We start from the raw sequence: 70,865 nt of genomic DNA, 5'->3' as shown, positions 1-70,865 counted from the left end.
CAACTGTATTCCCCTGGTCCCAATTCATTTGCATTTCTATGGAAAAGAATAATTTGCACTGATATCAATTTTGCAAAACTTCAAGATTGTAAAATATTTTAGGGATAATAAAATGTGAAGAAGGTCTAGAGCAACCCAGTAATCTTTGATGCCACGTCAATGCCTTTCTCACAATTTTCCCTAATACCAGAAAAATAAGTTTGGCAAATACAATCGAAGAACCTCATGAAAAACTTGATTCTATGTGAATCAAAGTGGGAGGTGAATCATTGCAGAGTTCCATCCTCGTCTCCACATGGATGATTCTAGGGAGGGCAGTGTGCTATCCAGGTAGGAAGTAGAAGATCTGGGTTAGGTCCAACCTCACCGCTCTGTGGTTGGGTGGCCTCAGGCCATTCCCTTCTCTCTGACTTTTCCAAGACTTCTGACTTGCAAAATGGGACCACTAACAATGAGATTACAGGGAGGAAAGAAGTACCCCAGGCCCGGTGGATAGTAGGAACTCAGGCCACAGGGATTTCCTTCCAGCTTCTTGAAACTATTCCCAGTGGTTACTCAAGGCATGTCCATCTTTTCCAGGTCCAAGGGCTGCCTGTTTCAGCCACCTGGCACTTCCAGGTGTGAGACCTCAAGTGGATTGATTTTTGTCTGTGTAAAGCTTCAGTGGCACCAAGCAAAGTCTGGGGGAAAGGTAGCCAAAGTCTTCTTTTCTTTGGAGAAAAATAGACCCTGGCCCCACACTGTCACCAAAGGGCAGGTGTCTGGAAATGTAGGGAGAGGAGGAATTCAGTGAGCCCAGTGCAGAGCTAAGAAGAGATGTGGGTTAAGAGGAAGATTTGGAATAAGCTAGAGTTTCCCACCTCTCAAGGGGTGGTAAGGGACATCTTCAAAAATATGACGAAAACCAGACATCGGTGTGTGTGTAGGCTGGTAGAGGCTGGGGCAGGCGGTTCAGAGTGAGTGTCTCCAGCTTCAGACGAACTAGGGCCAGCCTCATAGAGGAAGGGAGCCCCAAAGTGAGAGGTGGCAGATCAAGCTCCTTCCTTGTCACCTAACTGATGGGACAGATGAGCTGCTGTGGCCTAGATGGGGCGCAGCCCCTTAGAGTCTTTCCTCTTTTATCTGAGGGGGCTGCCCTAAGTTTCTGTCACCCTAGTCTTTGAGTCCACACAGCAGAAGACCAGTGTGGAGGGCAGATGATGGGGTGGGGGGACTTCCAAAGGAGAAGTATGGGGCCTTAACTCTTTCCCTCCCTAGTTCAAGGGCTCCATCCCTAGTTCAAGGGCTCCCTCCAGAAGGTAAAGACCGTGGGCTTTGGAGCCAGTCTGGGGTCTGTGTCAACCATGGAGGCCCACCACTCAGCTCTCCCTTCAAAAAAGAACTCGCTGTTCAGCTGTGTGTTCATTTTCCAGGGCCGCCATGAGGAAGTACCACACACCGAGTGCTTTACACAACAGAGACTGATTTTCTCACAGCTCTGGAGGCTGAAATCCAGAAGTCCGCAGGGCGTGCTCCCCCTGAAGGTGCTAGGGAAGGACCTGCTCCATGCCTCTCTCCTGGCTTCTGCTAGCCTTCAACATTCCTTGGCTTGTAGATGCGTGACTCCAACCCTCTGCCTCACGTGGTGTTCGCCCTGTGTCTCAGTCTTCACAGGGCCACCTGCTTCTAAGGACACCAGCCACATTGGATTAGGGGCCCAGTCCAATACGACCTTGTCTTAACTAATGACCTCTGCCACAACTCTGTTCCCAGATAGCGTCACGTTCAGAAGTACTGGGGGTTAGGGTTTCAAAATAGCTGGAGTTTTTTTGAGGAGAAGGAGGAGTGGGGAGACATAGTTGAATCCTAGCAAACTACCAGGAGTGAGTTAGGGGACTCCTTCTACTGCAGTCCCTTCAGGTAGCTGGGCTTTCCCCAGGGCAGAGGCTTTCAAGCACCAGGGCAGAGGCTTTATCACACCTGCACCACCCTCAGGTGGCCTCCTTCTATTCCCGTCCCTTCATCTCACACAGGCATTAGCTCCTAATAAGCATTTAGTCCTCCTAACTTCATCACCGTCTGCTTCTTGGAGGGACCGAAACTGGCAAAGGCCGTAAGACGGGTTTATTTCCTGGATCACTTGCTGCTCAGGAGTCAGTGAAGATCCCCCATCCCCAGGGGTTCGTGGGGTACAATAGTACCCTGGTGGGGACACAGGGTGGCAGCTCAGTTGCTGAATCTTTCACTGGTAATGACTTGGAAGATTGTCGCAGTGGTGGGCACACCCTGGCCCTGCGATGATTCAGTGTTTGAAAAACAGAAGGGACCATGCATGCAAGGGTGATGGAATCAGCTGGCTAATTAAGCTACCTGAGTTATATTGACGCTTCAGAGAGATAATGGAAAGTCAAGTGCGCTTAGAAAACCAAAACTAAGTGGGGGGGGGGGGTGGTGGGACATCTTGCAAATAAGTCTTTATCTCCCCAGCAGGAGAGCAGGTAAAGCCTGCTATCAAAACCAGGATTTAATGGTAAGGAGCTTCAAAAGTCATAAAAGGCTCAGCAGAGGCAAGTCTGCCCGTGGTTGGGGCCATCTGGGACCTGAGGTATGGGATGAGGACACCTGTATGTAGGGTGATGACTCCTAGAAAAGCCAGGAGCCTTACAATTTGTAAATAACAATTATGGTAAAACTAGCAGAGTTAAGGTGCCAGCCAGACAATCTTGCCCTGCACAGGACTGTGGAGATGGGTTAAGGGAATAAAGTATCCCTACAGGCAAGATAGAGAGGTAACCAGCAAGGGTATCATCAAAAGAGAGCAAGAATGTTTAGGCAGGAAGTTTAGGGTGGTAGTCCCAGTAAAACGTCACAATTCCTTGCTCAAAGTTCTTGGACTTGAACCAGTTTTTAGGTCTTTGAGTTAGAAGAAAAGAGCACCTGTTGACTGAAGAGGTGGCTGGGCGTCCCAGAGAAAGGGCTACGCTACACCATGGTAAGTATATACTGCAAGGGTCTTCCCAGTCCTTCCCCAAAAGCACTGACAAGCCATTTACTCAGATATTATTTACTGGGGAAATAGGAATGCCCAGACACATTTGGACTATTGGATCTGGGGTCTGAGTTGACATTGATACCCAACGACCTGAAATGTCATCATGGACCTACATATGAGGGCCAGCTGATAATTAATGGAGCCCTGTCCAGAATGCAGCTTATATTGGGTCCCCTGGGGATGTGAGACCACTTGCTACTCATTTCTCTGATCTCTGATTGTATAACTGGGGTTGGCATGGTTGGCAGATAGAGTGATTCTTACACTGGGCCCTTGAACTGTGGGGTAAGAGCTACCATAGTGGAGAAGGCCAAGTGGAAGCCTTTGAACCCATCCCCCTCTTCCTCCTTCCCTGTCCACTCTCTATTCTGTACACTCTCATTCCCACCAAGAGAGTAAATCCAAACCAGTGTTGCATCCTGGGGGTGGGAGAGATGGCAATGTTAATGCTGTCATTAAGGAGCTCAAGATGTGGGAGTGGTGGTCCCCTATCATACCTCTGTTGAGTTTATCAGTCTGGACCTTGCAGAAATCAGATGGATTCTAGAGTGTGACTGGAGACAACTGAGAGCTCTACCAAATAGTAGCCCCAAATGCAGCCGCCGCGCTGAGCTAGGGTCTCTGCTGGAGCAGGTGGGTACGGCTTCTGGTACACGGTGTGCCCTCACCGGGTTGGTAAATGTGTTATTTTCTCTCCCAATCAGGAAAGAAGATCAGGAACGGTTCACATTCACACGGAATGGACAATGATATGCATTCAGGGTTTTCTCCCTGGGCTGTGTCGACTCTCCTGCACCTTGTCACAATATATCCCAGAGTTGTGGACGACGTGCTCATCTGGCAGAACATCCCCCTGATCCGCGCCATTGACAACAGCAAACTAAGCAGGATGATGAACCGGAGGTGGCGAGCGCACTGGAGGCCTTGATAGGACACATGCACCCCAGAGGGTGGGAGATAAGCCTTAGAGATTTACAAGCCAGCCACAACAGGAAACATTTGAGGGGTCTAGAAATCAAGGGCGTATTGGGACCTCCCCTTCAAAGCCAAAGACAAATGGCTGCATTTTGTCTTTGCCACCATACAGAGGGAAGCGCAGTGCCAGTTAGACGTGTTTGGGTTTCAGAGGTACATATTCCCTATCTAGAGACACTGCTCCAGTCCACAGATGGGTGACAAGAAAGGCTCCTAGCTTTGAGCGGGGCCCAGAGCGAGAAAGGGCTCCTCAGGAAGTCCAGGCTGCAGTGTAAGCAGCCCAGCCACTCAGACCGTACAATCCGGCCGATCTTGGTGCTGGAGATGCTGGTGCAGAAAAAGATGTGTTGTGAAGTTTGCAGCGAGCCCCAGAGAGAGAATCACCGTGCAGGCCCTGCGATGAGGAATGAGGGCTTGCCAAGGAGACAGCTGGGGAGGGAGGGGGCTTTTGGGGTGGATTTAGAGATCGTGGAGGAGGGACACGTGGAGCACTAGTTGAAGCTCCAAGATCAGCTGCAGTGACGGGAGCTGTAGTTCGTCCCGCTGACCTCCCTGCTCCAAGTCTCTTCCCTGCAGGAAGGAAGGCCCACTGAAAGCCTGGAGAAGTGCATCCACGTGGGGCACAGGTGGGCTGTGGGAGCCATGGGAGTGCACCATTCAGACCTCCCTTCAGTGAAGAGCTCACCATTGGGCTGCAGAGGGTGCAGTAGGTGACAGCTTCCAGCTGCAGAGCCTTCAGGCCAAGGTCATGCTCCCTGGGCTTCTCCCTGCCAATGAGAAGCACACGGGTCTTAGGATCTGGTCATTTCTGCCCAGTGTGGGACTCTTCTAATGGGCAGTCTTTGCTCAGAAGCTCTGCACTGAGTTGTCTGAACTTTCTCAGCTTTGCATGGCAGCCTGACAGCAACTTTTGGTATCTAGAATCACACCAGGTAACCCTGGGCTTTTGATGTACATTTGATGGCTCTGGAAAGTGAGTGTCATTCACAGGCCCCATTGGAAGGCCATGCCTTCCCCCGGAACAGCCTGTGGAAGTTGAAAGGGCACAGGTTTTCGAGTCAGACATACCTGTGTTCCAATCGTAGCTTCTCCACTGACCAGTCGTGGAACTTTGGTCTCTAGGGTTCCTGAAGAGGCTCGATTTTTTTTTTTTTAATTTTTTAAAAGATTTAAAAAATTTATTTATTTGAGAGAGAGAAAGAGAGAGAGAGAGAGAGAGAGGGAGAACATGCAAGCCGGGGGAGGAGCAAAGGGAGAGGGACAGGCAGACTCTGTGCTGAGCGTGAAGCTGGACGTGGGGCTCAATCCCACGACCCTGAGATCATGACCTGAGCTGAAATCAAGAGTCAGATGCTTAACTGACTGAGCCACCCAGGTGCCAGAAGAGGCTTCATCTTTATCGTCTCTCTGATCCTCTCTTTTTCTCTTCCCCTTTCCCTCCATACCACATGCCCAGCCAGAATCCTGCAAGGGCAGATTCTCTGCCAGCAGCTGCCAACGCCACGGAAGAAAAGTCCCCATTAGACTACACTCTCTGAACTCCCGTCCCTCCCCAGTATCACGGCCTCCTATAATTTCCAGAAGGAGGCCAGCCACTCAGACAGCTGAGTTGAAATTTAGCAAACTTCCTTGAGTTCCCGCTTTGTACCAGGTCCCAAACTGGACTCTACCATAATAACCTTCACAACGACCCAATGAGGCAAGCTCGTTATTATACCCATTTGATAAGTCAGTAAATGGAGGCTCAGCAGAGTCAGAAAGTGGAGCAGGGATTGGAACCCAACCCACCGTCCTCCAAGCCCAGTGCTCTTCCTCTGACACAAGTGTGCCTGGCTGGGGTCGCCACCCAAATCTGTGGGGATGGAGATGTGAGAAGCCTGACTCGTAGCTGGGTAACTGGGGGTCTGGGGCCACAGTGATTCTGGCCTGCATTGGCTTGTGGTGTCTAGGCTGCAGGAAGCTGCTGGAGGGACTCCTGGGGTCAGGCATGTCATGGGCAGGCCCCAAAGACTTCTTGGAGAGCTTGCAATTACCAGAGCTCTTTGGATAACAGTGGAAGACATGATAACAATATCAACTGCAATTTGTTAAATCCGTACTACGTGCCAGACATGGAGGGTTAACAAACGTGATCTCATGCAATCCCCCCTGCAATCTGAGAGCGTGGATTTGTTATCCAGAATTCCCCATCCAGCCCGCAGGACTCCAGAGCTCACACACATTCCTTGCTGCAGAGACGCAGATCCACACCTCCCCCTGATAATGATTGATGGCCCTCACCCAGCAGACCGTGTCTTGGCCGGGCCTGTCCTGCTCACCGCTCCTCCCCTGCTCTGGCTGCTCAGAGCAAGCCCGAGCCCAAGCACCAGGTTTGGGGCTGAGATCACAGAAAGGATCTAAGGTATGTCCCACCTCCCTGACATGCTGAGACCTAGAGACAGTGGAAGAGACTTTCTAAACCCCATTCGGAGCAAGAGAGAAAAAATAAGGTCCGCACTTAATGTTTGTAGGACAGAAAGAATGTTATAGAACAGAACCTGAACGACCCCGCCTTCTCCATCAAAGAGAAAGCTCTTTGAACAAGAGAAGTGAAACAATCCCTCCTGACTGACGGGAACCGAAGGCCAGGTGGGGCTGAGACAGGGCTGCCCCCAGCTGCCATTGCTCTGTTCGAGGCCCTCCAGGCAGAGATGGGTCATTCCAGAGGCCCTTCTGGGAAGGTGAGAGGTGCCAGGAAGAAAGCCAAAAACATGCTGCCTCCATTCAAGCATGGGAAAAATATGGTGCATTGAGCTTATCATAATCCTAGGCAAGATTCCAGAAGTTCCTTTCCTAAGCAGGGATTACTGGGAGCCAAGACGGGTTCACTTAGGTCAAGGCATGTCTCACTCTCCAGATTTCCCCTGTAGGAAGGGTGATCAGAACATGTTGTGGGAAAAGGGCCACAGATGCAGGATTTAAAAAAAAGACTTTGCTGTTATAACAACTACATCGAGGAAGAAAGGAGAGAGTTCATCAGCCAGGGTCTGGAATCTACCACACCCCAGCTCCTTACATATCAAAATTATAGGCTTCCTTTTATAGCTGAGGAGACTCAAGAGTGCTGCCAAAATTTGTCTTGTGGTCAGCAACGGAGGAGGAGTCTTGGGACCCACAAAGGAGGAAGATGAGATGCCCTGAGGCCATGGATATTGGCAGCCAACATCTGAGAGGGTGAAAGTCTTAGTCCAATAAAGCACTTAAGATCTAGAAAGGCTGTAGAATTTGTCCAGGGGAGTAAAACATCAAGAATCTCATAGAACACATAACATGGATAAAGGAGGGGCTGATTTCTTTGTCAAGCACCCCTAGCACCAAGGTCAGTTTTGCTATTGAAATATCTTTTTTTTTAATGTCTCTCACCCATCTCTTTGACAGTTAATGGAGAAATATGGGCCAGATCAGGGTAGCTCAGGCTTCATGTGGCTGTTTGAGCCCCTCTACTCCGGGTAGAAGGCAGTAATCGATTCTGTTGGGTGGGAATCTGCCTCCTTTATAACCCAGAGCATCAACAATGTGGCCCTGCCACTGTCACTCACTGGTGTCTGCTGTGGCTGTGCCCTGTGCAAAGGAAAAGAATGTGTGTCTGCTGTGTGAGAGGAAAAGCCTGCTGGATGCCCTCTGGTCCTGAGATTGGTCCTGCACTGCCCTCCACCAGCCTGCATGGCATGACCATTTCTATTCTGAAGGCCATGGCGTGAAGAGGTTCCAAGTTCATGCTCTGGAGTCAGACTTCTTCCCTCTCCCTAACCCCATCCCATTGCAGTCTCGGCTCTGCCATTTACTAGCTGGGTGCCCTTCGGCAAGTTAGTAATTTATCTGGGTCTTATTTTCTTCATCTGAAAATTGGGATAATGGTGGTGACTTTCACAGGGTTAGAGCACTGACTTTCATGTTTTGACTTGTGACTCACAGTCAGAAATACATTTGGAGAGACCTCAATGTGAGACAGAAAACCATCAAAATCCTAGAGGAGAACACAGGCAGCAACCGCTTTGACATGGGCCACAGCAACTTCTTGCTAGATATGTCTCCGGAGGCAAGGGAAACAAAAGCAAAAATGAACTACTGGGACTTCGTCAATAAAAAGCTTCTGCACAGGGAAGGAAACAATCAACAAAACTAAAAGGCAACCTTCAGAATGGGAGAAGATATTTGCAAATAATGTATCTGATAAAGGGTTAGTGTCCAAAATTGATAAAGAACTAATCAAATTCAACACCCCCAAAAAACAAATAATTCAGTTGAGAAATGAGCAGAAGACATGAATAGACGTTTTTCCAAAGAAGACATCCAGATGGTCAACAGACACATGAAAAGATGCTCAACATCACTCATCTTCAGGGAAATACAAATCAAAACCATGATAAGATACCACCTCACACCTGTCAGAATGGCTAAAATTAATAACACAAGAAACAACAGGTGTTGGCGAGGATGCAGAGAAAGGGGAAACCCTCTTGCGCCGTTGGTGGGAATGCAAACTGGTGCAGCCTCTCTGGAGAACAGCGTGGAGGTTCCTCAAAAAATTAAAACTAGAGCTACCCAAAGACCCAGTAATTGCACTACTAGGTTTTTACCCCAAAGATACAAAAATATGGATTTGAAGGGGCACCTGCACTCCAATGTTTATAGCAGCAATGTCCACAATAGCCAAATTATGGAAAGAGCCCAAATGTCCATCCACTGATGAAAGGATAAAGAAGATGTGGTACACACACACACACACACACACACACACACACACGCTGGACTATTACTCAGCCATCAAAAAGAATGAAATCTTGCCATCTGCAAGGACATGGTTGGAGCTAGAGGGTATCATGCTAAACGAAATAAGTCAGTCAGAGAAAGACAAATACCATGATTTCACTCATATGTGGAATTTAAGAAACAAAACAGATGGATACGGGGACAGAAAAAAAAAGAGAGGGAGGCAAACCATAAGAGACTCTTTTTTTTTTTTAAAGGTTTTATTTATTTATTCGACAGAGATAGAGACAGCCAGCGAGAGAGGGAACACAAGCAGGGGGAGTGGGAGAGGAAGAAGCAGGCTCATAGCGGAGGAGCCTGATGTGGGGCTCGATCCCATAATGCCGGGATCACGCCCTGAGCCGAAGGCAGACGCTTAACCGCTGTGCCACCCAGGCGCCCCAAGAGACTCTTAACCATAGGGGACAAACAGGGCTGCTGGAGGGAGGTGGGGGGATGGGCTAGATGGGTGAGGGGCATTAAGGAGGGCACTTGTTGGCATGAGCACTGGGTATGGAAGTGATGAATCACTAAATTCTACTCCTGAAACTAACATTACGCTATATGCTAACTAACTAGCATTTAAATAAAAACTTGAAACATTAAAAATAAAAAAGAAATACACTTTACACCAAGACCCAGCATACGCATGTGTACGTATGACTGGAAAAAAGTTTCCACAATTTCTACCTTAGTGGCTCTTGCTGAGCTCTAACGTTTTCTGTTCCATTCCATTCTTTTCTCTTCTGTCCTTTCACTAAGCAAAAGGATAGCTGAGAACCAGTACGTTGATTTTTACTACTTACACGGGTCACCGCCCGCAGTTTGAAAAATGCTGGGTTAAGGTCTTTCTAGAGTATTGTGTTCAGTTCCCAAAGTACAATTTCCTTTACCAGTGTCACTTTTTAAGAAGACTGTTTTCAAGCTAGAGGGTGTCCAGAGGAGAAGGACCAGGGTGTTCTTTTCAGTTGACATGCAGACTGGTGCGGCCACTCCGGAAGACAGTACAAGGTTCCTCATCCACTCCTTCACTGGATGATTTCTTCGTTATTCATCCATTTACCCATTAACGTAGGTGTGGTGCCTGTTTCATCTGGAGAAGAGACTCCAGGGAGAGGTATGCTCTGTAAGTCAGGTCAGAGAGGAGCTAGAACTATCCCTTGCACTCCCCTAGGCAGAACGGGGGCTGTGGGAGAACGGGACAGAGAAGCAATTTCTGGTCATCATACAGGAAGAGTTTTCCAGTCCTGCGTGCTGCTGGGTGATGAATCTGGCTGCCGGTGCCACTTCTCTTTGACCGAGACTGATCAGAGGTGGGAGAAGGGAAGCCGCCAAGAGGCTTTCGCTATTGTGTGGAAGGTGGGCTGAAGTTGGTTCTTCAGCCCGTGCTCCCTGGAGGCTAGGGGTCTGCTTGAGTCACTGCGGGGGCTGCTATGGGAATGGGGAGGAAACATCAGCTGGGGTTCTGTGCCCCTACCTGACAAACAACTTTATTTCTGGTTTATACGACAGGATTCTCCATGTGGTTTATTTTGGAAGGGGGTGCTGTAGACACATGCCACGGATGTTAAAAAAAAAAAAAAAAGTTTAATCTTTAAGCTAGGAGCTCATTAAATCCCTGGGAGTCTTAGAAGCAATCATTTCTAGGATTCTGGGACTCATTTTTTTCCCCCTATAAAAACAAGTCCATTAAAATTACAGCATAAGCCTTTGTTTTGTAGTCTTAAATCCAGATATAATTGAGAGCAAGAGTTAAAGAATTACAAGTGTGGCAGGATAATAGATTGAGACGTTATTTTGTGTTGGTGGTTTTTCTTCTCCCCAGTCCCCCTCCCCCACCTGCCCATCCTCCATGGCTGGTGGAGAGCAGGGAGCCTCCTTCACCTCAGGGGGTGTTGGTGAAGCCAGGTTGAAATCAGAAGTCACCAGCAGACAACTGGTCTTTCAGGCTTTTTTTTTTCCTTGAAGTCGGCTCCTCACCTAGCTTGGAGCCCAACGCGGGGCTTCATCCAGCTCATGACCCTGAGACCGAGACCTGAGCTGAGGTCAGGAGTCAGACACGCAACCACTGAGCCACCAGGCCCCCCACTTTCAGGCTTTTTTGATTAAAAGTCTGAGTTTATTGAGGGGATTGTGCTGAAAGGGAAGAAGGACGGAGAGGAGGGATGGGCGGGTACGTCGGGGGAGGAACTGGCAGAATTGCAGCGGGTAGGGGCTACGGCGTGGCTCCCTTAGGGGGACAGGACCCCAGACTCCCACACTCCTTGGATCCACTGAAGCCACTGTGCTGTCAGGATTTGGGGTTAGTCTGCAGTGTTTCTTAAACGTTAATGTGCACATGAATCACTGGGTTTCTGATTCAGGAGGCGTGGGTGGGTCCTGAGATTCTGCATTTCCGACTAGCTCCCCTGGGACTCGATGGTGCTGGTCCTCAGACCTCATTTTGCGTAGCGAGGAGCTCAAAGGGTCATTCTCTCTTTTTTTGGACACAGCATAAGCCTTCCAGACTTTTGTGCATCCTCAGAAGAGGGAAGCCCCTCCCGATAATAATGGAACTGGAATTTTCCATCAGCACAGCATAAAGGGATGCACCATTAGTTCTAATTTGATTTGAAGGAACTCATACACTTGAGCTTGTGATTGCCAATGCATAGCCACTGCCCAGGTTACACTGCATCTCTACGGGAATTCAAAGGTTATTAACCCCCTCTTGCTCCAGGGTTGGATTCACTAAGTGGAATTCAACAGTTCTCCCTTCCCCAAGTGAGAAATTCTCGGGGTCTCGTATCCTTAGTATCCTTTGGTTCAGTTTTCCTGGGAGTAGAGGCCATTTCTCCGCCCCGCCTTCTTTCCCAACCGCAGGTGGGGGGAGGGGTTAAATCCCTTTGACTATCTGCTTATCTTTGTTTCTTTGGGTGGAATTTTATCTGGTCCTTATCTTGCCCCTGCCAGGAGGCACAAATCCTCCTGCCTGTGTCCTCCCGCAGCTGGGGATCTGAGATAAACCTAGGAGTCACAAACGAGTGAAATGGAATGCAGCAAGCTCCCTCCCCCTCTTTCGGGGTCTCTCTCTTTTCGGGCAGTGGTGGTAGTGTCCCCTGTGTCCACCGGTTCATCTCCACTTGATTGGCTTGCTTGCTTCATGTCCTCCTTGGGAGCATGCATTATTTTGTAAAGAACAGAAAAAAAACTGTTCCCTCCCCATGCTAGTTACTGCCGACCTCAGGGAACAATTCTTAACCCGGACTTTGCTCCCTTTACTCAGAACGTCTAAACATACATTTATAAAAGGCACAATTGGTACTCCTTGCCTAGAAAGTACCAGTATCTTGTATTTGCGTGGCACGGTTACACTTCTCAAAGGGATCCAGCATTAACTGAGCACCTACTTGTGCTAGGGACGTTTACGCTTCCTAACCACCCCTGGGAGGAGGTACCAATATCCCTTCTCTCTTGATCCGCCAATATTTACACTAAGGAGCCTTCCTAGTTCAAGCAAAAGCTGGACAAACAAAAGCAGAAGTGTTGTTTGCAAGAAAGAAAATTTTAAAGGGATAGAAAGCAGGAGCTCTGCTTCCTTGGCCCATGGGGGCCACCCCAGAGGGTTATTTCACTGCTCTCTGGAAAAGCAAAAAGTGCTAGGTGGCAAGTGCGAGGTGGTGGTGGTGAAGAGGGGTTCGGTTCTCAGGGAGGTGGGGAAAGTGGGTTGGACAGGTTTCTGAATGTGTCAGTGTGCTGCTGGGTCTAATTTCCAAGGAAGTGAGAGAGTTAGCACCAGGCTGTGCCCAAGCTTGGAAACTAGGCGACAGGTTCTGTCCCATAGCTCTGGCACCAGGAGATCCAGAGTCTAACTCAGCAATTGCACTGACCAACCGTGGGCCAGGACCTTCCGGGCTAGAAGCCTCAGTTCCCCTTGCGGGAAAGTGGACTTGTTGGGCGGCGTGCTCTCCAAGGTCTGAAATGCTCTGATCTTCCAGCTCCAGAAGGGAGATGGCTCCCTTGCCTGAGAGGCTGTGACCTGTTTTCTTTATTGGGGGGGGGGAGCAGGGAACACACATACCTGGGGGTCACTCTGTGCTAGGTGCTGGGGATGCAGCAATGAGTAAGACAGTGCTTCGTCCTTGCTTTCACTAAGCAGACAGAATGCCGACAGTCAGAAGGGCAAGACACTTGTTAACACTTACTGCTTCACTGAGGTTAAGCAGAGACCAAAGCGAGAAGAAGGAAGAAGCATGTGACAGGCAGAAGAGAGTTCCAGGCAGAGGGAACAGCATGTGCAAAGACCTTAGGCAGGGACAAGATTGCCGTGGTGGTGGGGACAGATGGAAGCCTGAGTGACAGCAGGGTGAGGGGAGACGGTGGGCAGTGACGCCTCTTTCCTGGTCTGGCTTAGGCTACAGAGTTCTTTTGGAGGCAAGACATTGGACTAGGTGTCCCTCTGTTTCTTCTTCCTACCTCCTCTCACACACACACACACACACACACACACACACACACACACACACAGCAACCAACCTTGGGAAGCCTTGGATAGAGCTGGGTAGGGGCTTTGTGGTAGATCTTTCAAAGCAGGAAAAACTCTGTTCTTCTCCCCCCACTCTCACCGGTGGGGGGGACCTTGGGGTCTCGCCCGAGGAAAGGAAGCACTGCTTCCTGGTTTATGTTGAGATGGGAAAGACTTGCCCAAGAACAATGGCGTTTTCGTAAAACACCACTTTGTTCTGGTGAAACCAGGAGGGGGTTTCCTTCGGGACCTAGCCTGGTCCCATTGCCCCAGCCTGCCAACCACAACAGCCACATGTCATTCTCTCGGACCAGCCTTTCATCTGAGACACTTGCTCACACACAGCCCTGACCTGCTTAACCCTTCAGATGCCACCCTGCCCAGGCAGCAGCATCTCCGGGCTGGAAATCCCAGGACAGGGGGAACCCACAGATGATGGGGTAGTCTCTGATCTCTCATTTGAAGGGATCTTCTCAAAAAGGGCTCAGATTTGTCCTGGGAGTGTCTCAAATCACAAAAATCTTTAAAGCACCAGGCTCAGAAGGTCACCCTTTTACAGGTGGGGAAACGGAGGCAGAGAAAAGGAAGTGCGATCACTGAGGCCACACAGATTGTTTGTTAGTGGGGGAACCAAGGCTAGGAGGCAGGACTCTGACTCTCAGACCAACACTCTTTCCACATACTGTTCTGCTCTAGAGGAGTAGAACAAAAGTTGGGGAAGGGAAGGGATTAAGTCTTCATTGGACAGACAGACAAACCTACAGGGGCCCAGAATGTCTGGAGGGAGGCTTGGAGGGAAAAGGGTATGTGATGTTGGAAGCTGGACCTCTTGATGTCACAGGCAGTAGGGGGTGACTCCTGTGACCACCTCTGTGTTTTTTAGGCATGCCTGGCTGTGCCTCTGTGAATCACTAAACAGACCAACTTAGCGAAACAATGAAGTCTGTTCAGAGGAGGACATTAATGGGAAGTGAGTGGGCATATAATTGTATAATCAGGACAATAAGTTGGAAGAGCTTTGCTTTTCTCCAACTGCTGTTTTCACATTCTGCCTGGCACAGAAGCTGGCTCAGGTAAACAGCAAATGTGTCTCGTCCTCATAAAGAGGTGGGTGACGGTGGCGACAGTGTTGGGGGTGATGAGGTGTCCGTGGCGGTGGAGGTGTTGCCGACAGATCGGGTGGTTACAGTGATGGCGGCGTAGATGTTGGTAGTACCACGTTTAGCGGTGTTGGTTGTAATTAGGGTCACGCTGGTATCATGTACAGTTATGGTGGTGGTGATCCTGGTGGTGAGGTGGGTTTTGCGGGTGTCCATTTTAGCGGTGTTGCTTGTAGTTCTGGTCATGATGGGAGCAGTAATGGTGGTGATGGGTGGTGTGAGGGTGACGGCGGTGTTGAGTACAGTAGCACTCATGCAGATCGTGACGCCAGGGACACAGTGTTGTGTTAGGGAGAGTGCGGGAGGCAGCGGTGGTGCTGGTGTTCAAACGATGGTCATATTTGGGTAGTAAATTGACCATTATCTGGGATGGTGGAGACGGTGATGATGGGGTTGGTATAAGGATGGTGTAGGTGTTGGTCAAAATGACCTTCATGCTGTTTTGTGCTGGTGGTGATGATGGTGGCGTTGGTGTCAGCGCTAGCTAGCTACAGTACTGTTTTCACAGGTGTTGGCAACACCTCCTGTCTCCGTTGGTGAGGCTAACAGATGGCAGGTGGTGTGTGGCTGCTGGCATCAGTGGTGAACTTGACAGTAGCCTTACTATCAGGCTGATGGAGGCAGCGATGATGGTGGGGTCACAGTGATACTGGCGGTAATAGGGAGACAGGGATGATGACCAGAATGGTGGTGATCACACCGAGAGTGGGACAAGTTCAGGCAGCGACCCCAATATTATATGAGATTTCTGGAGCTGCCAGTGTGCTGGATGTGGAAAGACTCACTATATTTCCCCCCAAACACTCCTTCCCATTTGCCGCAATCCTGGTGAGGATTATCTGTCCATGTACGAGGAGAAGGCTATCTTTTGGGGGTCAGTGGGGATGACGCTGGAAACAGGTCTGCTGCTAGGCCAGTAGACAGGGAGGGAGGCTCAGGATTGCTGAGCTGGAGAGTGCTCTAGGGGGCAGGTCAGCAGGAAACAGGCACATGAGGGCATGCCCATGGTGGGGGGCCACACTGGGCAGGCAGGGCGGAGCCGGGGTGGCCGTGCAGGGGCTCACGTAGCTGGCAGAGCAAGGGCTGTACTTCCTGCTGACTCAGCAGAGCAGGCTGGGACTGATTCTCCTGCACTAATGTGTCTTCTCCCCAGGATTAGCTCACTCAGCTCTGGCTGGGAAAGGGGGAGGGAGGCGGCCTCTCCCATCTCCCCAGGCTTAGGGGCCCTTGGGGAAGCTGTGGGCAGACGGTGGGGCCCCAGCAGGGCTAGCAACAGACCCTGTGTATCCTTGACCTCATTCCCAACGGGCCCCCACTTGGCTGGCGGGGAGCCAGGCTCCGCAAGTGTCAACGAATCCAGCTGCCCCGCACCTGCCCCCTCCCCCACACCCACTCCACGTGGCTGGTTCGCCCTGTGTTCCAACCCCAGGTCTGCTGTGGGAAAGGCAGCACAGCACGGGAGCGGGGAGAGTGAGCTCTGGGGCCAGACCAGCTAACCTCAGTGTCCAGGTCCCCCCCACATTAACTTGTGACTCTGGGCAGTCCCTGCCCTCTCTGCATCTCCGCTCATCGTCTGAGACAGAGGCCATAGCTGCTGTTGTAAGATCAGATGACTTAAGGCAGACGATGTGCTCGAGGAGTTGGCATGGAGCGGGCATTCGGAGTGTTTGCTAAAATTACACTGACTTGAATAACTTTAAGAGACTCTTAAGTGAAGTCTGTTTTCTCACCAGCAGCATTGGGGATAATCCTTAATGTCACACCTGATTGAGAAGCGAAGGGGATACAAAAGGGGAGAGGGTCTGTGCAAAATAACGCAGTAGTTGCTACTGTCCTTGCTGTTGCTAGTACAAGGGCCAGTCCCAGCAGCCCTCTGGAGCAAGGGGCTCAGATCACATAGGATTTGGGATCCCTGGGGTCATGCTATCCTGGGGCCCCAAGACCTATGCCAGCCCCTGCCCACTCCTGAACCTGGGAACAAGCCTTCTCCTGAAGGGAGGATTTGAGGAGATTGGCAGCCCCGTGTCTAGCCTTTGCGCCTTCCCCTGCCCCAACCTGGGATTTACGCCAAGGATGGGGTGGAGAAAGGAAGAGAATGTTCTGGGAGAGTCTTTCCATACTGAGGCTTCTGTGGAATCTTTTATCAGTCCTTCATTCCTACCTCTCTCTTTCTCTGCCTTCCCTTCGTCCTTCCCTCATTCATTCATTCATTTCCTCATTCATTCGTTCATCTGCAGGACATGCAAGTCTTGAGGTCTGCCCTTGTTCCGGGGAGAATCCAGCATAGGTTCTAGTCAGGGCTTCAGGAAATGATCCTGAGCCCGAGAGGGAGAGGGAAAGCATCACATGAAAATTTAAACTTTTTTTTTTTGAATTAAGGAAACCTATCAAGTGATGCTATTTAGATGCCAAAACATCACCACCTAAATAAAAGAATGACAGTGTAACTTGTTCATTTTCTCAACTGTAAAAGACAAAAATGATACACTCCCATGGATTTTTTTCTTTCTGTTTGTTTGGATTTCAGGTGCATGGAGCTGGTTACTAATACTCCTCTCAGCTAATTTAATTTCACCCCTTCCACCCAGATCCCCCTCTCATTCCTTACTCCCTTCCTCAATCCAAGAATCTACCGAAATATGGTCAATGAGCCAGCCAGGTGCCCCTCCAATATGTTTTTTTTTAATTAATTTATTTATTTTAAAGAGCACAAGAGGGGGCAGGAGCAGAGGGGGATGGAGAGAGAATCTCAGGCAGACTCTGTGCTGAGCGCGGAGCCCAACGCGGGGCTCAATCCCATGACCCTGAGGTCATGACCTGAGCTGAAATCAGGAGTTGGACGCTTAACCGACTGCGTGACCCAGGGACCCCTGTTGCTATTGTTTTAATATGTCCTTAAAATATGCTTTTCTTTATAAAGTATGCAATTTGGGGGGTTAATTTAAAAAACAGTATTGCGCTCTAAATCTTTCTGGTCCCTACTCTTCCTACTCCATGCCAGGTCACTGTCTGTGGATTGTTCTGTTTCTTCTCACTACTGCGTAGTCCACGGCAACCATCCCACAGGCGTCCCTCCCTCACGCCGCGCATGGCAGCCGCATCCCGCCACAGCCTCAGAGCCTCACTGCAAGCATTACAGGGAGAACCCTCCGTTCGGGGCTCCTGCTCAGCAAAGTCAGCTGTCATTCCCGGTGTGACACTGTGGCTTCTATCCGTGCCCTGGGCCGCGTAGTCTCCGTGCCATTTCATAGGCGCACAAGTGTTGTCGTTCTTACCTCGGGATGATGGGGCGCCACGAGCTCCCTCGCCTACCGCGGATGCTCCCGGTGCTCGGCTCCGGTGTTGGCTGCGGCACCGAAGAGATGAATTTCACAAGGTCCCACGTCCTCGAGGAGCTCGCCGTCTAGGGAAATGGACAGTTCAGGTCAGGGGTGGGACACAAAGCCGTCAGTGACCAGTTCTGCTGGTGGGGGCACAGGAGGCTTCCCATGGGCAGAGCCCCCGAGTAGGGTTTGAAAAGATGAGTAGGAGCTCTCCAGGTGGATGGGGGGACAAAGAAGTGGGGAAGAGATGTTCCAGGTAAAAGGAACAACCCATGTAAAGGGTCAGAAGTATGTAGCAGCTGGACAGGCTTAGGAAACTTAATGATTTTGTTATGGCCGAGGCAAAGGGTATGGAAGGGAAGGGGCAAGAAACAAGAGCCAATTGCTGAGTTCTTATTATGTGCCAGGCCCTGTTCCCAGTGGTTGAGTACGGAGCCTCTTTTAAGCCACAATATACCACTATTATTCCCATTCTACAGGACAGGGAGACAGAGGCCCAGAGAGGTACGTTCCTTGCCCACAGTCACACAGTTCATAAACCAGGTACCCAAGAACTGAAGTCAAGCGGTTTGGGTTCATAATCACAAAGCTAGGACCTCCAAAAGATGAGGAAGGTGAGGTCAGGTGTGACTGCAGGCCTCACACGCCAGCCGAGCGGCAAGGAGGAAGGCACAGGAGGCCCCGTAAGAGAGCCCAGGTGCCATGAGCGAGTGTGCAAGACCAGAGGAGTGTGTGAGGGTGTACACACTGAGAGTGTCAACTACAAGTGTGCACGCATGTGTGCACGTGGGTGTGCTTGAGGGCATGTGAGTGTGCCAGGTGCCCGTGTGTGTGCCACAACACACGCTCTATTAGGACAGGGTGTGTGTGTGTGTGTGTTGTATGTAAGTGTGGGAATCTCTGGCTGAGCATGGGCCTGTGCATATGTTCTGTGGGCGTGAATGTGGGCCTTGGTGTTGCTGCCACATGGGGCCCCAGGGAAGCTGTCAGAGCCCATCAGCCCGGCCTGGTGTGAAGGGCCTGGTCTTGGCCTCAGAAGCTGGAGGGGCACATCCAAGGCGGCCCGAGCCTCGTACCAGTGGGGCGGAATAATTTAATGAGGGTCCAGGAGGGGGGCTGTGGCTGGTGGAGGGTAGGAGGGGGTTCCTGCTTGTGCCCAGGGCAGCTTCCAGGCTCCACAGCCAAGTATCTGGGGTCTGCCTATGTGTTGGGGAGGCCGGGGGCTGTGTTGGGTGCCTGGCCATGTTTCCCTCTTTCCCTGTATAATAGGAGAGCTGCATCTGAATCCCGGGGGCTCCTGTCTGGACACCAATCTAGTCCCCAGGTGCCCATGAAATTTCAGGAAGACTAGAACACCACGTCAGGCTTTTTCATCTCTAAGGACATTCTGGCATTTCCATGAGATGGAGCACACGAAGAATCATCCCTGTATCAACAAGTCTACACCTCTCACCTTATAGAGGGGTGTGTGTGCGTGTGTGTGCGTGTGCACGCATGTGTGCGCGTGTGCGTGTGTGTGTCAGGGTGGATGTCCTTTGTGGGGGCCTTGGGTCAGAGAGAGAAATGTGGGGAATCCATTCTACTCCATTTTTTAATGTAAGATGTGGGTAGAAGAAGGAGGATTTAGGTCAGAGTAGGAGAGGGGAGTGAGGATGAATATTCACGTGAGGACAGAGTGGCCCTTGCCAGGGAACTGCTGTGATGGGCAAAGGAGAACGTCATCCATGTCTCCAGGGGCTTGGGCAATACACACAGCTCTGTTATGTTCAGTGATCATGGTGTGAGAGCTTTCTCCTCAGAGGCTCCTGTGACAAATGTCCTTTCACGGTAAGAACCTCCCTTGGGTCTTAGGCCCATCGCAGGACGAGGCTCAAACTCCTTAGCTCCACATACAAGGCTTCCTCTAAATTCTAGGGCCTAGGTTCTAGACTTTACAACCAAAGGTGTAAATTCAGGGCCTACCATCTGAAGCCAGCTCACAAATGAGGGTTTTTTTGTTTTTTGTTTTGGCTGCCCAATATCCTTGAACACAAATGCTTTGGCATATGGACTGACCTGTTAGACACAAGCCCCACCACTCCCTATTACTTACACCCTCCCATTTCGCTACATCACATCATCTGCTTGGCCCTAGAAAGTACTTGAATTTGGGACCTTGAACTTGTGCTCTTTGAGACACAGGCTTGTGTATTTTATGTGTCATAACTAGCACACAGTAGGTACCTGATAAATGTTTGATAAATGGCTAAATTCCAGTTTACCTCATTTCTTGTACCTCAGTCTACCCTCTACCTCTATCTACCCGCTTGCTCTCCAATTCAGCCCACACTGAAGCTGCTGTCTGTTGCCTGAAACACAATTTTCCCTCGGAAAGCTCCTTGGTGAACTCTGACTCACCATTCAAGACCCAGGTCAAGTGGCCACACCTCCAACTTGGCAACTCTCTGCCCTGTGCTCCCACCATGCTCTATCTATCGGTGTGTTACAGTCCCCAACCCCTGCATTGTAATTACTTGTTCATGTGTCTGGTCTGTCCAGCTTAGAGCACCTGTTACAGGACTGTGCCAGCTGTCACTGTTTATGGGCTAGATTTTGAGATTAGCTTGTATTTGATACTTACATTGAGTTTCAGTCACTGAGAAAGACTTAAATGGCCCATTTCAAAAGGCCATTCTGAAGCCTGAGTCAGCTGGCTCACCAACTTTGGCAAATCCCATTAGCAGCTCTGGGTGTTTTGCCCTCAAATCCTGGCCCCTTGATCCTTATCTTCGGTGGATGTAGGAAGAGGACTCATGACTCAGGGTCTGGTCCTTGGAGGGAGGAGAATCCTCTATGTGGCTCCAGGCAGAAGACAAGTACTAGTTCACAAGCCAGGACCAGTCCAGCCTCCAGCCTGGCCTGGCCACTCCTGGCCCATGACTCGGCACTTTCTGGGGCTACCTGCCGGGTTTGAGGTTTGGCCAAGGCAAGTTGCCGGGGCGTGTGGGAACCTGCTGGCAGAGTGCACCTCCCGGGGCTGTGGATAGCGATGCCAGGGCACACCCATGCAATGTCATGCTGGTTCCAGGGCCTCCCCTCCTAAAGGCTCGGTGGGTAGCTCCCGCCCAGGATCCAGCCTTCGCTGTGCAGGGTTTCTGGTCGGGGTCAACTTATCTCTTGCATCAGGTGGTGGGTGATGTGATGTAGGAGTGAGACAGCATGGGTGTGTGTGCAGGTGTGTGTAAGTAGATATGTGAGTGTAAGGATCACGTGAGAATGAATGTCCATGAATGTGTACTGTGTGCATACATATGACTCTGTGTGTGTGTGTGTGTGACGAGCAGGTGTGCAATGGCATGTATGTAGGCAAAGAAGACAGGTAGGAATATGTGTGGGGTGTGAACGACCACCCACGGGTGCAAGTAGATGTTTGCATTTGTGGGTTTATGTGTGAGAGTTTGTGGGTATGCTGTGTGGCATGTGCATGTGTATACAGGTGACTGTGTGTGACAGTGGAGATGTGAATTTCAGTCCTGATTCTGCCACTTCCTAAATGTCTTGAAAACTTAAATCCCTTCCCCTCTTTCTATAAAATGGAATGGCATAGACAAGGTGATCTCTTCAGTTCCCCCTGGAGCTCTCATAGTCGAGGACTAGTTAGGGGTTGAGCACAAGCATGGGAAAGGTGTGTGTGCACCTGTGCGTGTGTGGGTATGTGTGAATGTGTGTGTGTGTGCGTGCGTGCAAGGGCATTGCTTTGACTTCTGATTCCACACTTAACTGGGTTTCAGCTTAGCCCCTCCCCTCCCTGAGGCTGGGATGCTTCATCCACAGGTAGAGCTAAACTTTCCTACAAGACTGCTGTGGGGCCTAAAAAATATTGTTTGCAAAGTGCTTAGCCCAAGATCTGGCTCAGTTCCCCCCCTTAGAGGTGTACATGTGTGTGCACATGCGTGTGTGTGCATGTACGTATGTGGACATTCATGTGCACATGCTTGACTGTGCAGGTTGGTCCAGAGAACGGGTAATTAGTCTAGACCACTCCTGCCCTCTGGGGTTTCTGACTTCTGTCTGCGAGGTACACACCTACCCAAGAGAGGTAGAACTGGGCAGTCAGTGTCCAGCTGTCCGCCCGGGCTCACGTGGTCCTGAGGGCTTCCCACTGCCCCAGACTCCCTGTCATATGGGTGCAGTGGCCTGGAAAGTAGGATTGGTGCGGGCAGGAGACAGGCTCCCAAATCCGCTTAGTGCCCACCCCACCATCCGGCATATTAGAGACTAAAGAGATTCTTTTTCTTCTTAAAGGGTCAACTGCCAGCCTGGCGTGGTAGCTGAGCTGAGCACGAGACTCTGAGGCATCAGAGTGGGGTCCAGGAGTAGACAAGGCCCTGCCCTCAGAGAGTTCCCAGCCCAGTGGAGAAGTCTGGCGAGGTCAGTGACTTCCTGGGGTCTCTTCTCAGGGCAGGAAGGGATCATGCCCTGCATCTGGAGAAGGGGTGGGTGAGGAGGAAGGTTTTCTGGAAGGAAACTGACCTGAGGGCTTGGTAGAGGCTGGAGAGGATAAGGAGAGACTCTGGTATTCCAGGTGGAAAAATCAGAGTGGGCAAAAGTGTGTGTGTTGGGGGGGGGGGGTGTCAGGGAAGACCAGGGAGAGGGTGGCATAGGGTCCCTGGAGAATATCAAATCCACTTCTTTCACTTTCTTGGTCAGGAAATGAGCTACAGAAGGGGAGGGATGTGCCTCTGGACAGAGTGAGGTCATGACTGATTCCAAGCATCCGTTTCTGGGTTCTGAAGAGAGATGTCAAACTGAGTTGCAGGGGCCCTCCCTTGCTGGTCTCATAGGGGTCTTGGTGAGTTGGGGCTGAGACTTAGTGGTGTTGTCTGCTTTCAGGCCAATGGGAGGATCTGGGGCTGGACCTTATGTTCCTGTCTAGAGGCCCCAAACAAACCCAGGTAATGCCTGTGCCTGACCTACCAGGGCAGGTCCCAGTGCCAGACATTGGACTCCCAGAGAAGATCTCCAGCACGGGGTCACATGCACCGGATGGGCTTCCAACAGCCATGCCAGAGAAAGCTCCAGCAATCTGACCTAGAGAAGATCACATCTGGACTCGAAATACTGAGAAACTATCCCAACACTTGTACTAGATGGATCTGGATAGGCTTCCATTGCAAACCTAGAACAGCCCGAGTAGATTCCTCTATCTTGATCCAGGACCCCAGTGAAGATCCCAACATCCAAGTTGAGAACACCCAGAGAGGGTCCCAAAACCCACACTCTGAACACTGAGAGAAAATTCCAACACCTGGACCAGATAACACCGGGACGCCTCCAGCTCAGACCCAGATCCAGAACACCCTGACTGGATCCCTACAACCTGATCCCAGAGCTGGTTCTGAGATGGAACAGACTCTCCCAGCCCCCCCCCCCCCCGCCCCCATCCATCCTCCGTTGAGCTCCTCCTGGGAGATCTCCCAAGTTGCAAGGCTTTTTCCAGGGAAATGGGTGATCATGCCTCAGGATGCCCCGGGTAGGGGAAGGGGGTTGGAAGGCAGGCCCGAGCCTTTTGCGGGAAGGGGTGGGGATTCAGCCTGCGGGGTGGGCTCAGTCAGTTGCCCGCGGGTAGGTGGGGTGGGAGCGGAGTGCGGGCTGTGTGTGCGGCGGCACCCTCTAGTTGGGGCGGAAACCGGGAGCCCTGGAGGCCCTGCGGCTCCCGCGCCGCGCGCCCCCAAACCGCCCTCGGGGCGCGGGCGCGGGGCCAGGAAATCGGGCGCCGGCCCTTAAAGCGGGCCCAAGTCGAGAGGGGGCGGGGTGGCCGCTGGCACCGCGGCCGCCGAGCAACGTGACGGCGCGCCCCGGCCTCGGGTCCCCACCCGGACAAGGCGGCCTCTGTGCAGCTGATCCCCGCTCTCGGCTGCAAATCCCTTCCGGCTGACGGCCCGCGCCGGCTGGGCCAGGCGGCGTGGGAACCGGCAGTGGGGCTGGGGGCGAGGTGGGGAGCCTTTGGGCGGGAGGCCCCCCTAAGGGAGCGTCTGCTCCCCGAAAGGGTTATTTCACCCCCGCCCAAGCTAGCAAGGGCTACCCGAGGCTGAGAGAGGTTGAGTCACTAGACCCAAGTGGCACAGCCCATTCCGTGGTCAAAGCCAGGCTTCCACACGAGGCCCCACGATAAACTATGTATGTGTTGTTGAGGGTAAGTGGCATTATGATTCCCGTTTGTAAGGGAGGGAACTGAGGCTCAAAGCTTTGAAGCCACCTGGCCGAGGTTCTAAGACGGGCTGGGACTGGAGCCCACCTCTGCCGACTTGGACCTGAGGCAGGGTGTCCGTGGGGTCACCCTGCTGGATCCACCTGGCCCCAGACAGCCCTGGAATATCCAGGGGAAGGCTCGGGCAAGGATGTGAGTCACCGGGCACATCTGGTCAAGGAGTTGTGTTTCTGGGTTCCTGGGTACGGTGGACCCAGCGAAGGTGAGGAGTTAATCTCTTGGAGGACAGTTGTGGGGCTGGAGGTGGGGATGCAGCGAGGGAGATAAGTGTGAGGGTGCAGGTGTCAGATGGGATGGAGAGAAGTGTGGGGGAGAAATGAACCAGGGGAGTGGTGCTGGGTGCCCCTCTGCTCTGCCTGTAACAGCAGGGGACAAAGCTGGAATCTCAAAGCTAGAGAAAGGGTCATGGAGGGGGTGGTGCTCCAGAGCCAGCCTCACCCTGGCCTCTGGGAACAGGGTGGGGATTGTCCAGTGAATTCTTTGGAATGAAAAAGTGGCGCCTTCTCAGTGCTGAGGGAGCCTGGCTGGCTCCTGGGTTTTGTCTAGCTCCTTCCCGCCTCCCAAGATTGGGGCAGCTCAGGTTTTTTTCTCCCCTTTCTTGACCTATGTTTGACCTAGACAGGCAGTGGGGGCTAGTGGGGGGCTGGTTAACAGGGGCCTGGGTGGGTGGTGGTGTCTGTTGAGTGTGCACGTAAGCCTCTGGGTGTGAATGTGGCTGTGTCTGTGCATAGGAGGAGTATCTGAAAACGCCTTATTTGTGTGTGCCTTGGCGAATGGGTCTACGTGCCTGGCGGGGTGGGCGCAGTGTGTCTGCACGTGTCGTTTGGGTCTGGGCACCTTTGCTTCATCTGGATCTGTGTTATCTCTCTGGCCTGTAGTTTATGGGTGTATTGATATCTGTGAGTCTTTGTGTGTGTCTGGGTCTCTGCCTGCTTCCTGCCCCAACAGAGCCCTGAATGCCACTTTGCTGCCTGAGTGTGCAGAGGAATGTGGGGGGCACGGGGAGAGGGGAGCACATGTGCTGGGCTGCAGGCCTGCTGGTCGTGGAAAACTACTGAGGCCTGGGGGGCGGGGGTGTGGGCAGGCCAAGCCGGCCTGGAGCCAGGCTCTGCAGCTTTTGCCCTCCTCGACTCCTCCCACCCCTTTCTCTGCCAGGCTGGGGACCTGCTGAGATGGGTCCTCCATCAAGTGGAGAGCACAGCCTCCCTCCCTCCGCTCCCCAGATGGCTAGACAGGCCTCTGCCCCTCGCTGGGCCTCAGCATCCCTGGGGGAAAGAGAGGGGGTGGGATTATAGGTTCTTTGAAGTCCTTCCCAGTCCTGACATTCTCTCCATTCTGTGAATGTTCAAGGGATTCAAAGAGAGCAATTTCACCTCCATTTCAGGGATCAGGAGAACGTAGAGCCAGGGCTGCTAGAGCAAGGCGGGCTTCTAAAGATGATCTGGTTCTATCCCCCCATTTCATGGGTGGGAAAACTGGGGCCCAGAGCGAGACCTTCCAGCAGGGCAAGGACCCAGTTTCCAGATCTCCTGCTTCCCAGTCCCTGGCCTTTCCATCACGGCTGCTTTCGAGGGCAGCCTGCTCTGCATGGAAGAAGAGCCATTTATGATAGTCTTGGAGGAGGGGTTGAGCCAACAGGCACCGGGCGGCAAGAAGGCGTGGGTTAAGGTCTGAAAGTGGGCAGTTGAGGCATAGAGTCAGGAGGGCTGCGAGGGCACAGTGGGTGATAGGACTGAAAAGGTATCTGAGCTCTGCAGCAGGGTCCTCAGCGGCTGAGTAGAAGGGTGTGGATTCCATCCTATAGGTGTTTCTGGCACAAAGGCAAGTTGGCAGTGGAGCGGAGTGGTTAAGGGCGGATGCTCTGCGGTCAGATCAGATTATCTGTATTCAAGTCCTAGTTCCAAGACTTTACTAACTAGGGTTAACTATATAACCAAGAGGGGGTTACTTAAATTCTCGATGTCTCACTTTTCTCATCTTTGAAAGGGAGAAAACAATAGTACTTCCCTCACATGGTTGTTGTGAGGAATCCATGAATGAGTGAGAATACAGGCAAAGCCCTGAAGGCCTGACATGCAGGAGGGCTGCATAAGAGTCCTGAGGACGTGCCCTATATTTTAGTCTAGGCTGGAAGGAGAGAGTGAAGGCAAGGGGACCAGTGGGGAGTGTGTGGGTATCATGCGGATGAGAGCTATGGTCTGTGATGACATCCCCTGGGTGGATAAGGGAAGGGGGTAGAGTGCTCAGAAGGCCTGGGGTGTTGTGGGCAGGTGGGCAGAACTTTCCCACTGAAGTGGTTGTGGGATGTGAGTGGGAGGCAGAGGTTGAGAATGGCTTCACCAGTCATGGGAGAGGTGCTAGGGTCTGTGTTGGGGTTTGGAGAGGAGGGATGGACTTGAGAAATACTTGTGAGATGACTGACCAGGACCTGGAGACAAGTTGTGGTGGCAGGCGAGAGGAGAGGGCGAAGTCTGGGCTGAGCACTTGTGGGCGGACAACAGAGTGGGGACTGGTGAGTTGCGGGAGGGGCTGGGGAAGCGAAGGGGCTCAGCCCAGTGTGCTGAGTATGGGGTGGGCCCCTCCTGGACTTGTTATCAGGCCTGGAGCTCAGGAGCCAGGCCTGGGCTGTCGATGGGAGTGGGAGCCATTTGATAGGCCCATGGTCAACAAGGCGAGCTAGAGATAGAGGGGAGCCAGGAGCCCCTTCTGAGAAGCAGAGCCTTGGAGAAGCCGCAGCCAGAGGACTGGGCAACCCCAGCCAGCCATGGTCAGAGGGGGTGAGGGAAGAGTGTGCTTCAGGGAGAGGGCACAACCATGAGAGCCCCTTGCTGGGGAACTGGGAGGGATCTGAAGAGAGAGTTAGAGCTAGAGAGAATGTGCAGGGCCTTGGCTTTTGGCAATGAGGAGGCCACCAGTGATTTTTGTAGAGTCCAGACTGGAGAACAGGGAACAAAACCCAAGCTGCGAGGAGGCAGAGGATTGATTAGTGGGATTAGGGGAATGGAGACAGAGGTGGGAGGGGGTCGCAACTGCCCAGAAGCTTGGCTGAGGAGAAGAGGGAACAACAGGTGGCCGCCAGATGGGAAGGTTCTGAGCCTCTCGGTGAAGGGGGGATAGGAGTTATCCTCCTTACTTTTCAGGTGGAGAAACTGAGGCTTAAGAGGGTTCCAGGGCTTGTGCAAAGTAACGAGAAAGTAACGTGGAGGACAGCCTGGGATCTCTGACTCTTAATGTGGTAATTTGTTAAAAGGGCGCTTGAAATAGCATACCACACAAATACACACACACACGCATCGTTTTCTGATCACGGAAGTAAAACATGCTTGTTGGCTACATCTGGAAGCACGCACACACACACAAGTGCAAGAGAAAAACTTAAACACCACCTAGAACCCCACCACCCGGAGAGAAGCATTTTGACCATTGTGCGTTACGACCTTCCACGTTCTTCTCTGCTGATATACATAAATGCATCCTGGGATCAGGTAGCCGCAGTTTTATAAATCCCTTGTCTCCTCAGCAATATGCTTTTCCGTAGTAAGATGTATCTCTTGAGAATTTTTTCTCTGTCCACAGTGTACTGAGGGAGACAAGATTCACGGAGGGGACCCTACAGCCAGCAATCAAGAGTAGATTGACGAGGCAGTGTCTTTTCTCGGTGTGCGGGGGCCATGGCTGGAATACTGGATAGGGAGTCCAGAGGGCTGGCTCACTGGGTCCTGGATCGGCCATGGGTTCGCTGTGTAGCCTATTTGTCCTTTCTGGGCCTCAGAATCCTGGAATCCCAAAGAGTTATAAATGGATCTCTAAGGCCAGCTGCCGACACTGTAAGATGGAGGAGGGACAGCCGTAGAAAATGAAACTGCTGTTACCATCATACTTCTGCAGGTCCTTAAACTCCTTTGAGCCTCAGTTTCTTCATCTGAAAAATGGGGATCATGTTTACCCACCCTGGCTGTAAGGACTCTGGTGAGAATTGAATTAGAGTAACGATTACAATGCCTAAGAATAACTGACACTTGGACGATGTTTTGCTGTTTATCCACATTATTTCACTGATCATTCCAGGGACCCAATGAAATAGGTACTATTTTTGTACCCCGTTTGGTTCAGATGAGGAAGCCATGGCTTGGAGAGGTGAGGTTACTTGTTCAAGGTCATAGGAAGTAACTGGTAGAGTTGAGATTCAAGCACAGGTCTCTCTGTTACCAAAGCCGGGGTGTTTGTACTGTACTGTGATGACTTGGGGTGTGCGGGCCTGACTGAGAAGGAACACTGGCCCGGTGCACCTGTGCTTTAGCCATGCTTGACCCAGGCACCGCCATCCGTGGGGAGTGATCGCCCCCTGGTGTTCCAAGTGTGACATGTCCCGACGGAGGAGAACTAGCGATCTGCCTGTCTCAAAAGAGAAGTAGGGTGGGAGGAGCTCCAAATAACCCCAACTCACCCTTTCAGAGTTTGGGGGTTCAGGGAGAGTTAATGCATATCTCATCCAACAGTTCAGTAGATGAAAAGTTGTGCCTCAGACAGCATTGGGTAGAATCTTTGTAGAAAGAGGTTGTATTTTGGTGGTGGCACTTACCACACTTCCAGTTTTGACATCCTGAGAAAAGAGGGCTCTGCAGGCCATCCAGGCTGTGGTCCCAGCTGGCCTGCCACTTCGGCTATTGGACTAGCAAATATGTTGGTGCCCAGAGTGTCTATGGAGAACGAGGACACTGGAGTCTTTGGGAAGCTCCAGCAGTCTTGGGCAGACTTCTAGGTTTTAAAGCAGGGCCATGACTTCTGTGGCAGAGAAATACTATTTGAAAAACACTTCCTGGCCTTGGTAGAGACCAGATGCCCAACCATGTGACACCAAGAGACTATGTGGTCATAGCTGCCTATCACGAACGGGCATTATTGGATCACTATAGATGACTTGAGTCATAAGACTGGGTGAGCACAGCAGCAATGCATCGCATGATGAAAGTAGCCATTCAAGTCATGAATATGTTAAAAGAGCAGGTGTGGTAGACTCCTATGCCATCTACTAATGCAACTCACGCATCACCAGTGAGCATCACAAAGGGGTCCCTAGGACCAACGGACGGAGAGTGAGCAGATTTGGGCTTGGTTCACCAGTGGTTCAGTGTGGTTTGCTGGTGTTAGAACGGACCGTTCCTGATTGTAGACCCTATCAAGGATGGTCCTGAAAGACAGGAGTGAAGAGAAAGTTCCCCAGTGAGTAGAGCTCAAAGCATTCTACTTGGTCATGGAGTTTCTATAGAGGGAGAAATGACCCAAGATACCTACACACATTGATTCCTGGGCCATGATGAATGGCTCAGCCAATTGGTCAATGGCCAAGAAGGAACAAAGACTGGGAATCTTGGGGAAGAGTTACGTTTAGTGGATTTAGGGTACTGGGCACAAAGCATGCAGATCTGTTTCCTACATTAATGTCTAGAACAGAGCTTTCACTTAGGACACACACAAAAACCCCCCCACACATGCAATCTTAGCCTCTCTCCTTGGCCATCCTAGAACTTGACCAGTGAGTCCAAAGTTAATGGCCATAGTGGCATGGATAATAATTCCGCATGGGCTCAACGACACTGGCTCCCTGTCACTAAGGATGACTTAATGCTTGACCGTCTAGCATCAGAGAATGATGCAGAGCCCGTGATATGGTACTGTTCCTCGGAGAGACCTGCCTGCTACTTACTGGCAGGTTGACCACATTGGATGCCTTACATCTTGGAGGAGGCAGCATTTTCTTCTTGCTAGAATTGATAATTTGATAGATTTTCATTCTCTGACCGCAGCACCGTTATCTGAAGTCTTACAGAGTGCCTGTCCATTGTCATGGCGTATCTCGCATATTGCCTCAAGCCAAGGGACCCATTTTATGGTAAAGAACATTAGAAAGTGAACTGATCGCTACATGAGTGACTGGTTAATATAACCCTAGAAGCAGCCTGCCTGATGTAACGGGAACAACTAAGTGTGAGCTCAGCTAAAGCACCAGCTTGGGGACAGTACCTTACAAGTGTGTGTGTGTGCTTTTCATTTGTTCTATTCTTTTATGCTTGGAAAGCCTATCATATTCTAGAAGTTAGATAACCGTCTACCTACATTCTTTTGACAAATGGTTATTATATTATTTTCATTGGATTTGAATCCATGATTTTGACATATGGTATGAAATGTGAGTCTTAAAACCACATTTTTTTATTTTTATTTTTTAAAGATTTTATTTCAGAAAGAGAGAGAGAGTGCAAGCATGAGTCGGGTAGGGGTAGGTCAGAGGGAGAAACAGATTGTCTACTGAGCAGAGAGCCCCATGCGGGGCTTGATCCCAGGCCCATGGCTTAACTGACTGAGCCACCCAGGCGCCCCAGATTATTTTATCTTTTGTGGACTTACACGTTTTAATGCCTGATGGGGCATCCCCCACACACCCATACGCAAGTGGAAGGGTTTGGAAGATTACCCCTTAAATGCATGGTCCTGAAACTCTCTACGTCCTAGTCCCTACTCTGGAGTTCGCAACAAGCAAAGTGAGCACAGAGTGGACCCTGGGGTATGTGTTTAAGGCCACAGGTTTTCTGAGTCCTCTGGGGAGTGGCAATAACGTATAGGAGTTCTTTGCGGAAATGGGGAAGAAAAAGTGATGAATGGCAGAGGAGAAGGCATCCCCTTCTTCACACTCTGGTGTGGACACTGAAGATTTCTTGACTCCAGCTTACTAATGCTGGCAACTTCTTCAAAGAGAGAGAACACACCGGCCCCTTGTCATATGCTGTCGTTGGAGGGACTGATCCTGCTGGCAGTCTTGGAAGGTGGGTGATGCCTGTAAGTTTAGCTGAAAGATGAACGCCAGCCTCAACTTACACCTGAAAGGCCAGAAAGCAAAGGAGCAGTCATTATTTACCACTGACTGTCCAGAACAAAACCTTGCATGATTTTCACCTTCTGCTGGCTTGCCACTGCGTAGGAGTCCCCAGCTCACACACAGACTGCAGTCCATTTAAGAGGAGCGTATCTTAGAGAAGAGGGGCAAAGCTGGACCGTTACAACAGGTGGGTGCTCTCCAGGCTAAGCGGCAATGAAAAAGAGAACCATGACAAAAGACCAACAAGACCTCCCAAGTGATGCAAGTAAACCTCAAAAAAGACTCCAAAACTGCAGGACATGTTTCTGAATTTAGAGACTTGGTAGATTGGTTTAAAAGTATGGTTGGAGCTGAGAAGTGAAATACCATTGTGATTGTTAAAAAAAATCTTATAATCCACAGTAAAAATACAAAAGAAATAGAAATCTTGAGTGGGGGGAAAAAGTAGCTGACTCATGATAGATCTAGGAGGCTGAGCATGTTAATAATAGGAATTATAGAGGGTAAAAAAGGAAAATAGATGGAGAAGTAATAATTAAACATGAGTAGAAAAATGCAGCTTTGTCTAGTTGAATGTAGGCTAAATTTACCATTGAAAAACCCACACTCATTCCAGTTCCTTGGCGTACATGTGACAAACACACATGAGTATATATAATTAAAAGAAAAAAAAAAAAAGAAAGGTGAGCATTCAGATCGAAAGAGCTCAAATAATCCCAGGTATGATTTTTTTTTTTAAAAAGCAAAAAGTCACACTTCCATGGAACTTTCTAAACTTCAAGGGTAAAGAGAAAAACCTTATAAGCTTCTCTTATAAACAGAATAGGTTACCTATGGAGGGAAAGAGAGAATCTGACTAACGTTGGCTATTTCATTGATAACAACAAAGGATAAAAGATACCGAGCAATATCGACAGAAGGGAAACAGGTTGTGTGATTCAATAATCCTAAATCCAGAAAGGACACAGTTCATCCTATGGCACAAAAGAAAAACATACGAAGATACAGAGAAACTACCACACATGGACTCCACCTGAGAAAAATATTTTATCAAATTGAAAATGGAATTAGTGGGGCGCTGGGTGGCTCAGGGCGTGATCCCGGCGTTCTGGGATCGAGCCCCACATCAGGCTCCTCCGCTGGGAGCCTGCTTCTTCCTCTCCCACTCCCCCTGCTTGTGTTCCCTCTCTCGCTGGCTGTCTCTATCTCTGTCGAATAAATAAATAAATAAATAAATAAATAAATAAATAAATCTTAAAAAAAAAAGAAAATGGAATTAGAATAGAGATTCTCAAGATTAGAGAAGCTGGATTGTGCAGAAGATGGGGGTGAGCAACAAATCTGACAACACATTAATGAAAATTAATGGGAATCTATAAAATTATTTGCAAAGTTTTCTTGGAACAGAAAAGACATGTGATTAGGCAAATCCTAATCATAGACTGTATTCTTAGAAATCCTCTTGCTACTTTGTGATTCTGTTCACAATTAGATAAGAATGGGTATAAAGTGTATGTGACCAGATAGGAGGAGGAATGTGGGATAGCAAGACCTGCAAGGAGGACAGACGTCTTTGGAGGGCACCTGGCTGGCTCGGGTGGAAGAGCATGAGACTCTTGATCTTGGGGTCGTAAGTTCAAACCCCACACAGGGTGTAGAGATTACTAAAATAAATAAATAAACGTTAAAAAAAAAGCAGCAAATGTCTTTGTATAAAAGTCATATCTAGAACAACCAGATGGAAGATAAAGCAATAGAGGACTTCACCAACTGGGTGAAACAGGAACAGATAACAACACCCAATCCAACAAGAGTATACGGATTCTTCTCAAGCGCACGTGGGCGTGTTTTCCAGGACAGATCATATGGTTGGGCCACAAATCGAGTCTCAGTGGATTTTAAAAAGTAGCTATCATAAAAAGTATCTTCTCTGACCATGACAGGATGAAATGAGAAAACTGGGAAATTCACAGCTTTGTGGAAATTAAACAACACACACTAAAGGAACCCATGGATCAAAAGAAATCACAGGGAAAATGAGACAATAGAGACAAACAAAAACACAACATAACAAAGCTTACGGGATGCAGCAAAGGCAGGGCGAGGGTGTACTGTATAGCATATAGATGCTTACATTTAAAAATAAGATAGACCTCGGGGCTCCTGGGGGCTCAGTCGTTTAAGCACCTGCCTTCAGCTCGGGTCATGATCCCGGGGTCCTGAGATTGAGCCTGCTTCTCCCTCTCCCTCTGTGCCTTCCGCCTTGCTTGTACTCTTTCTCTGTCTCTCAAATAAATAAACAAAAATCATGGGGCACCTGGGTGGCACAGCGGTTGGGCGTCTGCCTTCGGCTCAGGGCGTGATCCTGGCGTTCTGGGATCGAGCCCCACATCAGGCTCTTCCGCTATGAGCCTGCTTCTTCCTCTCCCACTCCCCCTGCTTGTGTTCCCTCTCTCGCTGGCTGTCTCTATCTCTGTCGAATAAATAAATAATCTTTAAAAAAAATAAACAAAAATCTTAAAAAAAAAAGGCAAGAAAGATCTTAATTTTACAATTTAAGGAACTAGAAAAAAGAATAAACTAAACCCATATAGCTAGCCCAAGGAATAATAAAGATTAGAGTGGAGATAAACAAAATAGGGGACAGAAAAATGACAGAGGAAAAGAAATGAAACCAAAGTTGGTTCTTTGAAAAGATCGACAAAACTGACAGAATTTTTGCTGGGTGGACTAAGAAGAAAAGGGAGAAACTCAAAGGACTAAAATGAGAAGTGAAAGTGGGGACTTTGCCACTGATTCTACAGAAACAAAAAAGATTGTAAAAAGGAGAGAGAAAAAAATGCAGTGTAACACTGATACCTGGAAATGTTTGTATGAACAATTTAATCCTGACAAGTTAACTGATCTGAGATTATCCGTGTCAATATTTAGTATAAAATGTTTATGTATGTAACCAAGCTTGGGAATTCTACCAAAAGAGGCGTGCCTCCAGGCATTAGAAATATACCTAAAATTGAGGTGCCTGCAAATGTGACTGGTTTTCTTTTTCGGTTTTGTTTTGGTTTTTTGCTACAACTGGAACTAAAAAAAATTTTCTCTTAACTTTCAGTTTTGATTCAGTTTTGGACTTAAATTTCAGGGAAGTTGGAACAGGGTTGCGGCAATAACACGAAGAATCGATTGTTAACACTTTGACCTTTCTTTATACACATGCATAATTTTTCTGAATTTTCAAGAGGAAGTTGTAGACACAATGCCCCTTTACTCCTAAATATTTCCATGTGTCTATCCCCCGGGCAAGAGCATTCTCTTAACAACCTCATTATAATGATCAAACCAGGAAATTCACACTGACACAATACTATTTCCTCATTTATAGGCCTTATTCAGATTTTGCCAATCATTCCGATGGAGTCCTTTTAGAGCAGAAGAAAATCTTTGATCAGACATTGGTTCCGGTTTTCTCTTTAGTTTCCCTTAACAGGAAGAGGTCCTCAGCCTTTTTTCATGACATTGAACTTTTTGAAGGTACAAGTGTAATAACACCTGTTACATCTGCTGTAACAAATTATCACAGACTTGGTGCCTCAGAACAACACGGATTTATCATCGCCAGGGGTGAGAAGTCCATAGTGGGCCTCATGGAACTAAGATCAGGGTGTTAGCAGGACTGTATTCTGTCCGGAGACCCTAGAAGATAATCATTTCCTTGCCTTTTCTAGCTTCTAGAAGTGGCCTGCATTCATTCAAGGCTTCATTCCTCCATTTTCAGAGCCAGCAGTGTTGACTGAGACCTTCTTATGATGTCAGAACCATCTAGCTGGTCCTCGCTTCCTGCCTGCTTCTACTTACAAGGATTCTTGTGAATTCGTTCAGTCCCCCTGGATAATCCAGGATAATCTCTGTATCTCAAAGTCAGCTGTTTAGCAACCTTAATTCCCTTTGCCATGTATTCTAACATAGTCACGTGTCCTGGGGCTTAGGGTTGGACGTCATCTGCCTCCCACAACAGGCCAGCTATTTTCAAGGATGCCCCTTCCTGTTTCGAGAATGTCCCTTGGTTTGTCTGATGGTTCCCCATGATTGGATTAAGCTTTGGCACTTTTGGAAGAAATACCCTGGGTATATTTTAGTCAGTCAGTCTGGTATCTGGAAACCTCGATGAGCACTTGTATTGGTTTTAGTCTCTTGATTATTGTGAATTTTCTGTGTTTGCTCGTATCACTTGCAGGTAGTTACAGTGCATTTTTTCTCTTCACGCTTCAACACTTATTTTTCTCATTGTATTGACCGGGACCTCCAGTACTGTGTTAAGCAGTAACTGGGATAGCAGGCATCCTTTCCTTATTCTTGGTCTTACTGGATGCATCTAATATCCTGTGCTAAGTACAATATTCGCTCTAGGTTTTTATTTATAGATTTCATCAAATTAAGACTAACTTTCTCAGAGATCTTTTCATTAAAAGGTATTGAACTTTGTAGGGTTTATCCCCTCCCCTCTGAAATACATGTGTCTTACCAAGGCATTCAGAGTTCTTGTCAGTTTTTCTCATTAGGTGCTATGAACATGGTATCACCAAAGAGATACTCCGTGGGATGGTCAATCAGTCCAGGACCCTTTGTTTTTTGTTTTTAAAAATTTATTTATTTATTTATTGAAGAGAGAGAGAGAGACAGAGCACGAGCCAGGGGAGAGGCAAAGGGAGAAACAGACTCCCTGCTGAGCAGGGAGCCCGATGACAAAGGGCTCAATCCTGGGACCCCAGGATCATGACCTGAGCTGAAGGCAGAGGCTTAACAAACTGAGCTGCCCAGGTGTCCCTAGTCCAGGACCCTTTCAATGTGATTGTAATGCAGAACAGAAGAATCAATATAGCCCCAGGGAAATGTGAATATGCAAGCATTCTCCATTTTTTTAAAAAAAGATTTTATTTATTTGACAGAGATAAAGACAGCCAGCGAGAGAGGGAACACAGCAGGGGAGTGGGAGAGGAAGAAGCAGGCTCCTAGCGGAGGAGCCTGATGTGGGGCTTGATCCCTGAACGCTGGGATTACGCCCTGAGCCGAAGGCAGATGCTTAACGACTGAGCCACCCAGGCGCCCCTTGATTTTTTTTTTTTTAAGGTTTTATTTATTTGACAGAGAGAGAGCAAGCCAGAGAGCACAAGCAGGGGGGCAGGCACAGAGGGAGAGGGAGAAGCAGGCTCCCTGCTGAGCAGGGATTCCCAACTCAGGGCTCAACCTCAGTACCCTGGGATCATAGATCTGAGCCGAAGGCAGACGCTTAACTAACTGAGCCATCCAGGCACCCCTAGATTCTTGAAAAAATATGCTATCTCCAAATCTAGCCCAAGGTGGGTGTTCTTCTATACTCCTGAGCCACTATATGCTTACTCATATCTTGGGAATTATTGCAAGAGTTAAATTTAAATGAGACACAAATACTAAAACTTTGTTTAAATCAGAAATCTGGTAGTGTCATTTTAACTTTCTACCTCTATACATGTAAGAGAAGAGAAAAATGCCAATGATCCCCTTCTGAATTAACCAAAAAAAGGTCACAAATATTTATATCTTCCAGAAAATAGAGATGCCAACAATTATTAAGGAAGACACTCAATCAGTAAACGTCTTTTAGAGATTGTGAATTATCCTCATAGGACATACCAGCAATCTGAGAAGATTTATTTTTCAAGATTTTATTTATTTATTTATTTATAAATTTTATTTATTTATTTGAGAGAGCAAGCACAGGAAAGAGAGAGCAACAAGTGGGGAAGGGGCAGAGGGAGAAGCAGACTCCTTGCTGAGCAGGGAGTCTGAAGCGGGGCTCCATCCCAGAACCCCGGGACCATGACCTGAGCTGAAGGCCGACGTTTAACTCACTGGGCCACCCAGGCGCCCCAGCCCCAATGTTTTAAAGGGCTGTCTTGTTAGAGGGACACCTGACTGGCTCAGTCGGAGGGGCATGGGACTCTTGATCTCGGGGTCATGAGTTCAAGCTCCACGTTGGGTATAGAGATGACTTAAATAAATATTAAAAAGATGAAGGGCTATCTTGTTAGAAGTAACATTTACAGGAACAATTGTATGATACAGAAAAGTGTGTGTTTATCTGCAGCTGTGAGGAGGAAAGAAACAGTTTCTCTTCTTCCCTAGCTAAGAGTTCTTTCCCCAGCAGTTAGAAACACCCACAGTTTGAAGGCTTAAGCACTGAAATTCCATTACTTGGCAATGAAAAAATAAAATCCAAACATCAGAGACACAAAACTTACCTCATGGGATGGAAAAAGCCATATTAATAAATGGAATGTGTGACATGTAATGATTGGCATCTATTAAGTTGATCTACATAAAATTGCTATTTTGTATGTAAAAACGGTCAAAGATCAGCAATTTCATAAGGTCCAACCTAATATACCTCGGGGTACAACTGATGAATTACTTGTCCATCTATCCTATTGCATTGTGAGCCCTCGTAAGGCTGGAACTATATCTTTTTTTTTTTTTTAAAGATTTTATTTATTTATTCGACAGAGATAGAGACAGCCAGCAAGAGAGGGAACACAAGCAGGGGGAGTGGGAGAGGGAGAAGCAGGCTCCCAGCGGAGGAGCCTGATGTGGGGCTCGATCCCAGAACGCCGGGATCACGCCCTGAGCCGAAGGCAGACGCTTAACCGCTGTGCCACCCAGGCGCCCCGGGAACTATATCTTGTTTATCTTTTAAACACCTAGCAAATCTGGCCCATACTAGGTGATGAATACATGTTAGATTTTGGTTCTTTGCTTCTTTCCTTCAACAAATGAATCTGTTGAGGACATCCTTGCTGTGTTGCCATTTATTTCTAAAGTCAAATTGGTTTTCCAGTAAACATGCAAACACAGCCTTTCAGATTCTCTTCTTTGACTCTCTTCCCAGAGTGATCCATTGGCAGAGGTTCAATTGCTACTTTCCAGTCCTGAATCACCATAAAAAAATTGCTATCCATTTAAGAAACAGGTGTTTGTTGTATTGCTTTACTAGAACTGAGCTCCTGGGAGTACTGCACTTCTAAATTATTAAACCCCTACTTTATTATTGATGCTCTCTCTTCTGATTCTGACACTCTCCAAATTGTAGGACCTAGTGAAGGCTGCTGTAGACTCTCTCTAGTACTCGGGAGTTGAGGGAGGGCAGGACTCCAGTTCAGAGAGGTGACCAAAGCCGGGAAAGTGCACTGTGCTTGGCTGGATTCGGGAGGGGCTTCTCCTCTGTGTTTTATCATGCGCTGGCTGGGTGACTTTGGGCAAGTGGGCTTATTTCCTCAGCCAATAAAAAATAATGGTCATGTCAATAAAAGCTCCTTGCATGTGAAAATGCTCTAACAAGTGAGAAATTTAGTAATACTAGCAGTAGGACAAAAAGGAATTCGATTTCCATTCAGACCAGACTTCTGCAGTAGATAAAGGAGTTTAAGAGGGAGTCTAAGGGTGCAAAACAATGAAACAGATGCATGCTGTCCCTTTGGCTTTAGCTTTGATGCTAACCATCCCAGCACCCATTTGCTTCTCCATCCTTCAGTTGCCCGTGGGCAAAATGGGGATGATAAGAGCCTTACAGTACAGCTGGGAAAATCTCCACTAGAGATTTGCGCCCTAATGCTATAAGGCATCTTAGTGTAAGCAAGGAATTAACGCCTTTACTAGGCATCTAGAAGGATCTTAGCTACGCGTCATCCTTGAGCGAATTGTGAAAAGAGTCACAAATCATTTTCTGAAAGGCTTAAAACTTTCGCGGAACTCTAGCTGAGAAAGGAGCATGTGAAGGGTCTTAGTGCTCCGGAAATGCAATAGAAACACGAGGTGATTATAATGAAGTTACTGGAATGCCAGTGATTGGGGCTGGGCAGGATGTTAAGTCCAGTTGCTGCGACAGGTTGACTGCTTGGGCCCTGGGGAGACAGTGCTCCCATGGTCCGGCTCTGGTGCCCGCGGGCCTTGACGGCGGGACCCACATCAAGTCCGGGGGGATGGGGGCCGGTCCACCTCTCGGCATCCCGTCTTCCCCTCGGCGGCTCCGACCTCCGCCAAGGCGGCCAGTCTTCCATCCGGGACCGCGGTAAGGACTACAACTCCCAGTTCGCCGCGCGGCTCCTGGGGGCGGGAGCTCGCCGGCCAATCCCCGAGGAGGAGTGAGTCAGGCCGGCAGGTGGCCCGGAGTGCGGCGGGCGCTTCGTGGAGCGGGTGCGGGGGTGCCAAGAAAATTTTCGGTAAGGAGTTGGGGGCATGGTATACGTGACTATATTCTCTAAAGCTATAAACCCTGTATAAATGTAAGATGATGTTATGATTGCTATTTTGAAGATGTTATTCCTTGATTTTCTTTTCTTTTTTTTTTTTTTTTAAAGATTTTATTTATTTATTTGACAGAGATAGAGACAGCCAGCGAGAGAGGGAACACAAGCAGGGGGAGTGGGAGAGGAAGAAGCAGGCTCATAGTGGAGGAGCCTGATGTGGGGCTCGATCCAGTAACGCCGGGATCACGCCCTGAGCCGAAGGCAGACGCTCAACCCCTGTGCCACCCAGGCGCCCCTCCTTGATTTTCTTTTGCTACCCTGAGGTGACAACTGGGGTCTTTGAGTCATTGTACAAATCACTGATATTTAACCATACGAGTGTTTCTCTTTTCTAGGAAGAATGGAAGTATATGCGTCTTGCTTAAAGGTAGCTTTGTAGGGATATGGTGCCTGAGAATTATGGGAACATGGTCTCTTTTGGTGAGAATTCATTTGCCTAATTAGGAGCTGTAAGAGTTCCTCTTCTTCTTCTTCTTCTTCTTCTTCTTCTTCTTCTTCTTCTTCTTCTTCTTCTTCTTCTTCTTCTTCTTCTTCTTTTAGATTTTACTTATTTGAGAGAGAGATTGAGCGAGAGAGAGAGAGCGCACAAGCCAGGGGGAGAGGCAGAGGGAGAAGCAGAGGGAGAAGTCGGGAGCCCCTTGCGGAGCTGGATTCCAGGACCCTGCGATCATGACAGGAGTCAAAGGCAGACACGTAAAGGACTGAGCCACCCAGGCGCCCAGGAACTGTAGGAGTTCTTACAAGTAGAACTCCAGGAGACTGGGCTAATCGGTGTTTTGGAGCAGTAGAAAGTGACACAAGAGAGGACATTCTGACCCTGTGTCTGACAGGGGAGTTTTAGTATCTCACAGTACTTGTCATTTGCCTTTCCTCTGCAGGCCTCACTAGAAAGGCAGAAAGAAAACCATCATCTAATAGGCAAATTATTTTTCACTCATCTGTTATCAAGACCCATCATTTTTCTCGAGCTGCCCTGACTTTATTAAAGTCATTTGTGCCCGGGAGCAGATGATTTCTATCGTGCTTGCTTTTCATAACAAGAATAGGTTAATGCTAGAATATTGTTTAAATTGGACTGGGGTCTTTTAAAAATTGGCTGCGGCACTTATTTAAATTGGGAAATGGTTTCCTTTTATAAGAGAATTATAAACAGTACCCTGATTGATGAATTGGCTGACGGTCCTTCCTGCCTGAGATATCCACCAGCTGAAGCGTGTAACACTAAATGGGAAGAATCAAATGTGCTTCTGAATAAAACCTTTTGGTGCTGGGAAGGCCAGTGCAGAGATCTCACTCGGAGGTCTGCGAGTTTCTTTAAGTGACTTCTTTGGAGGGCTTGCTTTGGGTAGCCTCTTGCCTCTCTTCACTGGGAGAATTGCAGGGTAGAAATTAATTTCGTCTGAAAGGTTGTTTCAAAGCTCTTTTCCTCACAGTACCTTTTCTTTTAGTTTAATGAGTTTGATTCAGTTTGGCTTTTTAAAAAATATTTTATTATTTATTTATTTGTGGGAGAGAGCAAGCCAGCAAGAGAAAGAGGGAGAGCGTGGGGGAGGGGCAAGGTGGGGTGCAGGGAAGGGCAGAGGGAGAAGGAGAAGCAGGCTCCCTGCTGAGCTTGACCCTGGGACTCTGGGATCATGACCTGAGCCGAAGGCAGATGCTTAACCCACTGAGCCCCCAGGCTCAACTTGTTCAGCGTGAACATTCTTGAGAGGTATTAATAAATATACTTTGATTGCTTGTATCTGGGTGGGCAAGCATTTGGGATTGCTCCAAAAACATAGTTTTATTTTTATTTATTTATTTGAAAGATTTTCTTTTTAAGTAATCTTTACACTCAACGTGGGGCTTGAACTCACAACCCCGAGATCAAGAGTCGCATGCTTTACTGACTGAGCCAGCCAGGTGCCCCCCAAAACGTGGTTTAAATGAGTTCCAGTTTGGCTTATTTGTTTTTGCTTTTATATTCAATCCTGTTGCCCTAGGGCTTCCTTAGGTTGGGTCAAGAACAACTTGTTGTTTGTTTGTTTGTTTTTCTCACAGATCTGAAGGATACCTCTCCAAATGATATCCATCCATCTTTCCATTCACCCAACAAACATTTATCGAATACCCCCTGTTTAATAGATTACTGTGAACAGGTAACTGTGCTAATGGAATTGCAGCTAGAGTTTTGTTTTTTTTTTTAATAAGATTTTTAAAATTTATTCGAGAGAGGGAGAGACAGAGCACAAGCAGGGGCAGAGAGGCAGAGGGAGAGGGAGAAGCAGACTCCCCACTAAGCCAGGAGCCGGACGTGGGGTTCGACACCAAGACCTGGAGATCACGACCCAAGCCAAAGGCATACACTCAACCATCTGAGCCACCCAGGCGCCCTTAGAATTCTTTATAGATGTTACAGAAACATACTTCTCAAATTGGGTGCGATTGAAACTTCAAAGATATGCAGCTGTGTGCCATGGTGCACCTTCCTGGGCAGAAAATATTTAGTTAAGAAAAACAGATTTAGTAAGGTAGATTTCAAACTTTGCACAAAATCCTGAGATTAAAATAAAGATTTTTATGAGAGTTTACTGTTTATAGAAAGGTTCCTTCATCTTTTCTCCAGAGTTCATCTCTTTGTAGGAGTACACGGACATGGACATTTTACAGCTATTTCAGTGGAGAACTTTGAGAAGCACTGAGTAGTGAGGTGGGGCTGGGGAGGTGGCGGAGGGGAGGGACAAAGAGAAAGAAAATGAGAGAGCGAGAGAGAGGGTTGATTTTCCAGATAATCTTGTTTTAACTTCTTACCCCCTTTCAATGTCACATTAACAGGCCTTCAGAACCTCAAACCTAATGCTACTCTTCAGTTGGAATGAGAGTAAACCTCATGGCTCTTGGATTCCCAGGATTCCTCGGAAGAGGAGATGTCAAACAAGACACACCAGTGAGGGCCAGTCAGGGTAATTCCAGGCAAGGAGTGAAGCCTCAAGACTTGAACTCCGTTTATACACATTCAAATGGAAACTAACAGGAATTACGTAATTTCTAGTTCTGTGATACAGGGATCTTAGGCTGCTTCTATAGTTAAAGTGTGATGAATTTAGTTTTAGGGTTTTTGTTTTGTGTCTTTTTTTTTCTTTTTTTAAGATTTTATGCACCTATTTGACAGAGTGAGAGAGCACAAGCAGGGGGAGCAGCAGAGGGAGAGGGAGAAGCAGTTTCCCTGCTGAGTAGGGAGCCCGATGTGGGGCTTGGTCCCAGGACCCTGAGATCATGAGTTGAGCCAAAGGCAGGTGCCCAACCAGCTGAGCCCCTCAGGTGCCCTTCGTTTTTTGTATCTTTTGATTGTTGTGCTGTCCTTATCCCATAACAATGGTCTGTAAGATAAGCAAATGATTTTCTATTTGAATGATATGCAAAATGCTTTTTTTTCCGCCTTAGAACTTTATAGGGAAACTTGGCCACATGCAAAGAAGATTGGGCCCCAGCCCTGGCTCCAAGTCCTTGGCCTCACTTCTGATAATCCATAGTATGAAGTATCTTCTCTGTGTTGGGGATGTGTCTAGCCTCCTGTCCCCCAGTCAGCTCCAGAAGTTGACTTTCTCTGGCTTCTGAAGTTTCTGTAAGAGGCATTTAGGGAAGCTGGTTGAGTGAGACTTGATGTGTGTGTTGCAGTAATAAAAAATGTTTATGTAGACAGTGTGATTTCAGATTTTTTTTTTTTTTTTTTTTGGCTGCTTAGAGGGGTAAGCAAGTTTGATAACCTCTGGTGTATTCAGTTGACTAAAGTTTGGAGGGATCTGTGTTATTCCATCTGTTTTTTTTAAGTTCTTGGCAGTCTGCGTATCTAAAAATTTCCCTTCCTTATGGTCTTGATTTAGAAAGCAAATATGTCTGAGAAAATGTGTTTAATAATAATTTCAGTTTTTACTTAGTTTTTACATAGCACTGCCTCACATCCTGCTGTTGGTGCTGGGGATATAATGGTGAGAAAAGCAACGTGATGCCTGCTTTCATAGAGCTTAGAGTTTTCTGGAGGAAGATAGACATTAATTGAAGATTTGCGTCAGAAAAAAAGTCCTAATGTCTACGGGAGAATATTTCATCCAAGACTAAGTAGTGCTCATTTGAATTGCTTCACGTGATCTTTTGTCTCAGCTCATCCCTGATCCTTGGGTCTAGCCCCAGAGCTCTGGGAAAGTTATATACAATGAGTCATAACTCTCGTCTTTCCGCAGATGTGGGAATCCCATTTTCAAAAGCTACATTATTCTCCAGGCTGGAACAACGAGGGGGAGAATGCTGAGTCTCGAGAGAAGTGACCTCCTTGAGGAAAATGCACCCAGGTGAGCATTTGGAGAACAAGCAGTGGAGAGAACGGACTAACATTTCCGATTTGTAAGATGTGGTAAGTTGGGCAGTTTTGCCAGTGGCCTTCTGTATGGATATTCAAATTAACTAAAACCTTGCAAAAGGCCTTGGGGTTTCTAATTATGATTTTCATCATGTAGCATGACTTAGGGGAATGGTGTAAATGTTTGCTTCTTGGATATTTTAGAGCAAAATTTTGATGAACTAGGAATAGAGCTCTGAAGCAGAGTGCTACTTAAAAGCATAGGCTCTGGGGCCAGACTCCTGGATTTGAACCTTAGCACTACTGATAAACTCTGTGATCCCAGGCAAGTTGCTTAACTCCTCCGTGCTTTAGTTCATTTATAGAATGAAGACAACAGTGGCATCTATATGCCATAGGGTTATTGTAAGAATTAAATGTTACCCATTTTACTGATTTTTTTTTTGCATGCACATTTTTTCCCATGTTTTAGACCTTTGAAAATGGAATATTTCTTTTTTTTTAATTTTTATTTTTTTAAGATTTTATTTATTTGGGGGGGGGAGAGAGAGAGAGAGAATGAGTGGTGGGGAGGGGAAGAGGGAGAGAAAGAGGGAGAAGCAGACTCCCCACTGAGCAGGGAGCCTGATGCGGGCTCAATCCCAGGCCCCTGAGATCATGACCCGAGCCCAAGGCAGATACTTAAATGACTGAGCCACCTAGGCACCCCAAAAATGGAATATTTCTTGAAGTTGATGACAGACAACTTACAGTCTTTGTTGGCTAGGTGGCAGTAGGGATAAAATCATTATCTGTGTGTTTGCAAATATTAAAAACTTAAACATCAAAACTCACAGAAGGGAGTCAGGGGGTTGGAAGATGATCTTGGAGATAATAGTGGGTGGCCATTTTAACTCCCAGGAAGAAAATGGTTGAGAGGAGGGGTAGGAAGATGATAAATGGAATGTACTCCGCAGCGTTCCTGCAGGGGGAGCCACAGCAACCCAGCACCAAATGGCTTTTAGTTCCTAAAAGACGTGCTGTATCCTAATCCTCATAATTGAAGAGAAGGCAGTACATTGTAAATTGTCTGTAAATGTGTGAATGGACAACTCCGAGTCAAAACGTAATTCGTAAGAGTCAGACTCTGAATATAAAGAAGTTTTAGGACTACTTTTACGTATTTATTTTACTTATTCACTTCACCCACTTATTTCCTTTTAATGTAGGCACAGCAGGAATATATACTAAAAATCTAAGAAAGCTCTTTCAATACTTAGTCAATAAAAATTCAATGTGATGAGAAACCATTGTGTCATAGTTTAAATGGCAGGGTTTTTTCTCTCTTAGCGGTGCAGAAAATAATGTTGCATCTTAAAATTCATGATGTCTTAGAGTTGATGAAATGCAGCAATATAAATAGAGCACTTAGAAGTGTTGGTACATAGTAAATACTACATAAATGAGCTATCATCATTACTGCATGATGATTTATTTTTGTTTTATTTAAATTCAAGTTAGTTACCATATAGTGTATTATTGCTTTCAGGGTAGAATTTACTGATTCATCCGTTGCATATAACACCCAGTGCTCATCACATCAAGTGCCCTCCTTAATGCCCATCCCCCACTTATCCCATCCCCCCACCCACCTCCCCTCTTACTGCATTTTAGTTCTGTTTCTGGAGGACAGGGAAGAGAGCTCCTATTTTGGGGGGGGGGCAGTCAGCTAAGTACAGATATGCCTGCTATAATGCCACATACTGACAAATCTCACACTGTGTAAGATCAGGCACCGAAAATGACAATTTATGTGGGAAAAATTATGTATGGACCAGTGCGACATCTGCGTAATAACAACACCCTTGCCCTGTGTGAGTCTCAGGAGAGCCAGTTTGTGTTACAAGAACATGCTTTGGAGTAGGACAGACTGAACCTTTACGTTTCCTCCTGGTAACCTTGCCAAGCAGGTGCTATTCATATTTTAGAGGTAAGAAAGTGAGTTGAGGATCAGAAACTTGCTTTGGGTCACATGGTTGTAAATGATGATGATGGAAGGAATCAAATCTAGGTCCTCCTGGCTCCAGAGCCCATACCTCTTGCACGTGTATCCCAAAGCCCACTTCAGCCAGATTCCCTTCCTTGCATCGTTTCTCCCATCCCAGAATAGTGATACCCTTTGCTGGATGAACTCTTAGCCACGTCTGCTTCTGGGTAGGTTTTGGAATGTGGGAAGTAAGTGGAAGCAAAAGACAGTTGATTTTTCCTTTAAGTATTTTCTTAAGTTGCTTGCTAAGATTGGCTCTCAAATTTCTGTCTGTAGTTAGCAACTGGGTTTCCTGAGATTGTAAGGTCAGCGTCTGTCTCTGGGTGAAAAAGTGCCATGAGACCGACTATAATTCAGAGTGTTAGTGTTTTGAAAGAGCTTTCAAAACTTGGCTGTCATTTTTAGATGAACTGTCGCCAGATGGCAGCAAAATGCCTTGAGCATGAGATCTGAGCGATGTAACGTGTCTGATTGTTTTTACCATTCATTTACAGAAACAGCGAGTCTAAACAAAATTATCGCATACTATATGTAAATGTTATTTTCAGAGAAAGCTTTTCAAATAAATGAACTCTTGTAGTGATTTATGTACCGAGGGCAGACTCTATGGCAAGCATTTTGCTAAATATTGTATTTACACGTATTGTTTTATTTTATAATTACAATATCATAATCTCTATTTTATTGACGTGCATTCTGACGCTTTGGTTTTATATATTATTTTTGTATCGGGCCATCTCACTGAATCCTCAGTTTCAAGGCTCATCCTGAATTTTTTTCTATTAATTCTAATAGCTTTCCCAGTGGTTGTCCTGCCTGAGATTTTTCTGGCTATTTAGATTATCCGCAAATACCCTGCAAGTGAAAGAGAGTTTTGCCTCTTATTTTCTAATATTTATACCTCTTGTTTCTTGTTCTCGACTTAGTGATTAGCTAGGACTTCCAGAAAAATACTAAATAAAAGCAGTGATAATATATATCCTCCAAGAATGACATTTGCTATCATTTTTTGGTACATAGCCGGCTTACCGTATTTCTTCTCTTTTTTCTTTTTCTTTTTTTTTTAAGATTTTATTTATTTATTTGACAGAGAGAGAGACAGCCAGTGAGAGAGGGAACACAGGCAGGGGGAGTGGGAGAGGAAGAAGCAGGCTCCCAGCAGAGGAGCCTGATGCGAGCCTCGATCCCAGGACCCTGGGATCATGCCCTGGGCCAAAAGCAGACGCTTAACAACTGAGCCACCCAGGGGCCCCCCGGCTTACTGTATTTCTAAATGGCTACTTTTTTTTTTTTTTTAAGATTATTTATTTATTGGAGAGAGAGAGTGGGGGGGAGGAGCAGACAAGGAGGGAGAGGGACAAGCAGATTGCTGTCAGCAGGAGCCTGGTGTGGGGCTGGATCTCATGACCCTAAGGTCGTGACCTGAGTCAAAATCAATAGTCGGAGGCTTAACTGACTGAGCCACGAAGGTGCGCCCCCCGCAATCTTTTTTAAAAAGTAGGCTGCACACCCAGTGTGGAGCACAATGCCGGGCTTGAATTTATGACCCTGAGATGAAGACCTGAGCTGAGATCAAGAGCTAGACACTTAACCAACTGAGCCACCCAGGTCCACCGCCCTGCCCCCCCCCCCACTTTTCTGATGGCTAAGCATTTTTGAAAGAAATGGGTGTTGAGTTTTATGAAATGCTTTTTTGACAGCAATTTTCGTGACCATGGTTTTTCTATTTTCCCGAAGTTGAGCCATTCTTGCATGTCAGTGGTGGCATTAGTGGTGGTGATGAAGATACTGATAATTGACATTTAAGAATTTACTATAAACCAGTCAGTGTTCTCAGCACAACTCCACACCACAACCTGTGAGACAGCTAGTGCTGTATTACTGTCACGTTGTTTTACAGATGAGGACGATGAAACACTGAAAGGTGTACTCAGTCATTTCTTGGGCATGACATTTTTCTCTTAGAACTCTACTGGTTTTAATTTTTTTTTTTGCTCTTATTTTATTTAGGAATTTTATAGCTATACGCATGAGTAAAATTGGTCTATGGTTTTCTATTTTTGTGTGCTATCATCCAGTTTTAATATCAGGGTTATGTTTTCCTTGAGGCATGAGTCGTGAAGTGTTCTTTCTCTTTCTGTGCTCTGTTTTCTCTCGTTTCCGTTTCTCTAATTGAGCTGGCTTTTTTTTTTTTTTTTAAGATTTTATTTGTTTATTTATTCGTCAGAGAGAGAGAGCACAAGCAGGGGAGTGGCAGGCAGAAGGAGAAGCAGGCTCCCCACTGAGCAGGGAGCCCCAGTGGGACTTTATCCCAGGACCCCGGGATCATGACCTGAGCCCAAGGCAGATGCTTAACCGACTGAGCCCCCCAGGTGCCCCTAGCTGGCATTTTTAATCATAACAACCATTTGCTGAGAACTTCTGTGGGTTAGTGAGCATGTAAAACACTTCACATACGTTAGTTTATTTATTCCTCTCCATGAAGAAATATATATTATGCCTATTGGGTAGATTTTTTTTTAAAAAGGTTAAATTACTAAAATTTATTTGTCTAGGTTTATACAGCTAATGTTAGGCAGGTAAGGCTTTGAATCTAGGCTATTATCATCAGGAAAAACCCCACTTTAAATAAAAAGAAAAGTCTAAATCTTGAGGTTTCATGTGTGCAGAACCCTAAGGTAAGAAATCCTTTAAACACCCTGCCCCTCAAAAAACTGTTAGGGTGCCTCAATCCTAATCTTGATCTTCCCTAGATAATGAAAAACTACAATCACTGAATTTTCTCTTCATTCTGTCCAGTTTTGAGATCAGAAATGAGAAGGAAGACAATGCAGAAGAGAACATATTTTTTTCAGGTCTAGTGGGTAAGATAGATTGAGATAAGCTTGGTGCTTCTTTCCATGTTTTAACTTTGAAAAAGACTTGGCTAAGAAAAGGGGCCACAGCCAGCCGTGGGAAGGACTGTGTCCTGCCTCCGAAGCCAGCGCGGACTCTCGCTCCAGGGTCCTGTGCCCGTGCAGCAGGGGCTGCGCTCTGAGCTTGGAGCCCAGCAGCTGGGACCGAACAGAACGGGTGCCCAGTGAGTGGTGAGTGGTGAGGGCTGCGATCGCCACCTCCCCCACTGTTGCTAACTCTGCTTCGGGCCGATTTAGAAGTGGCCAGGATGCAGGGCAGGAAACTGGTCCTATTTTTGAGTTAGGACAGGACGTTGAGGATTCTATGTCCCTCCGTGCATGCCGCTGCGACTTCTGGGGCATTTTTAGCTTCTATACGGTATTATCAAAGAAAAGACTTTGAAACTGAACATGAAATAACATCCCTAGAACATCAGCAGGGAAACTCCACCCTGGAAGAGGACAGCTTAAGGTCATTTGCAAACCAGGAGGGGTCCTGTGTAGAGTTGTATAGACGTTCTGAGTGTGGACTGAGTGTCACTCAGAGCTCACACGTTCCTAAGGAAGCATCCGCTGATCGACACAGGAGAGAAATACTCTCATTGCCCAGACTGTGAAAAAAGTTTCAGTGACAGCTCAAATTTAATTAGACAGCAAGGGACTCACACTGGAGAGAAGCCCAGGAAAGTGCCCTGAGTGTGGGTGGTCCTTCAGCCAGAGCTCAGCCTCACCAGCCACCGGGGTCGCACAGGGGGAAGAAGCCCTACAAGTGCTGTGAGTTTGGGAAGACCTTCAGCCAGAGTTCTGTAGACCCACAGGGCCTTTACACTGGGGAGAGGCCCCAAGTGCCTGGAAGGTGGTCGGGGCTTCCGTGGAAGGTCGCTGCTCTCAAGGGAGAAGCCCCGTGGTTGCTGCCAGCGTGGGAAGAGCTTAAGCTGCAATGCATTGCTTTCTGGACATCACAGAGCCCACACAGCGGAGAGAGCTTACAGATGTCCCTCTTGTGGGAAGGACTTCAGCAACAGTCCAATCTTATTACTAACCAGAAAACTTACTCTCAGGAAAAACAGTTAATGTGGCCAGTAGGGAGCAAGACTTTGTAACCACTAGTGACTGCATGGACCAGTTACTGGGCAGGAATCCTGATTGCTCTATGGACAGAGTGTCTCTCTCTGATGTGTCTTAACCTGCGGAAAAAGTCTGCCCTGAATTACGAGATTCAACTCTTTCCAAAGATAGAAGATACTGTAAATCTGAGGTTGTTTTAAATCCTGAGTCCGTTAAAGCCTGTGCGCAACATGTATCAGTTCTCAGTGTCGCATAAATCAGAGGTAGCTCTTGCGAAGAAGCAGTAAGTTAGCGTAGAATACCATTGAACGTTTATGATTCTCTTGAGTTCAGCGACTTGATCTGTGAATTTTGCCTGTGATTCCTGTGACTTTATCCTTGTGGCCAAACACATTGCTGTAGAGTGTTGAAACAGGCACAGTCCATCTAAGGCTGTCTCTGATTTGGAAATCAGGGGTAGCGGCAGGCAGAGGGAGAAGCAGACGCCCTGCTGAGCAAGGAGCCCGATGCGGGACTCGATCCCAGGATCCTGGGATCGTGATCTGAGCTGAAGGCAGATGCTTAACTGACTGAGCCCCCCAGGCATCCCTAAATTCTTTATATATTTTATTTTATTTTATTTTATTTTATTTATTTTTTTTTTTAAAGATTTTATTTATTTTATTCGACAGAGATAGAGACAGCCAGCGAGAGAGGGAACACAAGCAGGGGGAGTGGGAGAGGAAGAAGCAGGCTCATAGTGGAGGAGCCTGACGTGGGGCTCGATCCCGTAACGCCGGGATCACGCCCTGAGCCGAAGGCAGAAGCTTTAACCGCTGTGCCACTCAGGCGCCCCTCTTTATATATTTTAAATACAGATCCTTTGATACATGTATTTCAAGTTATTCTCTCTCCTTTGACTTGTGTTTTACTTTTTTGAAAATATCTTTTGATAAATAGAAGTTTTTATGTTCAGTGCTGTCGAATTTATCAACAGTTAATGCTTTTGTTTTCTGCTTTTGAAATCTTTCCTTACCCCAGTGAAATGCAGATATTCTCTTATGTTACCTTCTGAAAGCTTTATAGTTTTGTCTGAAATTGATTTGATTGTGTATTATGTGTAGTAGGAGGCAAGTTATTTCCTTCACACGTACTTACTTGGGTCAGTTGCATTTAGTGCAAAGACCATCCTTCCTCCACTTCTCAGTGGTTATAAGTCATGCATCTTTCTAGGTTTTCTATTTTATTCCGTTAGTCTATTTGCCCGTTTCAATGCCAGTCCCATACAGTCTTAATTACTGTAGCTTTAGATGAAGTCATAATATCCCAATATCCCATAATATCCCAAAATGAGCAAGTCAACTCATCTTACTCCTTTTCTTCAAGGATGTGTTGCTGGCTTTTCCTGGCCCCTTGCAATTGCACACACATTTTAGCATCAGCTTGTCGAATTACTTACATACACATGCATTCACGTGCCTGCACTTGGAATTTGGATTTGGAGTCCATTAACTACGAATTAATTGGGGAGAAATGCTATCTTCACAAAACTAAATATTTCAATCTATGAACATTTACATATCCCTCCATTTCTTTAGGTCTTTTAAAATTTCTTTCAAAAATGTCTTACTCTTTTCTGTGTAAGGGTCTTACACAATTTTTGTCAGATTTAGCTGTAGATATTTGAAATTCAATTCTAAGTTATATCTTTAAAAAATTCTATCTTAAAATTTTTGCTGGAATAGAAATATAACTTGTTTTTGTATATTGACCCATATTCAATGACTTTGCTAATGCTAATAATTTTTAGACTTTCATTTCCTCTTGGGGTTTATAGACAATGATATAATGTCAACATAAACAGTGGTATTATCTGTGAATGCTAATAGTTTTGTTTCCTACTTACCAATTCTTATACTTTACATCTGTTTTTCTTATCTTATTGCACTAGCTAGGACAACTAGAAGACTGTAAAGAGAAGTGGTAGTTGTGGGCATCTTTGTCTTATCCCTGATTTTAGGGGGATTATATATAATGTTTCACCATGAAGTTTGATGTTTGCTATAGGTTTTTAGGGGATACCCTTTGGCTTGAGGAAGTTTCCTTTAAACCTTATTTGCTAAGAGATTTTTTTTTTTTGTATACATGGGAAATGGATTGCTAATATATCAATGCTCTTTACATCTCTGTTCATAAGCAAGTTTGATCCATAGCTTTTCTTTCTTCAAGTTTCTCTTTCTGATTTTGGTAGCAAAGTAGAATGGCCATCTAATTTGAGAGCATTCCCTTAAAAAAATTTTTTTTTGACTACTTTGTATGAAGTTAGGACCATATGTCACTTGAATATTTGGCAGAAGTTAGCTTTAAAAATTTCAGGGCCTTTTTTTGAAAGAAACAAGTTATTATCAACTATTCATTCTATGTATTTAAAGGTTATAGATTAATGTAGGTTTTAAAAATTCTCTTCAATTGGTTTTGGTAAATTATATTCTTTTTTTTTTTTAAGATTTTATTTTTAAGTAATCTCTACACCCAACATGGGGCTCAAACCCACAACCCTGAGATCAAGAGTTGCACGCTCTACCAACTGAGCCAGACAGATGCCTCTTGGTGAAATATATTCTTCCTTCCTTCCTTCCTTCCTTTCTTCCTTCCTTCCTTCCTCCCTCCCTCCCTCCCTCCCTCCCTCTCTCCCTTCCTTTCTTTCCTTCTTAAAAGATTTCATCTGAGAGAGAGAGAGAGAGCATGAGCAGGGGAGAGGTGGAGGAAGAGGGAGAAGCAGACACTCTGCTGAGCAGGGAGCCTGATGTGGGGCTCAATCCCAGGACCCTGAGATCATGACCTGTGCTGAGGGCAGATGCTTAACCGACTGAGCCACCCAGGTGCCCCAGTAAATTATATTCTTATGAAATTGCCCATTTCATATTTTTTAATTTATTTTATTTTATTAAAAATTATATTTTTAAATAAACTTGTTCTTTTGATCAATTATCCATAAAGTTATTCATAGTATTCTCTTATGATAAGAAAAACTTTTATTGTATCTCTAATTATTACCCTTTTTTAAAGTTCTATTATTATTTTTCCTCTTCACTGTGATACAGTTCACATAGCACTGGAATTATCTGTTTCCTGAAGGTTTGGTAAAATTATGTGAAAACATCAGGGTTTGGTGCTCTTTGAGGGAGGGTTGGCCTTTTTACATCTTTATTTATTTTTATTATTGTGATTGTTCTGTTTAAACTTTCTTGTCTCTCCTAAGGCCAGTTTTGTTAATTTTCATTTTCTGAGAGAATAATCTGTTCAAGTATCAAATTTACTTGCATATCACTGGGAAAAGTAGTCTAGGTATTATTCTTTTAGTTACTCCATACTAGTGATATCTCATTTTCATTTTTTATGTTATGCATTTGTGCTTCTTCCTATTTTTTCTTGAATAGGTTAGTTAGTAACTTATATGTGTTATTTTAAAAAGCTCTTGCATGTATTAATATTAATGTCTTATTTTGTAATCAATATATTTATTAATTAGGTATTTATTAATATCATTATTAAATCCTTCCTTCTGTTTTCCTTATGTTTATTCTATTGTTTGTTTTTCCTAATTTTTTTTTTTTAAGATTTTATTTATTTATTTGACAGAGATAGAGACAGCCAGCAAGGGAGGGAACACAAGCAGGGGGAGTGGGAGAGGAAGAAGCAGGCTCATAGCGGAGGAGCCTGATGTGGGGCTCGATCCCATAATGCCAGGATCATGCCCTGAGCCGAAGGCAGACGCTTAACCGCTGTGCCACCCAGGCGCCCCTGTTTTTCCTAATGTTTTAAGTTGGATATTGTCTTATGGTCACAAAATGGTTGCTGGAGCTCTAGCCTTCTCATCTGAGTTGTAGACAAGGAGAAGGGAAAGAGCAAGGGACAAAAAGGGAGCCCTTTCCCTCAGAGGCATCTCCCTTTAAGGAGCTTTTCTAGATGCTTTATCCAGTAACTTGGTTTATATTTCATTAGCCATGCTTATCTCAAAAGAGGCTGGGAAATGTGGGGTTTTAGCTGGGCACGTTGCCATTTCAGCAGAACAGGGATCTGGGGCGCCTGGCTGGCTCAGTCAGTGAAGCGTGTGACTCTTGGTCTCGGGGTTGTAGTTTTGAGCCCTACATTGGATGTAGAGGTTACTTAAAAATAAAATCTTTAAACGGTGTAGGGATCTATTACTAATGAAGAGGCGGATAATAGAGATGGGTAAGTAATCTGTCACAGGGTTTTAAATCTTTGAAGTTCAGTTAACTCTACTAAGTCTTTATCTTGGTATGAACTGTACAATGTTACTTCTTTTACAGAGACACGGTATATTTTTTTCTCACATCACTTTTGTCTCGACTTATAGGTTATTTTTGTCCAGGAATTTGGTTCTACCTTAAAACTTTTAACAGTAAGAGGGGCGCCTGAGTGGCTCAGTCAGTGGAACATCCAGCTGTTGATTTTGGCTCAGGTCGTGATCTCATGGTAGTGAGATTGAGCTCAGCATGGAGCCCGCTTAAGATTCTCTCTCTCCCTCTTCCTCTGGCTTCCCCCCCACCAAAAACAAGAAAAAACTAAAAAAAAACTTTTAGCAGTAAAACTTGGTCATAGTTACTATTGTCTGAACAATGTTGGTGTTTGTTTAGATTCGCCGCATGCTTACGGTATTATTTGCTCACTATTCCTTTTCCCCGTGCAGGTGTTCACTTTGGACTCATTTTATTATTCCTGAGGTACACCCTTCAGAAGATACTTCAGAGAGGTTCTGTTCATTGGAAAGCCTGTCCAGTTTTTGTTGTGTAGAAATGTCTTTATTTTTTTAAAAAAATTTTTATAAGGTTTTATCTATCTATCTATCTACCTACCTATTTATTTAGAACATGAGTGGGGGGAGGGGCAGAGGGAGAGGGAGAGAGAGAATCTCAAGCAGACTGTGCAGAGTGGGAGCCTGACGTGGGGCTCAGTCTCACCACCCTGAGATCATGACCTGAGCCAAAATCAAGAGTCAGATGCCCAACTGACTGAGCCCTAGAAATGTCTTAATTTCACCCTTATTATTGAAAGATAGTTTTCCTGGGTCTAGAACTCTCGGCTGACTGTTACTTTCTCTAAAGAACTTTGCAGGTAATATTCCAGTGTATTGTGGTGTTGCTATTGAGAATTCAGCTATCAATTTAATTGACTCCTTGGTGGGTGTTCTTTCTTTTCTGGATGCTTTTAGCATGTTTGTTGTGTGTGTGTGTGCTTAGCAGTTTGACCATGATGTGTCCAGGAGTGCACGTGTTTCCTTAGTCAGCTTGGGAATGTGCAAGACTTCCTTCATCTCTTGTTTCAGGTGGTTCATCAATTCTGGAAAATTTTCCGTTATTATTTCTTCAAGTATTGCTTTTTCCCATTCTGGTCTTTCCCGCTATACCAAATTAGTTCTTTACTGGATATTCTCCCTCTATCCTCTGTGGCTATTAAATTCTTTCTCATCGTTTTCATTTTTTTGTCATCTTTTAGCTTTTTCCTCTAGTTTGCTGGTTGTCTTTCCAAATGAGTCTAGCCTCCTATTAAATCTGTTCCTTGTCTTTCTAATTGCATTTATGGTTTTTGCCTCTGAAATTTTCTTTAGCTATTTTTTAAATCAGACCGGCAAATTCTTTATATTCTCTTTCTCTTGATTGTGTTTGTAATTCCTCTGGGCTTTTCAGTTTCCCTATTTTATTTTATTTATTTTTTTAATGTTTTTTTATTATATTATGTTAGTCACCATACAGTACATCCCTGGTTTCTGATGCAAAGTTCGATGATTCATTAGTTGCGTATAACAACCAGTGCACCATGAAATACGTGCCCTCCTTACTGCCCATCACCAGCCTATCCCATTCCCCCACCCCCCTCCCCTCTGAAGCCCTCAGTTTGTTTCCCAGAGTCCATAGGGGTGCCTGGGTAGCGCAGTTGTTAAGTGTCTGCCTTCGGCTCAGGGCGTGATCCCGGCGTTCTGGGATCGAGTCCCACATCGGGCTCCTCCGCTGGGAGCCTGCTTCTTCCTCTCTCACTCTCCTGCTGTGTTCCCTCTCTCTCTGGCTGTCTCTCAGTTTCCCTATTTTAAAAATAGGGGCTGGGGGGCGCCTGGGTGGCACAGCGGTTGAGCGTCTGCCTTCGGCTCAGGGCGTGATCCCGGCGTTACGGGATCGAGCCCCACATCAGGCTCCTCCACTATGAGCCTGCTTCTTCCTCTCCCACTCCCCCTGCTTGTGTTCCCTCTCTCGCTGACTGTCTCTATCTCTGTCGAAAAAATAAATAAAATCTTTAAAAAAAAAAAATAAAAAAATAAAATAAAATAAAAATAGGGGCTGGGTTCCATGTTCTTGAGGACACTTTCTGTCTGTGAACACTCCCTACCTTCCTCCTTGGGGTGGAGTGTGGCATGCCAGTGGTGATGCACTATTAGGTCAGAGCTCTTCTGTTGAATTACCCTTCTCTTCTGGGTAGCTCAGGATGCCAAGTTTGGTCTAGAAGTCCTACTCTGGTGCCACCACCCATTAGGGACCCAGCATTTCCATTGCACTGGCTACTCCTGAAAAGCTTCTGTCCCAGCTACTTGCTAGGTGCAGAACAGCCTCGGGGGCAATGGCTGACCCTCACTTCTCCACTTCCACGCCCATGGGACACCAAGATGAGACCATTTCTGATAAAAACAATTTCCCAATCTTCCCAGGTATATAGGTGAACATGCTTCCTAAAGTCAATTTGCACCTCCTTGCGCTGTCACTAGAGAGCTTGTTTCCTTCTTCTCTAGTCTTGGAGAGGTGGCAGGGCCAGACCCCTTGTACTGAATAGAAACCCTTCAGACAGCCAGAGGCTCAAGGAAGAAACAGCATTCTGATTCTTTTGAGTTAAATGCTTTTAAAGACAAATACTAGGTCTGGCTCTGGTTTGTACTGGCTCACTTTTTAATTATGGGGGATCTGGGAGATCTTTTGATTTAATTTACCTGTTAGATGAAAACTTTAAATTTGTGTGGACATGCAGGGCACCATAGAGAAATATCTGTTTATGCAACTTAGAACAAAATAACTTTTCTTTTTTTTTAAAAAGCTTGTTTGAGATATAATCCACATACCATACATTTCACCCATTTAAAATACATAATTCAGTGGTTTTTAGTATAGTCATCTATTCAACCTCACCGTAGTCAGTTTTCATTTTTATTACCTCAAGAAACCCTGTACCTTTTAGCTCTCACTCCCCCCCCCCCCAACCAAGCAACTACTGACTTGCTTTCCATCTCATAAATTTCCCTCCTCTGGACATTACATATAGATGGATCATAACATGTGGTCTCTTGTTACTGGCTTCTTTCACTTAACATGATGTTTTAGGGTTCGTCCGTGTTCTAGTATGCCAGTATTTAATTCTTTTTGTGTGGCTGCATAATAGTCCATTGTACGACTGCTACACATTTATCCATTTGTCAGTTGATGGACATTTGGGAGGTTTCTACCTTTTGGCTATTTATTTTTTTAATTAAAGAAAAAAAATTTTTTTAATGATTTTTTATTATATTATGTTAGTCACCATACAGTACATCCCCGGTTTCCGATGCAAGGTTCGATGATTCATTAATTGCGTATAACACCCAGTGCACCATGCAATACGTGCCCTCCTTACTACCCATCACCAGTCTATCCCATTCCCCCACCCCCCTCCCCTCTGAGGCCCTCAGTTTGTTTCTCAGAGTCCATAGTCTCTCATGCTTCATTCCCCCTTCTGATTACCCCCCTTTCTTTATCCCTTTCTTCCCCTACCGATCTTCCTAGTTCTTATGTTCCACAGATGAGAGAAACCATATGATAGTTGTCTTTCTCTGCTTGACTTAAGAAAAAAAAATTTTTTAGAGAGAGAGAAAGATCCAGCACAAATTGCGGGGAGGCAGAGGGAGAGAGAGAATCCTAAGCAGGCTCCATGCTGGGCTTGGAGCCTGACATGGGGCTCGATCTCACAACCCTGAGATCATGACCTGAGCCAAAATCGAGAGTCAGGTGCCCAACCGACTGAGCCACCCAGGCGCCCCTACCTTTTGGCTACTATGAAAAATGCTGCTATAAGCATTCAAGTACTAATTTTTATGTGCATGTATATTTTCATTTCTTACCTAGGAATAGAATTTTGAGTTATATGGAAACTATGTTTGGTCATTTGAGGAATTTCTAGAAAAATAACTTTTCTAGTTCATAATTCCTTCATTTGTAATATGGAGATGATAGTGGTGTCTACTTCATAGAGGGTGTTTGTGGCGGGGTTAGTTAGAAAATGAATGTATGGCTCAGTATCTGCAAATGGAGACTGAGTAATGAAGGCTATTCTTACTATCATCTGATCTGGACTCTTCCACTTGCATGCTGGGTCCAACTCACTCTTTGGGCCTGAACTCCTTGTCTGTCAAGCAGGAAGACTAATGTTCAGTGATGAACACAGAATGACTTGGAAAAGGAAGGTGTAGAGGGGCTGAGTTGTTGTTCCTGGCAGAGTCCACTCCCTCTTCCTTCTCCACCCCTCCTGCTTCACCCTTTTTCCTGAGGCTGATTAGTGGGTTCTTGACATCCAAGGGGCCCAGCTCCAAGTTCCAGCCCTGCTTCTTCATCAGGAGCTCTGGAATCTGATCCTTGATGTCCTTACAGATTCTACGAAGATGCCTGGGGGCAGGAAGAGAAGATGTCATGCCCGGGGACTCTAAGTGAGGGTTTGCTTCCAAGTGAGCTTCAGCCTGGAATGATCAGAAGTTAGACCTACGAATGGATTATGTGGGTGGTGAATTTGGGGGAGGTATGGGGCATGTTTTCACCTCTTAAAAGTCGTTGGAGTCATTCTCAACTGCTGTTTCTGTTAAGGCTTATGTTACGTGTACTGTTACATGTGCTCATGCTTCTGTGAGTGTCCTCAGATTTTGATATATGAGATAAAAAAAGCTGCTTACTGAAATTTGTAACAGAGATCTGTAGAGAGGCTGTTGGTTTTATGAGCTGTAACACCACTCTTTTTTCTCTTTTCAAGAAAACTTGTAGGAAAGGAAATTAGGGAGTGTCACATTCTAGGGATAATGTGTCACCCAGGGAGGTGTTCCATTCTGCCCACACTCATCTTGGCCTTCATGGAGCTCCTGCCACCTTGTCTTCCTCAGCGTCTGTTGGTCTGGATTTTGCCCATCTCCTTCAGGCCAGTCATTCCTCTCTCCAGCTAGACCAGTAGCTTTGTGCTGTGGAAGGACCTAGACTTCTGAGTCGGGCAGCCCCGGCTGCACATCCTCTCCGCACCGGTCTCTGTCAAACCTTCAGCGAGTCCCTCAGCCCTGCTAAACCGTAGTGTCGTGACCTTTAAATTGGGAATAACTCCTCTCTCGGGCATTAGAGTGCAAGGACTTACTGCACGCGTTCTGTACACGGGCTCTCCAGGTGCCTTTTATCCATAATCTCTAATCCCTTCACCTGTGATGTGGTGGGTGCTATCCTTGTCCGGCTGAGGCTTCGAGGGTTCAGTGCATTGCTAATGTAGTAGCAGTGGTCTGTGCCCCACCATCCCTTTGGGCCTTACCTTGATTTCTGCCTATGGCTGCCGGCATTAACACCTGTTTCCTATGCCTGGGGATTCTAGCACAGTAAAGTTTGATGGAAGGCAGTGCCTCACCTCCAGCCTCAAAAGCCAGAGTGTTGTTGGTTGCTTGCTTTCCCTGACCCCCAGCGGGGGAGCGAGCACTGCCCTAGACTCAGCCAATCGATGCTGCCGTCTGGGACTTCGAGTCTGGGGGAAGTGACGCAAAGCAGCAGTGGGCGGTGAGAACGCATCTGACAGCAGCAGGAGCATCCTGTGGCTGGTGTTGGTGGCGGCGGCTGTGCTCCGTGGCCACCATGCCAGCCAGCGGCCAGGCTGCTCCAGTGGCAGGAGCTGGGAGCTTGGCTGTGGCTCAGGCCACCTGGGCTCCTTTGACATCAGTCTACCTTTCTTCCTGTCAATTTTGTAGCTTCTTGATGTTCTTCCTCAAGTTCCTCTTCAGCTTAAGTCACTCAGACTTGGTTTCTGTTGTTTGTAATCAAGAACTCTGTGTAGCAGCTGTGTGTCCCCAATGACAGTCCTCGGGTATTTCTGAACCTTTTCATTTTCTGCCTGATACTCCCATCCAAATGCTGGGAGTCATTTGCCTCTGGTCGGTGCCAGTCTCAGTCTGTGAGTATCGGCTAGGCGTACCAGGGGCATTCACCTGGCTCTGGCGAGCTTCCCGCAGACATCTCCCCTTGTAGTTCTTATGATTATAAGGCACCTTTCAGTAACAACCATCAGGAAACTTTGAAAAAATAAATATTTGTTTTTTCCAGGCCTGGAAATTACACAGCACACCTGGGGCCACACAGTAAAGTCGCAGGTAGAGGGAACACATGGGCCTGGGGTTCTGTTTTTATTGGGGTCGAGGGTGGGGAACCTAGGGTTTTATAGGTATGCTCTTTTTTGGTAAATTTAAAACATAAGAGCAAGCATTTAAAGCTCAGGAAGATAAAAGACAAGTGGCCCAAATGGTCAGTTATCAAACTCAACCAGGATCTCTAAAACAAAGGAGGTGGTCTGGTTCTTCATCTAGCGTGGCTCTCTGCAGCATCCTTTAGCCCAACCCTGGGGTCTGGAGGAGTTGCCATTTGTGGTGTACATCTGTTGTTTTTATCTGCCCCAAATATTCTTCTTAAGAGGTGGTCCTTTCCACTGGTGGCTGGGGCTGCCGGTCACAAGACCTACTTTCTATGCCAAGGGGTGAGCCCCTGCTCCAGCAGGTGGATGGGTAGTGTGAAAATATTTTTTAAAAAATGCACTGGGAGAGAAGAGCCCTTTCTTTTCCCTTGGATGACAACCTATGAAGATGTAACCTTGGAGTTGCTTCTGTGTTCCTTGCCAGAAGAAGGAAGGAAGCTGTTAGTTTCCTAGGGCTGCCATAACGAATTACTACACAATTAGATGGCTTAAAACGGCAAAAATTTATTTTCTCGCAGTACTCAAAGAAGTTCAGAATCAAGGTGTCCCTTCTGGGGTCTCTGAGGAAGAATGTGCTCCATGCCTTTCTCCTGGCCTTCGGAGGAGCCTATCATTTCCATTCCTTGGCTTGTAGATGCAACGCTCCCACTGCCCCCATCCTCACGTGGCTGTCTTCCTTCTGTGTATGTCTCTGTCCAAATTTCCCTCTTCTTATCAGGGTACCAGTTAACCGGAATCGGGTCTACCCTACCGCAGTATGACTTCATCTTAACTTAAGACCCTATTTCCAAATAAGGTCACATTCACAGTTTGGGGGGTGGATGTGAATTTTAGGGGACTCATTTAACTCAATACAGAAGCTAAGTTAGCTAAGGGTCAAGAAGTGGAAAGAGAGAGAACCTTAATGATAATTTATTAATTCCTAAACCCAGGCAGCCTGGATGACGCGAGCTTCACCCTGGACTTTCCACATATGTGAGCTAAAACATTTCATTTCCTTTAAGCTAGTCTGTGTTTGATTTCTAGCACTTGTAACTGAAAAGGTCCCGACTAATACAGGGGTGAGTGGAAAACTGGAATAAAGCCAGCTGGGACTTTAACAATAGACCAAAATGCATTAAGAAAATGTGAATTTTCTCTCTCTATTCCCTTCCTTCCATGCACTACGCCAGTCCAGTCTCAAGACGTACCACTCCCTGCACCAGGCTGGTCTTCACAGTCTTCCAGGGTCACCCTGGTAGGAATGTTCTCCAGGGAAAGGGTTTACCCCTTTATTTACTTCTTCCTTTTGCGTGATTGAGCACAAATACCCAAGAAATTGGGATATAAAATGAGCCATATTTGGGAACTGATCATTGGAGGTATGGGGACACAGGTAGGGTTGGAGGTTTGATTCAATTGAATGATGCTACTCAGTCTTTGTATCTGGCACTCAGCACATTGCCTGACACATGGTAGATGCAAAATGAGTATTTATTGAGAGGGTGAAGGAAATAGCATATATATAGTGTTTATGGGGGGAAATTAACCGAAGCATACATGATACGATCCCAGCCCTTGGGGCTCTCTGTGTAGATTGGCAGATAATATGCCCTCACAGAGTAATTACATAATAACATAGGAAGATCCACAGTCCAAACATTTGGGACTCTAGGGAGGAAGGTTGGAAGTTTAAGAGAGAGAGAAAGATCCCTGGGGTTTGGGTGTGGCTAAGAGAGGATTGGGTTGGGTCTGGAAGGACAGGGCTCTTCTGTTAAAAAAAAAAAAAAGAGCAGAGTGGAAGTATGGAGAATCTTTGTGTCCTCTCAGGGGGATGTGTAGGCTGGACAGGCAGAGGTGGGGAGGGAGGTCTGGCTGGTGATGGGGAGGTAAGAGTGAAGAAGAAAAGTCTATGGGCCAGGAGGTGTCTCTAGGAAGCCAAGATCCTGCTCTTGCAAGCTCAAAAAGAACAGAGAAGAACCATTATCTCTCCCATCCATCTAGATTCCATGTTGGGCCAAGATGTGAGGCCCCCGGCTCGGGCACGTGATGATGGGTTTATGTGCACTGCGGGTTTGTGTGTGGCCAATCTGTGGTTTAACACAGCTGTGGTTTGGGGTTTGTCTGTTCTTTTTGAAGCTTCTAGTTGTATATGATGAAATTAGGGCATTGTTGGAGGCTTTCTCTTCTGCTTGTTACTATTACACAGCAGGAGACAGTCCAAGCTCAGGGCTGGTTCCAGTGCTCACCGTCCTCGATTTGTTCCTTACCCTCCATCTATGCTGACCCCGTTGCTTCCCTCCTCAAGGCCTGGCAGGAGAGAGTAGCAGGAAAGGGAATGATTCTTTGTGGACTTGCCAGCTGATTCTTTGGCATTTTTGGATTCTTGCTTGTGGGCCAGGAAGACTAATGGTGACCTCTCTCCAAGGTCTCTGCCTCCAGCTCCCACCTCCCAGCACTTTTCCTGCCAGATTCCCTCAGGGATTTCTCTCTGCGTTAGAAATGGTTCTAGGTGCGAGTGAAGGCCTTCTGGCCTCCGGTGGCCTCCTTATCCACAGCAGCCTGGATATTCCTGGCTGCCTGCAGGCCCGACTTGATGGCAGTGTCTATCCAGCCATGGGGCATGCTAGTGTGCTCGCCGGCAAAGTGGATGCGGCCCTCGGGCTTGAAGAGTTCCTGTGAATAGTCGATAAACTGGTAGGGTGTGAACTCAGCGAAGGCCCCCATGGCGAGGGGGTCCAGTGACCAGCGCTTGGCCACGGAGGAGGGGCAGATGCGCCGCAGCTCGTCCTTGGGTATCTGGTGCACGGCCGCCACATCCTCCAGGACCACATCCTCCATCTGCTCGTGCGTCATGGATGTGAAGAAGAGGGAATCATCGTCCACGGTGTAGGAGGCCAGCAGGATGCTCTTGCCACTGGGGAAGCTGTGGCTGGGGTAGTAGATGTGGCGCGAGGGCCGGTCGGTGATAGAGACCCCACCCCGGATGCCATCGCGCTCCCAGAAGGGCTCCTTACAGGTCAGGATCACCTTGGTGGCACTGGTGTAATGCACCAAGCGGAGTGCTTCCCTCTTGTCCAGGGACAGCGGTGGCTTAAAGGTGATGAGGCGTGTGGCCTTGGCTGAGGCCGTGATGATGACAAAGTCCGAGGTGAGGGTGCGCAGTGCAGAGCCAGGCTTGCCCACCCGGTAGGAAACCTGGACCTTGGGCCCATCCCTCACTACCGTCTCCACCTTGGAGCCCAGGTGGATGGTGCCAGGCTTCAGGGTGGCGCTGAGGGCTTTGGGGAGCTGGTCGAAGCCACCGGTGATCTCGGAAAAGCTGCAGGGGTGACGGGAGGGCAGAGGGTGAGTGTGGGGTCACTGGGCCCCTTGGCTGAGTTGCTGACTGCCTTCCTGGACTGGAAAGCAGGGAAACTAGCTTCCTGCAGCCTATGCCGGAGGCTTCATATACGTCTCTTAACTAGTCTCTGCGCAAGAGGGATCACTGTTGAATTTTACACTTTGGAAAACTGATACCGGCTGGAGAGGTACTATCCCAGGATGACAGACACAGTCTAGAGATTGAGCTACCATGCAGTCCTGTGTCCCAGGAGGAGTCCCACAGACCTGGGTTTGGAGTCTGGCTCCAGCTTTCACCCATTGTGTGAACTTGGGTAAATTATAGAACTCCTCTGAGCCTCAGCATCCCCACCCGTAAAATGGCTGTGAGTAATAGTACCAACCTTCCAGGTGATTGAATGGGACAGTTTTTGGAAAGTGCTTCCCGTTGTGCCTGGCACACAATGACTACTCATTAATCATAGTTCCATTTCTCTGCTCTGAGGACTGGAGGAAGGGCACATTCCAGCCCTGGTCCCAGTTGGCCTTACTTGTTATTTTTGGAGAAGATGAAGCTATCCCACAGGGACTCTAGGAGGGATTTATAGTATGCAGCATCCTCATTCATCACAGTCCCGATCATCTTTACTGCTCCTTCACTCAGCTCCCCTTCCTTCACCAAGTAAGCCTGTGGGGAAGTGGAAGATCCAGATGGGCGACCCAGCATGTCGGAAGGGGCTTCAGCGGGGGCCAGGGGCAGGTAAGGGGCGGGACTGGACTCCAGGAAGGTGAAGGCTTTGGTGGTGGGAAGAGAAGGTCCTGGTCTTCAGGGGACAACCCCAGGGGGCTAGGCTGAGCACAGACCCCCTCCACCCCTATCCTGGGACTTCTGTGACTGACGTACCTTGGTGGAATAAGAATCATAAAAGGACAGCAGCTGGCTGCAGTTGAAATTTTTCAAATTTTCTTTGAGCTGTGAAAGGGGTTAGAAAGAGGCAGCAGCTTAGATTAAAGCCATAGAACCAGTGGCAGGACTCCTGCATTCTCTGGATGTCCTTTGAAGAGGGTGGGAACAAGGAGGTGGGGGATGGGAAGACCAGGGGAAGGATGCTTCCAAGAGCTCCTAAATGTTCGTTTTTCCTCCCAAGTCTCCCCTTCATTGAAGGACGTTTGGAGACTAAAATGTAAGGGAAGACATTCACTGCAACCCAGGAAGACTGATTCATTACCAAGGATTGGGTTATCTGGTGATTCCCTTTCCTTCCACTGTCACCATCAAGCAGTGGGCCATTAGACCACCAGGGACAGGAGAAGAGATGGGGCTGGGCACCAGGGACAGGGTGGCAACATTCTTAGGGGACATTAGAGGAGAGACCAATCACAAGAGTGCTGGATGGGAAACAGGTCACCTGGGTCTATCCACTAACTTGCCAGGTGACCTTGGGCCAGAACTTTTTCTTTCCCGACCCTGGGAGGGGTGAGGCAGGAGGCACCTTGGCAATGGACTGGTCGAAGAGATTACTAGGGCTTTTGGCCTTCTCCGTTGGGCTCATGGAATAGCCCAGGACCCCTGGATTGTCCTGGACCTCCCTGGAGCGATGGCGTTTTCCGTTGATGAGGTACCAGGTGTTGCCATCATACTGTATGAACTTGTTCAGCTTCAGGCCAAGCTTCTTGACGTAGGTATGAACCAGCCTGGAGAAGATACAGGTGTGACATGGCACCTCTCCCAGTGACACCTCCTTCCCGCTGACCTTACTCTAGAAGCCTTTTCCAGGGAAACCAGTTTCTTCATGTCCCTGGGGGAGCTCAGACTGTTTCCTCAACTCTAACCCTGCTTCCTCGTGTTGTGGTATTCTTTTCCTTCTGTATTTGCCCCAGGGAAGGTCATGAGGACAGAGTTTACCCATCACCCAGGGAAAGCCCTGTAAGAAATCCCCGAGTACAGGACTTAAGTAGAGACCAAGGCCTTTAGTTTCAGACAGTATTTGAAATCCCATCTTCCATTTCTAAGGAAGGTGAGGCCAAATCTAAAGACTCCTAGTTTGGGCTGGTTCCTTTTGTCTTTGTTTTTGTTTCTGTTGGCATTTGGAGGGAAGTCTTGGGTTTAGTTTATGCTTATGGCAAAAAAGTAGTCATATTTTTGGAGGTACGTGGGACACCGAGCAAAGGATCTCTTTTGTCGTAGAAGCCTCAGAACCAGGGACTGGGTTCTGTTCCAGGAGCCAATTAGAGCATAGGGGTTGAGCATATGTTTTGGGGCCAGTTGCCTCCTTGATTTTGAAAAGGAACTCTGTCACCTTTTCCTACGAGAACATTGGGTAAGTCACTTAATATCTCTGAGCCCAGTTTCTTGTTGTAACTGGAAAATAAGAGGATCAAATGAAATGATGTTCAGCGTGGCAGCCGATAGGACTATTAATTACTATTAGTTTGTAACCTAATGGGGTATAATTGACATATATGAAGCTGTCCATATTCGAAGTTCACAATTTGATGAATTAATGGTAACTATTATTACTAGTTTGGGACCTAGCACTTTCTGTGGGACCCTGGGCTCTGAGCCTCAGTCTTCCCTGTCAAATGGGAGACCAGTGTTGGTCTCGACTTGCAGGACTGAACCACATGAGACAGTGGATCTGAGAAATTCTGACACTATGGCAGCAGGGTCCCCTCTCCTCCCCCCTTCCCACCACCTAATTCCTCTTGCTTGCCCTTTGCCCATTCCTTCCCTGGGACTTACCTGTGGGACTTTGGGATTCGCATGGGCCCCAGTTCATGGTACCAGCCCTCCTCCTCATTCCTGATTGTGGCAACTCGACCCCCGATGTGTTGGCTGGTTTCCAGGATGGTTACCTGGGGTCCAGAGAACCTGCTGTTGTTCCCAGTGTCATGCTTTCCCTTCTCCCGCCCTGTACACCCATCTGCATCCCACCACAGGCTCCAGTCCGAAATTCCCAGCAGTGGGTTCCCTGAATGTGCAGGATAACCAGATGGGGGTGGGGAGGGTCCTGAGTCATGGAAGTGGGGCAGAATGCTCCATGGTGGTGGGGCACCAAGTGCCTCTTGGCCTTTTCTTGTTAGCGTAACTCTTCCACTTTTGCTTCCATGAGAATACAAGTGCAGTTAGGGTCAAGTCTCGGGGGAGGCTGGAGTTTTGAGGAACCATAACTAAGGGCTAAGAGACCCAGCCAGTTATGAACAGCCATCTAAGAGTTGGCTGTATCTTCTCTCTTTTTCTTTTCCCACCCAAGAAAGCAAACTGGAGGCAAAGGATTGAAACCCCTCCAAGATCCGCTCACCTGGTGGCCAGCATCCTGTAGGGCCTTGGCCGCCACCAGGCCTGACATGCCAGCTCCCACTATTACCACACGCTTGGGCAGCGGGGAGGTGTGGAGTCCCTCCTGCGCCGTGGCAAGGATGGACTCATACTCCGGGTCCTGAAGGCACTTGGCCACATCCTCCAAGAAGCCAAGGCAGCTGGGAGTAGCCAACAGGAGCCCCAGGATCAGGATTCCTGTGGTAGAGAAGGGAATTGGGGGCTGCCTTTCTGGGACCCAGGCTCTGTGTCCTGCCCTACCCGGGATGAGCTTGGCTGTGTGAATGAGCGGGGGTGGTGAGGTCAGGCAGTATCTGTCAATTGTGTGGTGGTAAACATGTGTGTTTCTGATTGTGTCTGTGCGGGGGCGATTGTGATGTGTGGGGCACGGATGTATGTGTGAACCGTGCTGGTGTTAGCCACGTGATGGTAAATGTGAATGCGTGCGTTCATGTGTGTGCATGTGATTGGAAACTCACGGGTGTGTACAGGGTCCTCTCTGACTGTGACTATGCCTGCTTCTGATGATGAGTGTGTGTGTGAGCCTGTCTGTGATGTAAGTTGCAGTCATTGTGAGTTTGTGATTGCTGCCCTGTAAGACTTTGTGTCATCTGTGATTTCATGGGAGGGGGTGTGTCTGTGGCCTGGTGTGGGCACCTGAGCAAATGTGTGGATGAATCTCTATGGGACAGCGAGGTGGTGTGTGTGGCCTGGGTCTGAAGAGTGAATGGGACATGCATGTATTTGCTGGAGTTCGAGAGCGAATGTGTTTGCTGCGTTCTCGTGTGAGATTCTGTGAGTGTGTTTGAATGTGAGGCTGGGTGGCAGGGCCAGAGGGTGTCTGTGTTCTTTGAGAATGTGTGCATTTGTGAGAGGATGGGTGTGTGAAAGCAAGACTATGTGAGGCATGTTTCTCTCCGGGGAGACCTGTGACTAGTTTCTCCGTGGGACCTTGGCAGGCCCACTACTCTTCTCCAGCCTCACAGGATTTTTTCAAATTCCTCCAGCTTTCCTAATGGGCAGCCGAGATGGGAAACCATAGTTAATATGTAACATGCAATAAGTCCAGTGACGTGGTTTTCGTCTCCACAATTAACTGCTCCGATGCACGGAGAAGTTCACCTGGGAGTCTGCGACAAGAGGCTGTATGGTGTCCTCAGTGTCACCTGCTCTGAAGGGGAACAGCCAGGACCTGTGATGCACTGTGCCCCCTGGCACTAGCCCTAGGATTTTTGGGCGAGTGAGAACCCCCTTAGTCCAGTCTTTGTCCATGCCAGACACCCGAGGCGCACAGAAGGAAGGGAACTTCAGGGGCCACCCCCTGAAGTGGGGCAGGAGACCCTACTGGGTCCCAGTGCAGACCCTTCCAAATGCCAGGAGAGCCTTCTTCAGGGGTGACTCCTCAGAAAAGAAGAGAGGGTGACCACACACCATGGCAGAGATCCCCAACCCTCACCCCCTCTCCCCACCTTCCAGGCCTACCTCAACCTCCCAAATCCACTCTCCCATCTCCCTGAGCTTCCGCCATTCCTGTTTCAGGCCCCATGTCCTTCCCCTTGAATGGGCCCAACCCCCCCGACTCATGATCCACGCCTATGCCCATTCTCTTGACTCACTTTCAACATCTGGACCCATGTGCAGTCCCTGATCTAGCCCTGTCCTGTCTCAGCCCCTAGGCCTTTCCTTTTGCATGGCCCTATGCCCAGACTCCCTCTCCGGCCCATCTTAACCCCCTCCCTCCCTCTAGCTCCTTGCCCTGTTTCAGTGTCCAGCACTTCGTCCCTCAGGTGCCTCAGCCTCAGATCTAGAGGACGCACCCCACTTACCCCTCGTCTTGGCCATGGTGCTGCAGCTCCTCCTGAGTCTGGGGCAGCTCTCCCTCTCCTTATGAGGAGTCAGCTCCACCCCAGCAGTGGCTGGCCGCGTCCCACCAGCCTGCCCCCAGGGCTGGGCCAAGCGGGGAAGCCCTGCCCTCATGGCGAAAAGACCATGGTGACTCAGCCCCATCCCTGGCCTCATCTTCCTCCTGTCCCATCTCCCTTCTGAGGGAAAACCCCTTCTCCCAGTCAGTCCCCAGCCCCTGGGTACCAATGGGGGGAGGGGTTGTGGGAGCCGTGGGCCAAACCAAACCTGCTGGAACCATCTCCCAGGAAGTGGGTGAGGACTGGGGCTAAGTGTCTGGGCTGCCTTGGAAGCCCGTGTCCAGACTCCTGGCTCAGGTCAAAGTTCCCGACTGCTCCCACCAGAGAACATCTAGTTCTGCTGCTGTCCCACCGTGAGCCTTGTGTTCCACTGCTAGTGTGTCCAAGGCGGGGATTCTGGCCAGGAGCTCCCATGGAGGACTGTGTCCTTCCTGCCCTTCTCAGTGGCTCCCCCAGCAGGCTGGGCAGACATCTCTGGGCAGCCCATTTGCAGTGGGAGAGTGGTTTTTCTCCCTCTTCGTCTGGGTCCTCCGGGGTTTCCGTAGACACAGGCAGGCTTCTGTGGCACTGGAATTCCTTCTCCTGGGGAATCAGGCCAGCTGGCTGTGGCACCAAGACTAGCTCTTTGTTCTCTCTGTATACAGTGCGAGTGGAGACAGGCTGGCTGGTGAGAGAAATGGACAGGAAACATGCACCAATCTGGCAGCATGGGGCTGGGGAGGAGGGTGGGTAGGAGCTCTCGGTGTTGGGGGCACAGGACTCAGATCCTGGGAACCAGGGGTGGCATAGGGGAGAGGACACCAGCAACGGAATCCAACAGAACTGGGTTCAAATCCTGCTTTATTATGTCATTGCTGTGTCTCAGGACAGAAGGCTTATACCTCTTTGGGCCTGGATTTCTTTATCTGTGAAATGATGCTTCTAGGGCGCTTCAGGGTGAAATGAGGTGATGTGTGTGAAGAGCCTGGCATAGCACTTTGCACTCTATAGGCATCTACACTGGCTTCCTTTTTCTCTTGTGGAGATGGGGTCTGATTTGATACCGGATCACACACAATGATAGTATCTTTCAAATGGAGATAATTCCTCCACCACAAGGTGGCTGGAAGAACCAGAGAAAATAACACATGGGGGTTACAGTGTGAACAGCTGTGTTTCAGAACAAATCAAGTAGACGCTCTCTCTCTGCTTCCTTTTATTTTTTGTAATGGCTTTATTGAGATATAGTTCTCAGACCTTACATTTCTTCCATTGAAAGTGAGCAATTCAATGGTTTTCAGTGTCTTTATAGAGTTGTGCTACTACCACCATGATTAATGTTTTTGAAGATTTTATTTATTTATTTATTTATTTATTTATTTATTTATTTATTAGACAGAGAGAGAGAGCGAGCACAAGTAGGCAGAGCAGCAGGCAGAGGGAGAGGGAGAAGCAGGCTCCCCCACCATGATCAATTTTAAAACATTTTCATCATTCCAGAAAGAGGTGCTACCTGTTAACCATCACTGCCCATTCTCCTTGCCCACCAGCCCTAGGCAACTACTCTTGTGCTTTTTGTCTCTGTGGATTTCCCTGTTCTGGCCGTTTCCATGAATGGCATCATGCGATACGTAGTATTTTGTGACTGGCTCCTTCTGCTTGTTATAATGTATTCAAGATTTACCCATGTTGTAACAGGCATCAGTACTTCATTCCTTTCTATGATCAAATAATACTCCATGTAATACTGAATAATATTTCATTTATACCATATCCGTTGATCCATTTATCAGTCGATGGCCATTTGGGTTTTTCCCACTTTTTGGTTACTATAATCAATGCTGCTCTAAACATTCTTTCATAAGATTTTATGTGGACACAGAGTTTCATGTCTCTTAAGTACATAGTTTGGAACGGAATTGCTGGGTTACATGTTAACTCTATATTTAACCTTTTGAGGAATTGCCAGACTGGTTTACAAAGTGGCTGCACCCCTTTATTTTCCCACCAGCAACAAATGAGAGCTCCGGTTTCTCCCCATCTTTGACAACACTTGTTACTATCTGTTTTTGATTATAGCCATCCTAGTGGTTGTGAGGTGGTATCTCATTGTGGTTTTGATTTGTATTTCCCTCATGACTAGTGATGTTAAACATCTTTTCATGTGCATAATGAACATTCGTATATCTTCTTTGGAGAAATAGTATTCAGATCCTTTGGCTGCTTTTACATCTGGTTGTTTGTCTCTTTATTTTTGGGTTGTGAGAGTTCTTTATA

The 70,865-nt window shown here is 47.4% G+C and overlaps 1 protein-coding gene and 1 long non-coding RNA gene across 3 annotated transcripts; one reads left to right on the top strand and one right to left on the bottom strand.

The window, feature by feature from the left end:
• Positions 1-39,082: 39,082 nt before the first annotated feature.
• Positions 39,083-44,863, top strand: LOC123001016 (uncharacterized). Of its 2 annotated transcripts, XR_008958862.1 has the most exons (4): positions 39,083-39,160; positions 41,288-41,385; positions 42,062-42,189; positions 43,468-44,000. It is a non-coding gene; the product is annotated as an uncharacterized LOC123001016 (long non-coding RNA). The 2 variants fall into 2 exon arrangements; XR_006409454.3 differs by having other exon boundaries at positions 42,062-44,863.
• Positions 44,864-62,555: 17,692 nt separating this feature from the next.
• Positions 62,556-68,664, bottom strand: LOC113254224 (L-amino-acid oxidase-like). Its single transcript, XM_026497448.3, has 7 exons — positions 68,514-68,664; positions 66,671-66,885; positions 66,112-66,224; positions 64,862-65,063; positions 64,273-64,341; positions 63,920-64,056; positions 62,556-63,369 (listed from the first exon to the last, which is right to left on the bottom strand). Exons 1-7 carry the CDS (start codon positions 68,662-68,664, stop codon positions 62,556-62,558), a joined length of 1,701 nt encoding a protein of 566 aa, XP_026353233.1.
• Positions 68,665-70,865: the final 2,201 nt, after the last annotated feature.

Source organism: Ursus arctos, unplaced genomic scaffold, assembly GCF_023065955.2.
Source record: "Ursus arctos isolate Adak ecotype North America unplaced genomic scaffold, UrsArc2.0 scaffold_12, whole genome shotgun sequence".
Lineage (NCBI taxonomy): Eukaryota > Metazoa > Chordata > Mammalia > Carnivora > Ursidae > Ursus > Ursus arctos.
Note: the sequence above shows the minus strand (reverse complement) of the source record. Positions and strands in the feature narration are given on the sequence as shown.

What these genes read in the sequence shown, in the direction of transcription:
- LOC113254224 (XM_026497448.3), bottom strand. Translation starts at nt 68,664, where the DNA reads ATGAGGGCAGGGCTTCCCCGCTTGGCCCAGCCCTGGGGGCAGGCTGGT. An exon ending in CGAATCCCAAAGTCCCACAG is followed by an intron (nt 65,064 to 66,111) that starts GTAAGTCCCAGG and finishes TATCTTCTCCAG; the next exon opens with GCTGGTTCATACCTACGTCA. An exon ending in TCGACCAGTCCATTGCCAAG is followed by an intron (nt 64,342 to 64,861) that starts GTGCCTCCTGCC and finishes CCCCTTTCACAG; the next exon opens with CTCAAAGAAAATTTGAAAAA.